The sequence below is a fragment of the Platalea leucorodia genome (genome assembly GCF_965183815.1).
Source record: "Platalea leucorodia genome assembly, chromosome: 3".
Classification (NCBI taxonomy): domain Eukaryota; kingdom Metazoa; phylum Chordata; class Aves; order Pelecaniformes; family Threskiornithidae; genus Platalea; species Platalea leucorodia.
Genome location: NC_138825.1, coordinates 33,499,349 through 33,571,437, shown reverse-complemented (window position 1 = coordinate 33,571,437; position 72,089 = coordinate 33,499,349).

Genomic DNA, 72,089 nt, shown 5'->3' with positions numbered 1-72,089 from the left:
GCTATAATGAATAATAAATTACTGTTTTCAAAGGATAATTTAATCTGAATATCAGCAGCCTCATTAAAGGCAAAAGCTACAATTTCAAGAATCTTAGTGGTTTAGGAACTGCAGATGTATTTCCAAAAGCAACTAAGGCACCTACAGGCTGTCAGTATCACTGAGAACCTTTGGGAATCTCACTTTTGGGGAATTAAGTAATTTATGAAATTTTTATTTAGGTATGAAAGACAGTTAAGGACTTCTGAAATTTTGATCCTAGAAGTCTTGACTGTGAAATAGTCTCCCAGGAAAGCAATGGGAATTGCATTGCTAAAAAGCATATTTAAATGGTCTGGACAAAGCACTCAAAATTTGTCACAAGGAAAATCCTAGAGTAATGAACAGAGACCCCATGCTAGAAGGAGGATAGACCACTATGAGCTAACAGGTCTTCTTTTGATCTCTCTCTTCAGTAAGTCTTTTGCAGAGCATTATTTTTTTCCTAATGGCAAAACTAATAGAAGAAACCTTTCTTCAGTACAGCCTTACACTCACTCTGTTAATTCACTGGAGAATAAAGCTCCTTTATTAATATACTCTACACTCTCACACACATATCAAATAATATGTCAAAAGATAAGAAAGGAAAGCAAAGAACTTGGGTGACATTTGTTGACATTTCCAACACAGAGGAAACAAACAAGTTATGCTGTTGCTGAATGTTAAAAAGGCCGTGGAGAGTGAGTTTCCCCTCATCAATATGGCCCTCGGGGCATTTTTAACGCAGTCTGATACTGTGTTCCCTAGCAGGAGGTATTCCTGCAACACTACGAGACAGGGATAGCTCCTCTCAGCTCTTGGGAGACCTCAATAAAAAGGTCACCAGATCTTTTATTTTAATTTACATTTTTAAAAGATCAAGGTCACTTTTAAAAGAAAATAATCAAGATGTTCAGCCTGCATCTTAACAAAACATCAGCTCCAACCAGAAATCAAAATCAAAGTACAAGCATTTTCATTTTTATTTAAAATTTAAAAAGAGATCGAAGGTTCTTTATTTTTCTTCTTTCCTTTTCTGAAATCATGTTAAGATCCCTTTAGAAGCTGCAACTGAGAAACATCAAAAACCTTAATGTGGCCTGAGGGTGGCTCACTACAAAGCTGTGTGCTAATAATACCTTACATTTATAGCTCTTTTCATCCAGAAGAACTGGATCCCCAGGCAGTGCAGATACTGTGTATGCAGGAATAATAACTTTGAGCCCCCTTACTGACATGTGGCTGTTCCTGTGGTGGCTCAACACCCAAAATGCCCCATATCTTTAGAGCTGGGGGAGCACCCTGTGTTACGGAAAATACATGGGGAATTTCAGTAGAGCAAAAAGCAAACAGATGAGCTGTAATTCACTAGAAAATGGAAGCTGTGAGCCCTACCCTTTCAGAAGGTGTCTTGGGCTCACCAGAAAGACAGCCATGCTGCTGCAGGAAGTGCCCTGGAGCCTTTTGGGGGCTCTGGCTCAGCCCTGGTGCATACGGGGGCTCCCAGCTGCCACCCTGGCAGCACCCCTCCTGCCACACCATCCCGCTCCCTGCAAGGCTTCCTGTATGAGGAGGAGCAACTCTCTGACCAGGTCTGATCAATGATCTCAAAAGCACAGCACAAGCCACATCATTCACATGGAAAATCAAACCTGCTTTTTCATGTAGCAAAGATGAATCTCATGCTTCCACTATCTTAGCTTTACAGAGCACCAGCTCATCAGGCAGGAAAAGCTGATACGATGGAATCTAATAATAAATTCATTTTTACCACCTGCTAATTTTTGAATTTATATTAACTTAATGCTTGGTATTTTACAGATATGTATCTGCTTCATTGTACACATTTTAAAAGTGGTGAGGGAAAAGGTGATATACTAATATATCTCAGGTAAAAGATAAACACATTTTCTCATGTGTAGGAAGCTGCCCTTATATCTGTGTCCAAATACTGAACTACTCCTTGGTGATGCACATTGACATGACCAAATTAAAAGTCAACAGAGCAGTGCTGATTTACATCTGATGTGTCTATTTCTAAAGCTTTACAACGACAGTAATAAAATAGTGATTAATAACAATCACAGCTCACAGTGGCAATATTTAGTGGCAATAATTATGGAATATCCCAAAGCTTTTGTAAGCTATTTGCACAGGGAATTGCACCCACAGTTATGTACACACATAGAAGAATCACATCAGTTATTTAGACTTTCTATTGTATATCTCACAGGTCCAGGATTAAATACTGATTTAATCCTGTCAGCTCTACCACCTACATTTTCATGTTATGGCTTTTCAAGTGTTTGTCTATTATAACAATCCCTATATTTAAGATCATATAAGCAATGCCCTTTTTCAACCTTTCTGAAAATAATACTACCACCACTGGTACTGCTTTTATTTAAATTCTTCCTCATTTATTGCTGTACTATGGCTCACACAAATGTTTGAATTGCTCATTTTTAGGTTTGATAAACACTTTCTACAGCCCATAGCTTTATATTTTGGATATTGAAAAAAGGAGAATTTAAACTGCAGAAAAAAAATTGTCAATCATACTTTCCTGTCATCTTCCCGAGTAAGCTGGAATGCTGGCACTCATTCTATAGCTCTAGTGTCATTTACATTTTTAATAAAGTAGCTTACTGACTGAAGTATACCCTTCCCCTCGCAGTTTTGCTATGGATTATGTCTAGTCAGATGAATCCTGTGTGTGCCAGATTTCACAGATGCTCATTCCTTTTCTTTCTGTTCTTTTCTGTGTATGTGCATAACCCAAAATTTCCAGTCCATTTGCCTCAACAGGTATAGATCCCTGCTCTCTGACTATGCACCGCATAATTCAGTCCAAAATTCAGCCTTATGCAAAGTCCAAAAAAACTTTCACCTAAAGAAGGCAACTGACTCACAGCTGGGTGATGTGGAGAAAATAGGGCATGACTGTCACTCACCATTAATGCTATTTACCACCGTTTCTATCGCTGCACAGCAGAATATCTCACAAAGCCTCTCTCTTAGGTGGGGCCAGCTAAGTCTGTAACTCTCTGTGAGCACTTGATGACAAAATGCACCCAAGAGACAAGCTGCTGCCAGGTTTGGTTTCTCCAGTTACTTTGATCAATTCTATTTGATATGGGCTTTCACGTCCATAAGCCACCGAGCATGAAAGTACATCATCTCAGATGTGACTTTATAGCTTGTAAAAGAAAGGAGGACATGGTAAATACAGAGGTGTGAGCTGTAACGGTCCTCTTGAGCCTGCAGTCACTGTGAGAGCTTTGCTGGCTTATTTCAGGGACTGGCAGCAGTCTCTGACATGGACAGTGCCACATTTCTAGTGGTCATGGTGGGGGCAAGCGGACAGGAAAACACCCTGTCCTCTCCCCTGACAGACTGGACGTTGTCACCACTTATCAGTACTCTAGGACCAACATTGCTCCACATTATAGCTGAGTCTGACAGAAGGGGCAGACACCAGTCCCACGCCAGTGTCTCACATTAGCTCTCTGTAGGTCTAATCTCCAGCACATAAGACACCTGCCTAAAACACATCGCCTGCTCAGTTTCCCACTTTTGCAAACCATCTTTTCATTCCTCCTGTGATGGACCTACAGCTACATTTCGTTTTATCCTCATATGCCACCAGTATTGATTCTGACTGATCTATTGCAACTTCTCAAAAATTAGTATTTGTGTTGTGGTTTCAGATTACTGAACATCAGGCTTTTATTATTATTAGTTCTTTACTTTATGAGTTCTCACCTTTTTTAAAGATTGGTCAACCATGTTCCTGCAGTTTTAAATAGAATATAGCTGTCTGAGGGGAAGAACCATGATACTTTTAATAAAAATAATGGTTTGTTTATCAGTTTTCAGTAGTTCAGTGGAAGTTTACAATGGTTTTCCATTACTTTTAATTCCAAATCCAACTTCCTGTGTGTTTTTGTTTAAATGTTTGGTTTCTCTTTCTCTTTTTCTCCCCACCCATCCTATTTTTCAAGCGTAGATAATGGGGAGTATCTCTTATGCAGACAGAAGACTGGAATTCATGTTCAGAACTAAAACATTCTCTCATCTTTCCTCCAGCTCATATACTCAAAGCAATTGCATATCTAGAAACAAAATAATTTGTTTTATACTTATCACCAGGTGAAACTTCAGTTGGCTTTAAGCTATGCAGCTCCATCTAACTCCTGGGACTTTTTTTGAGGAAGTCAGGTTGAGCGTATGATAAGTCTAAGGTCACTCTCAGTGGTCAGTGGAATGAGACGGGCTTTGAATGAGATGGGCTTTTCATTATACCTCAAAACTGAATTATCATCTGGAGGTGTTTATCTCCATCTTTTGACAACAGATGTAGACTCAAGTGACTACTATGCTCTTAGCTGCCAGAAGTTAGACAGGATGAATCCAGGCCTGACTGTTTTGTCCTAGTAAAGGGAAGTAAAAGGTAAACAGGCATTTCCCCAGGATATACATTTTTTATTTTATTCTTACAGCAACAACACTAATATTGGTCTTCTAACTGCCTCAGCTGCCATCTTAAAAAGTTGCAGGTCCATAGGGCAGTTTAGACTGCAGAAGTTGAAATTAATTTTCATTTGACGGATTTATACTATTGCCCACAACTTTACTAGGAGTGGCTTTTTGCTTCAAGGAGCTTAGTGAACAGAGACAGCAGCTGCAGGAGAGTCTTCTAATATAAAAATGGGCTTTGTAGAACTTCCTTGTGTAGCTCCCTGAATATAACTGCCTGACCTTGAGAAAAGAAGCAGGAGTTGTGTGTATTTGACTTAAGCATTAACGGATAGGAACTGGTCAGTGAATCCTTCACAAGTCTGCTGAAAAGCAACAGAAATTCAACATAAAAGGAAAGCTCTGACCTTTACATTTAAGTCTCCTGAAGTTACTAGGGAAAAGAACTGTGGCTCCTCTATAATGTTAGTCAACCAACAGTACTGTCCACTTCAGATGCAAAGGGATCCTCTATCCCCTACTGGGAGATAAAACAAGTAGAAAAAGGCCAAATCCTTCATAAATGACTCTACTCTTCCCAAGGGGATGAGCAAATGTCAGCCAGCTGCCCTGAAGTACAATCTTTATCCATTAAAATAAATGTTAGTACATTATCACTTAGGTCAGTATGGGATGAGGCACAGAATTTGCTCTAGCAGCGAAGTTTTAATCTTTGGGCTAGATTCATTCAAGTAGCTCTGGAGGTCTCAAATTACCTATTCCACTGATCTGCAGGAAGTAATACGCCTATGAAGGGATTTCGTTCCAGGGACATTACCAGCAAGAAGCACATCAAGTTTTCTGTAGTGAATATTTTGCTAGTGAAAGCTTGACAATCTGAACAGTACTTCATAAAAACTTTGTGAATTGTTGACTGGATACATTTCCTGGTCATTTTGGGTATTCTTCACTTCTAGTCACACTGCACAGTTCTAAGGTTGCACATACAGGAATAGAGTTTGCAAGTAAATTCTGTGACTCCTTTGGTTGAAATCTAGACATACAAAGGATTAACTGTATTCGTTCATAGTTACTCACAACAAAAGAGGCCAGGAGAGCTGTAATGACAACACTCAACAAAGAGTGAAAGAGATTTCATTTTCATTCCCCCCCCCCGACACTGCATTCCACAAGATGACTGTGCTCCTCTCCCAACAGCATTGTAGAAACACAATTATATGCAGCATACTGAAATAATGACATGTACAAGGTTGATTTCCACTGTAACTTTAAGCCAAGGCTTTTTAAAGCCCACGCAGAATTTTAGATGGAACCCGAATCAGTACTTTATGTTAGCCAAAAAGCCCTCAAAAACCAGACAACCCCCCTATTCTTTACTTTGCATTCAGATCTGTCGCTCTGCCTGATAACAGATTGTCTCCTGTACAAGCATTGCTACCCAGATCTCAATTCAAGCATTAAGACCCGGTAGATAGGAGCTCAACATGTTGCTCCTCAGTGAGTTTAAGATCTGTAGGACCTCTTTAGGGACAGTCCTAAAAATTAAGTCAGGTGAACAGAACCATTGTTTGCTACTTAAATTCACTATAGTGCTGCCAACACTTTCTTGGAGTGAGGGCTGAACAGGTGGATTTCTTTTGGAGTGGCTGACAGCCAGTGCTCTTTCTATGAGACCTTTATATTAGAACTTGGCATTAAATCCTGCTTTAAAATACTTACAGAAAAAGCAAAGAGGAAAATACGTATGTTCACTTTTCCACCTGTCTTCACTTTGTTTCCTCTCATCATAGTGGAGCTACACCTGCAGCAATCAGGTGGAAAAAGAGGGCTGTTCATCAAGCTGTAAATTGGTACGTAGTTTTTCTCTGAAGCTAAGCTTAAGTCCAACTGTTGTTTCTAAGTGTGAGGGAAAAGAGAAAGCTCTGCAATGTTTACATGGTAAAATTTCCCCAATGAATTTGGTGCATTGGCATGTGATGAGCTAGTTGCTTGGTAGAAAACCAAAACAACAAATCAAAACTCCAGTTAAAACAAGCCTGTTGCGTTACAGTTTTTTGCAGTTGCCTCAGCCAATATGTCACCACTTAAAGTTGCAGTACTTACTTGAGTCTGAAGTACCCTCCGCCTTACTGCAAACATACTATATCTAATGTGCAGCATTACTGGTACTGTAATGCTGGCTCCTCTCTTTCACTCTCCCCTCCTGCCATCCCAGGCAAAACTGTGTAACTGCTGTAACCCACTGTATCCACCCGTATTTGGAGCCTCTGCATTTAAACAGAGCTCTGTGCGTTGCGTTTGGGACGTGACCTCCTACGCTGGATTCCCTCCACATACTTTTCATTTTGCAGCATCAAAATGTAATATAATTTGGAGGCTGAGAAAATATACTATGGGTATTATGAAGTGAAAGAAACTCATGCCATCCTCCCCACACACCCATATTTCACATCATTGTCTATAAGCCAAGATAAGACTTAGAATCATAGAATGGTTCCGGTTGCAAGGGACCTTTAAAGGTCATCTAGCCCACCCCCCCTGCAATGAGGAGGGACATGTTCAACTAGATCAAGTTGCTCAGAGCCCTGTCCAACCTGTCCTTGAATGTTTCCAGGGATGGGGCATCTACCACCTCTCTAGGTAACCTGTTTGAATTTGTGTTTTCTAGAGTTAGCTCATGGGCACCTTACAAGTGATCCTACTAAGTAAAACAAAAAGAAAGACATAATGTCTTTTGTAAATCCATCAATGTAAGAAGGAATATCACAGCTATCTACATGGACTTGAAGAGTAAGGGTAAAAGAACTTGTAATAAGAGGTCCAACAAAGAAGTGAAGAGAATAAGATTAATAAGAAATTTCATTGAAATTCTAAAATGAAATTATGAATTATGGAAATCTTCTCAGGAAAAGAAAAGAGGTCTGTCATACTTAACAAGGAAAAATAGGTTTTCACTGACTAGCCGGAAATGGTCCTGCTCTAACAAGAGGTGGAGAAGATTATTTACTGGTAACACATTTTTCAGCTTCTGCTTCTGTGGTTCCACTGCCCAGCTACTGGATTAGATTTCGAACACAAGGGTTCCCACAAAGCATGTGTTATGCTCACAGTCATGCACAGGCAAGTGGATTATGCACAGGCAAGTGGATTAAGGATTAAAATCTATCCTAACTCTCTGTAAATCAGTGTAGTAAGATTTCTGCTATGATTTTTTAAAAAGTTATTTCTATTATTAAGACTAAGCTGATGGGAGAAACAGATGAGTTTTGACCTTTCACACTAAAAGGCTTTTTCAGAAGTGCATAAATTTTGATTCTTTATTTTTGCTTATTCATTTTATGCTCAGCCTTCCTTTGCTTTTTAGCTCATCATTCCGACCAATGGTTTCAGGACTTTTTTATTTTAGGAAATGTCTGTTCTTGAAATCCCTGGGAATCCTTTAAACTTTGATCTCTCTGAATACCTAAACATTCACTCTCAGTAGGGTATAGAAGATCTAAGCTCCTTAACTCAAACAGGAAGGACCAATCTAAAACAAGGGAACATTAGCTGCACGGTTCTCATGCACCAAAACAACCCTTTAAATTTTAATACAAACTTTGAAGTGTGTACTTCATATAAAGTTAGAAGTTTTTTAAAGTAAAAAATCCACCAAACTAACCAAAGACAAGAACAAGACTTTTTTTCATGGCAGGTGAAAAGAAACAGCTGAGAAAGGAATGTATTGCAGTACATTAAGTGATCCCTATCAATCAACTCATTCAGTTTAGGTTTTCTAAGTAAATTTCTTCTGTTCCCTGACTAAGATATGAGATTTACCCCCTGTGAAGCAGAAGTGTCCTTCTGTCCCTTGAGCAGGAATAGCTCAGACAAAGCAAATGTTTTGTACAGCCTACATCACCTTTGGCCAAGAAAGGTGAATATTGCTTCTATATGCCATTATTAAAATGTTAATGATTATATTGCACGCTGGGGGTAGGAATGATGTCACCTAATTTTAATTGTCTAAAAGTAAGGTCTCTGGTTTGGAGCTGATTGTCTAAGCTATTTTTATATGCAAAGAGCAAACGGGCATTTCCAATAGATAATTCAGCTCATGTTAAGTAAAAAAGACAGAATAGATGAGGCTTTGTGGTACCTATGTTGTAGTATGGAGGAAACTGCAACGATCAGCTTACAGCAGACATTTAACACGTTGATATCTAGGCACAATAAAGCTGGCTGGACTGAGTGGGTTTTCTCTGAGACACTGCCTTCATTTGCCTAAGTATCACTTCCAAGTCAAGAGTAGTCAATGAAGTAACAAATACCAAAGATCTAGGTTAAGAAAAACATCAAAATAAATAGAAAATAATTATTTAGTCTGGAAAGGCAGAACGCGAGTTATTTTGAATACATCTCTCACCTTTCTATGCAAACCACTTGGTACATTTATAAAACCCAGTGTCTAGTAAAGTCATACATACCTATGGCTTTTATTACTTTGCTATTTCACTTGAAAAAGAGGACATTTCTGGGCTTGATGGCTACACCCTTATGCCCTGGGTGTCTCACATATATACAGGGAAATAACTGAAGGCAGAGAACATGCTCAGGGCACTTGGAAGCTGGCAGCTATTACCTGCAGTTCCAGAAAGGTCAAGATTTTTAAGAATGAGCTTCTTATTTGTTAGCATTACTGGTTTAGGAGAGTCTGCTCATAGTACTTAGTGGTGTGTAGACATGTTATGAGTTGCAATCGTTTGAGGGAGACCAGAAGGCATATGATGTGATCATTTGCAAGTTAAAGAGGGAACCATTCTGGTGAACCTGATAGCAGGCCAACAGGATGCTTAAGCTATGGGCCCTTCAGGTGATGATGCTGTCAAATGGATGTTTGGCAGCTTACACGCCATAAGTTGAAGGATTCTCATCATCATTCATAGAGCTCCAGACAAATCTCTTTTATACCAATGAAGAGTTGTCCATCCATGCCAGCGGGTTTTGGAGCAGGCCTGAATTCAACTTATACACTCAGTGCACACAAAAAATTACCAATAAAATTTATCACCCTGAAGGCAGTCTAATAGCAAATAAAGCAAATGAAAAAGACTGTAAGTAAGCAGTCTCATCACCCTGGAAGTTTTCAGGGAGAGCAAGAACATATTGTCGCTGTTCATACAGTACCTGCTCTTTGATAAACAAAAGGACTCCAGACTCAAGGGCTGCCAATCTGCCACTTTTCAGCACCACTAAAATTCTCTTCAAGAAGCAGAAGAGCTGATGATTTCTAGCTTCATAGCTCAATTATCTTTCTTTAATGTCATATCATAAATGGTGAAAATCTGACCTGCAGCACTGTTACTCCTCCCCCGAGGCACACCAGCAGCACTTGGCTGCCCATTCATGCTGCTGCCTGTTTCCTGTCCAGAGCCATAAACTTCAATATGACATAAAATGCCAATATCACCAGCCATAAAGCTGTGAGAGGCAGTTTGCTCGGCATGCCATCTGGGAAAAAGCTTCTTTACTGTTCTTCAAGACAGCCCACAGGAACCACCCACTTGCTGTTACTGACCTTGAGTTTGATCTATATGGATATTGTCAATCCTTGTTAACATGTTTCTAATAGGAGGTGGAGAAGATGCTTTCTCAAACTCTTCAGAAGAGTTCTTGCATTCACTCTGAGTGTGGGGACTGAGCCTCATGACTACAGCACAGTGCAAACAGACTGGCCCAAAGCCTTTCGGAGGTGTTTTGTCAAAATGTCTCATCAACAGAAAACGCTGGTTAATCACAGCTGAAATCCCTGGTGGAAATGCTGGGAAAAGGTTGGCAGGCAGATTTCTGAGGTTCCAGGAATCACCGGTCAGTTGTGAGGAAAGAACAGGAGAAACTCAGGCTAGCCTTCCGAAAGAAGATCCCACTCCACAGACCTCCTGACCTCCTGTACTGTTTGGGTTTGGGTATTCAGAAAACTCATTTCAAAACACTAGAAGTTGTTTCAGAATTAAATTATAGTTGGGATTCTTCCATTCTCTCCTGCCTTTTCCCCTGACCTTAAGGAAATAATTTAATTCCCCCTACATCGGTTTTCCCTAAAAATAAGAAAGTGATAATTGTCTGTCGTATCCACCTTTAAGTGATAACATGGTTTTTCGCTGATTGGTCTTTGCCAAGAAAATTGAAACCTGTAAAGAAAAATGCCAACCCCTGATAGCGCGCCAAGAAAGACAGAAGAAAAATGCCGAAGTCACAGTAGTTTTCCCTCAGTGGAAAGCTCCTGGCTTTATACAAACAAATATTTTCCTGTCAGCATTTACCACTGACTATTTGAATCATTTGCATTGCGTTTTCACAGCTAAGCTCTTTAAAAATAAACTCAACATGTCTTGTGAACAGTATTTTCACTGGATTTCAAAGAGCCTCTTACTCAGCAGTGCCCAAGAGCATAGTCTGGTATACTGATTTCAGACACACACTGTTGCAGTGTGCAGAGATAATGAAAGATAACAAAGAAATAGGGCAGTAATAGCCATATTTTGTGCCAAATGGCAAAAATAGTTTTTCAAGATTAATATGAGTGTTAAAATTAAAAGGTGCTCCAGGGGGAGCTGCTTCTTCCTACCATGGCCACTAGCAACATAAGAACAGCTACACTGCTTCACACCTGATGTCCATATAGTTCATCCTCTCTGCAATGCTGTTCACAAGCAGATGTTTAAGATAGCCGTATATGATATTTCTCTCAAGCTTCTCCCATTGTGTTGTATCTTGTTTATTGCATATTCCTCCCAGTAAAGATGAAAATCTAGGCTCTTCCAAAATACTCATAGCCAGATCTCTTGCTGAACCATCAAACCAGCAGCATTTACCAAAACAATACATATGCAAAAGTGGAAATCCTCTATTTCAGAATGAGTGAATATAAATGACACTGTGCAAGACACACAGAGTGTGTCTAACCTATCACCTTCATTGTCAGAGTAAGAATTTTTAAGTTAACTACAATTATTATGTTTTATTACCTTATGTGAAAATGTCTATTATTAGTGAGAAATACTTGACAGTCTTTGGCAGCATGATTTTTTACTACTAAGAATAGCGTTACAGCTCCAATGAGTTGGATTAGCAAGATCCCACTCCATAGAGTGGGACTTCAGGTGGGAGCCCTTTCTAAAGCTGTTAATATTCCCCAAGTTTCCTCTTCCTCTGGCCTCTTCTTCTGGCCTCTTCCTCCTGTCTTGTGCTTTGGATATGGCATTCCCACAGCACTGCTTGGCTTCCCAGGCTGTTAATCAAAACTGAGAGTGGATTTTGATATCAGTAGCACCTGCAAGGGTTCTTCAGCAAACAGGGCTTATGTTGGTTTTACTTGGCTGCCAGCAGATGTGCAGTACAGCAGCATGCTATATGCTGGCTGTTCTAGAGAAGTAATGAGAAATTAATATCTCCCAGCTTTCAAGCATCCCTGGGCATAGTTTCTATAAGTAGATGGCAAAGCTGCAAAGGACCATGTTCTCTACTCTTTTTTTTTTTCCCCAATACTAGTGTGGGGTAGCTGTGTGATGGTGTGCACACACCTTACCCAACAGTTGATAGCTGACATGTTAAACTTCATTTCTCAGAGAAGAATTCCCTGGAGCCCACTAGCCCCCTAATTCAGCTTTGGCTCCAGAGGAGACTAAATATCACTCACGCTACTTAGCAACAATTCCTAGCATTGTTCTGCCAAAGCAATTTAGATCAGATCCAGGTTCAGGATGTGAAGAAGCTAAAAGTTTTGCAACATTGCTCAAAGGGAAAAAAACACAAAGAGTTTCCCCACCCTTATTTAATCTGATTGTAGCATTTCCTAATATGTCTAGAGTTTAGTGTATGCTTTGGGATACGCTACAGGACATGTTCCCTTGCAGGGGAACTGTTCTCACTTCAGGGTTCCTCTCAAACAATGATGCTCCCTCACCCAGGCTCTGAGAGACAGTTTTGCACTATTGACTGCATGCATTTAAATGACCAACAAGCAATCTGCTGACACACACATAGAAAGCTTTTCTTCTCTTTTCTCTTTAAGTATTCTAGATTACTTAAAAAAAAAAAAAGTTTACAAAAGAGGTTGGGGTAAAACACAAAAAGTTAAATATCAAGGCAAAATAGTTTCACATCTCGGGGAACAGAAATAAATAATCTCAACCCTGAGAAAAACAATTCTGTTTAATTTATCACACAAACCACAAGATGTTATTTATTACTGTCCAGTACGTACAGTTTCTGCAACAAACTGTGAATATTTTGATCCTATTCACTTTCTACATTGCAATAATTAAAAAAAAACCCTCAAACCCAAACCCAAAACAAACAAACAAACAAACAAATAGATCAGACAATCAGGGCAATGGAGACTATCCAAAATGGGCGGGGTTAGCATTTGGTTGAGATTCAAGAAACTTTCAGTTTTCTCTAATTAAGATGCAGCAGTTCCAGACATGTGGGAATGAGCTGCATTTTACCCTAGAAAGACATAAAAGGAGAAGCTCATATTCTGCTCTTCCATAGCAGTTCTCCCAGCGCACTTCATCTGTGTAAATTGACACACGCTCCCATGTTCCCAATGGTTTGGAGTTTCATTGTGGAAAATATGACACAGCAGTGGATGTCACCAAGGCACAAAATATGGCATGTTTTAATATGAGGTCATCATAACTCTCATGAGATTCAAGTTTCTTTTCTTCTTTGCTATTCATCTGTCCAGTGTGTTCATTGGTTCCTCTAGACCATTTTCTCTCTTCCCAGCCCTGTTTTGCCTTGGGTAACTAGACTGAAAACTCTACAGCATTGGCTCTCTTTCTGCATGCGAACCAGAACACAGGCAACAGACCTTCAGTTGCAATTGGGAGCTCTCACTACTGCTGCTAAGTAGTACAGATTCAATTACACAGACCAGACACTTATCTAATCTCAGTTACCCACCTGTGAAGATGCAAAATTACTCAAAAGAAAACCCCCGATGTCAGCCTGATAAAGTACAACAAATACTTTGTCCAACAATTGCTTTGGAGGGGGTTAGTTGCCAGTGCAGATGGCTCTGGGCCTAACTCTTTTCTTCCTTGCACTAGTGATTGTTTCCTCATGAAAGAAAATCCTTCTGACATTGTTTTCTTGTTTTTCTAACAAGCTTGGTTTGAAGCACCTCAGTACCAAAACCTCGTAAGCAAACTGAATATACAGAATAATCCAAGGGTCATGAAAGGCAGCCAATGACAGTAGTAGCTAAACGTCACTCCATCAAAGGAAATATATCAAGGACATCCTCTTGTGTTATTACTAAAAATTACAAGGCATACCAAGAAAACAAGCCATGCTACAGGAGACTGACTTGCAGCAGTCTGAGGGTGGAACACTTTTCTGGCTTATCCTGCTCCTGGCTTTAAACATCTGGGACCAACACAAAGAAATTGTATCTTTCCTCCCTGTTAATTGTGAAGTAGTTGGCTGATTGCTTATGACTGACAAGTGTCTGATAACGGGAAATAGCAGCACGGCGGGAGTTCGATGGGTTAAGAAGAATGAGACAGGAAAACCAATGATGTGATTCTTCATTTAAATGTGTGTGCAAACCAGTTGAGAAACATTAGCCTTACACTTGTCGAAGGGCTTGGATACAGGAATTGCTGAGCACCAACCATTATTACTATCAGCGTTTGCACCACCGTAGCTGTTCTGAGCCCTAGTCACAAGGCAGCTTCTCACTGGGTGAATGAAGCACAGACAAGCAGCCCAATGAGCCCATTCCTCAGCTGCTTGAAATCACCTTTTCACCACAGTAATGTAGCTATGCAGTTATTCTCAGGGAGCCCTGTACACAGCAGATGTTCTTTAGAAAGCCCAGTGTCAGCTCTGCTGGCTCTGTTTGAGCGTCCACAACTAGTCACTAAGCAGGAGATGCTCTAAGGCAAGCTGATGATGCTTGGGCTGGGGTGATCCCATGGGCTGGTGTTTCTGGGATCCCAGGGAGTGTTTATCCCCTGTGGGGACCAAATCAACTGTCAGCAGCCTCAGAGCTGGAAAGGCACAATATGCACCCCCTAGTCTTTACGCTGCTGGTGGTGGCATCAAAGAGAGGAATCAGGGGCCAACAGCAGGCTTTTTAGAAAGGACTCTAACAGATAAGGCCCCAAGTGAAAGGTTTGTTTGACACAGATGTCCCATGGCTGGGGTTTATTAGGAATTGGTTCAGTTTCAAGATGAAGAGAAAAGTCATGAAGATGATGAAAGTAACTGCTCTGGCTTTGATGCAGCCGTCATCGAACTGAGAACAGGAAAGTGAGATTGATTGAAAATCCAAAGTAAAGCAGAGCAGTCCACTTTCAGGCCCAGCAGACAGAAGGGCAAAAGTAAACAAATAACCTGAAAGGTTGCCATTATTTTAGCAATGTGAATTAGGTGTTAAAATGTCAATTGATTTTTTGTAGTCCAAAATATTATTTATAGCATAGATAAAAATTTCTAATTTCCAATAAACAGTCCTGAAATGAATATTTTGTACTGAATCCTGCTTAAATTGCTCAAGCATATCATCATATCGAAGTCATTAGGACTGTACAAATGAGTAATGGCAGCAGGAGTTGGACTTTTATTGGCAGGAGTTTGAAATGGCTACCTTACTCAAGCATGACAATAAAACACTCTTGCCACACTATCATCTATTCCATTTACTTCCCATTTAAGAGAGAGGGGAAAAGGTTATTTTAGAAATACTTTAGAGTAATAAAATTTTTATTGGTACGATTTTTTGTATCTCTTATGCTTGTGAAGCCAGTTGATTTAGTTATGTCCACGGTTCTGGAAGTGATAGAAAGTCAGTACTTATGCATTTTGTATACCTCTAAATATTACTTAAGGTGGAGTTTCTACAGAGCGGGGCAGGGGTGGTGGTGGTGGTGCAGTTTTTAAGGCCATATAGCTCTACAAAATGACACAAATAAAAAAAAACACATGCTGGGTATATCACAGCCTCACAGGCCCCCCTTCCAGTGGGACACAGGGAGTGTTTCTGGCTCTGATGACTTGCAAGGCAACAAACCCAAACAGCCTGGGATTGAATTGAAGCCTGTTACTGTAAATGAAAGGTTTGAAAGATTGGGAAGGAAAATCTGCCAGGAGGAGGGAAGAACATACACACATATATAGGTTTGGGATCCTTTGAAAACTCTGTTAGGACCACAGATACTTTCTAAGCATTATTAATATATAAATATACTACTGCATATTTGGAACAGCATCTTCTTGCACTAAATTAAAAACACTCACTATTGTCCAGTTTATCTATTTACTGTACAATGAGCCAAATAAATATCTCTGCCATACCAGCTGAAAACTTGCTTTTTATTTGTTAAAGCAATGCTGTGCATTGCTGGGAAAAAGTACTGCATACCTTCTACCACTCATATCTTTCACTGCTGCTGACACACAGATGATCAAAACAAAACAACAACAAAAAAATCACTCTGCTATTATTATGAGAAGTGAGCAAAATCCTATTTTGTTTTGTTCATCAACAAACCTGTCAGCTAAATGGTGATTGTGGTATCTCCTCTGGTAGTGGTACAAGAGAAAAGGCAGAATCCTGGTGCAATTTTCTAAGTCTGAGGTTGCAACGCTGGCAGTTAGAAAAATCATTGTGTGACTTATAAACGGAACAAATTTGCTCAGGAAGTCACAGAGAGGAAAAATATGGAACCCCACACTGCCGTTTTGACAATTGCTTTCCTTCTGTAACTGCACTTTAAAAGAGAAGGCAACATCATTTGGAATAAGATATCTGCTTTCTCAGCCGACACCAGTCTGCTGAATAGCAGAATGACAAATATCTCTGTGGTTATTTAATTATTTAGGGCATAATATGCTATTTTATTTGACAATCTGTTTGCTCTGTGGGTAAACTGTAATGCTGAGTAATTTTTCCTTATGAAGGAACAAGATTATCTGCTCATTAAATAGTCTCATTGGCCCAATAGCAACATCACACTACAAATAGAAATGATGCTATGAAAAGAATGGAGCAGAGATGCCTGGAAGTTAGAGGAAATACAACAGAGACAACTCAGTCCCTGCAGTGAGCGAGAGGAAGGAAAGCTTTGGGGACTTGCAGCAGCAGTGCTGCCTGTATGGGAAGAGGAAGTCGGGCTGCCAGGGAGTAACTGACGTGAAGATCAGCTTTCCCCTTTTGGCTGGTTGGGTAAATTGGCTTACAGACCCGTGGGTGACACTGGCTGGATTATGCTAGTATCCCACAGGACCAAGATCAACAAGCCTTGCTATAGTTTCCTGGGACTGCTGTACCAGCTGGTCATTTGATCCAGAACCCCAACCAGATACAGAAGGTTCATTTTCCATAACTTGTTTCCATCTGGTGTGCATCTTCAGATGGAAATGCTCTGGATTTCATGGAGTAAGTTATATAAGTGAGGACAGCAGGCATTTCATGATGTTCTGATTTTGCAGGGCCTGCATTATGCATGGTGATAATAATAAGCTCTAAGCTATCAAACAGCACTTTCCATTTTAATATGGCCAAATGGTTTCACAGAGTTCTGTCATCATCATCATCACCATTTTACAGATGAAAAAGCACAGAGAAGTATTTTGCTTGGGGCTGTATTAGAAACCAGTAACATATCTGAAACTAATACCTAGCTTTCCAACCTCCTAGTCTAATGCTCTAACTACTATTTTACCCTAGAGATAAGAACATGGATAAAAAGCTTTGTTATAACACAAGCAGCATCATTTATGTCACCTATACAAGAAAGCAATAATAATAAGGGATTATTTTAATAACTGACTATTCTGGGCAGCCAAAGATTTTCTCTGAACAGTGCTATGTCAAATGGCAAATTGAATACCTTTGGAGCTAGTGGACATATGAGAGTTAGACCTTGCATCCTGGCTCAGATGCAAGGTCCAGATGAAAGAGCTGTCTCACCCATTTTTCTGTCTCTGACAGTGGCCCAAATGAAATGTTTAAGGAAAAGCTAAGCAAGCATTTGTCAACATTTCTTTAGAATATTCTCAGAAACCCCAAAACTTTGCAGATGAGGGAGTTTCTAAGACAAACGATGTGGTTTGTATTTAATAGCCCAATGGCAAGGAGTGCCACAGATTACCTGAAAGCTGAAGAAGCGCCTGCATTAGTTTATTCTGAACATAAAACAAAAAAGTGGCAGTTGATGCCTCAATACTTGTATAGGAAGAAACATGAATAATTTCCCATTCATCCTCTCTGTGAAACTCCTCATTTTCTAGGCTTCCATCACCCAAGGTTAAATGCAAAGAATAGACACTGAAAGTAAGTTTGGTCCATTCTGGCTGCTGCTGGTGTTGGGAGAGGTCCACAGACAGTCCTGTGAAAGAAGAGGTTCTGTCCCTCAGAGATTCAGTAAAATATCACAGGTCTTGTCCCCATATGCCTTGCTTGAGAATGTTACTACTTGGATTTGCTTACGTTTTTAAAGCAAATAACTCTGATATCTACAGTAGGATAAGAATAATTCAGTATCTCTGCCAGTTTGACATTTTGTCTTCTCCAACTCTGCCAGCATAGCTTCTTTCTAGTGTCAATGTCAGTGTGGACAGCAATTCATTGGGAATGTGTGATCACATCAATTCTTTGGACACAGACTGACTTGGTACAACTGACTTTCAATGAAACAAAATTTGAAGTGGTGTATCTGCAGATACAGTGTTCTGTGTCCTGTTGACAAGCCCCAAAAGTGCAAGCATTTCTGTAGAGAACTCTTAAAAAAATGCATGCTCTCTCTGCCACAGTAGAAGCATACACAATCCATTTGCCATTTTCATCAGATTTTTTTTAGGTGTTTAAATTTTCTTAAGGTGAAGGTGGGCAACTTAGTTTCAATAAGTAGCTTTCAAAAAAGGGTGTCTGTTGGCCCTACAGGGTCTTTTAAGCCCTTCAGCTATGTTTATGTCACAACTATGACACTGCAATACCATTCAGAAACAGCCAAGCTCAGGCTCAAGAACAAAGGTAACACAGTGTTTTGCATAGGCTAATACACCTGGGTTTATAAGAGTATTTGGCCAAATAAAACACTGAGCTAGCCCAACAGGACTGTTCCCAGCCTGTGATCAGAGCTAGTCTGATCATCTCTTTAGGGCATTTCTTGGTACGGAGCAACAAGACCACCCTGAGGCCTTTGATGTGTCAATTTATGTAGCACTGCCTAACTAAGCTCTCATCTAGGTTAAAAGTAAAACTTGTTTTCCTGGAGCACATGGAGGTTTTCAAGGCCGGTTTGCCTGTCTCCACGGAAGTGCCAAAATAATGCTATGTGGCATGCTTTAGTATGAAAAGGATTTCTAAGTATACAATCCCATTGGTTATAATTAGAAATATAATGCCTAACGACCATTAGTCAAAAGAGGTCTTGAACTACCTGATTTTTCATCCAAAACCTGTTGATTAGTAATCCCCTGTAGCTGGGTCATAACACTCTAGTGAAGCACTGAAGAGAAACTTGGCTTGAATGTAATCATTTGATCAGCATTCATCCAAGCAAAAATCCTCTTCTGTAGAAAGCAAGCATATTTCTGCCTTTTGCTAGCTTTTGACAAGAGGCAGGTGTATTAAGCATAGGAAATGTATACAGTACAGAGTGTTCTTCGACCAAGCACATAGAAAAATACATTCTGCCTTGACAACAGTGACACTTCCTAGTACACTGGTAAGGTATCACTGAGCTGTCATCAGCTATGCTCTCAGATGGGAGAGAGATGATGCATACATAGAAATACAGAAAAACAGAGGAAGAGATGAAAAACACTTAAAAAATAATTACAAATATGTTATCTAAAATTAATCATGGGATTATTGTTGCTGTGATGTTGCATTTTGTTGGTGATAAGCAAGCAAGCTTAAATTGTGTTGTTTCTTCAAGAAAACATAGATCAACATAACAGCTACCAAAATGTTGATTTTCCTCCTGTGCCTTCTCTACTGAAACCCTGGGAACCTCTTGGAGTGCATTGCACCTACTCAGGCCTGCCTAAATTAGTCAGTAGCAGCTACTATCAGTAACTACTGATGCACGTAATCCTCTGGAAGTTGATGCGTGTTTCAGAAGAAGTTGGATTAACACACATATATACAGGGCATTGGACAGTGAAATAATATATGCCAAGAGTAGAGAAATTCCCTTTCAGTTTAAATATACTGAAATGCTACTTTCTGCTCCAGATCACATGAACATCTCCCCTTTGATGGGGCTGCTGTGACTGTGTTGACCCCTGTACACTCTTCTGATTTGTATCGAACATGATGTGTCTCATTTTCTGCTTCCTTCAACAGCTGTCTTTCCTGCCTAGCCTTAGAGTACTTTACCTTGGTCTCTCCAGTACCTACTTTTAGCAATTCTTTTATACCATGCAGCAGAATATTACTATTCCCGTCTCCCAGTTGATTATTGCTTTTCACTCATGACATATTCATGAATCTTCTCTCTCTGTTGAGAGCATTTGGACAAAGGAAAAGTATAGTTGGAGTTTGGGTGAAAGTTCTCACGTTCTGTCACCTATCCCAGGCTCTCACAACTTTTAGATCTGTCCTTGACATCCCTTGGACATCAAATAAATCTCTGCATCCATGAAACAAGGCTAAAAACGTACTCAGCAACTCAACATGCAAGGAACTACTTCCACTACAGACAGTAGCTACTTCTATCTGTACAATTATTTTTGTTTCTTCTGCACCTTCTTATCTGATGAGTAAGGAGGGCATTTCTTACTCAATCTTCTTCCTCAGCTGATGTTCATGAGGGACCGCAGCCCCTGAAGCTGCCCTGCTAGGAACAGATATGCTGTGCTGTCACCAGATTACAGGACAGGAGGTTTCTTGCTTGGCAGTGCTAAATCCCTTCTGGCTACAAACGGAGGTGACAGCAAGAACTAGGAAGAGAAGGAAGATTAATGGTGTGTGTAACACAGTAGAAATAAGAAATTATCATACTCTGCAGAAAGGAGCTTTCCAGAGGAAATGGCTTGAGAGAGGCAGATGTAGGAGCCAGTAACCTCTGTAACTAGTCATATAGCCAGTTTATGCAACTGTACGATAAACTTCATGCAGTCCCGTGATAATAGTTATCTTCTGACTCAAATGCCGCACAAAGCAGGGGGATCATGATCAATGTCTGGCAGGCACAGGGTTCTTGTTACCAAGCAACAAAACTTCTTTTGCAGAGCCAGATTTCTACTTTGATTCATTTCCATTTGTTTTCTACAATTTATACATTAGTAATTGAAAGGAACAGGTACAATAAATACCAATGAAGCATCTGTTAACTCTCTAATGTTCTTTAACATTCAGATCAGTGCTAACTGACACAAACAGAGAAATTAATATATAATTCACCCATAAAATTAACTCTTTGACAGGCAAAACCTTTCCGAGAGAAACTTTGTTGCCTATGCTAAGATTCAATTCACTAGCTCTTGTGGACTATGTGGATGCTTTCCAGAGTTTTAACGTCCAAAGAGCATCCTGCCCTTTGCTCACAGAGGTATACACCTAACACAGAGACAGGGACATTAGAAAGGGAGATGTGACGGCAAAGGCAATGAAGAAGCCACTATATGTAAAAAAACAATCACTACATTATACCCTTTGCTAATGGGAAAACAACTTTATCAGTGGGATTTGCCATGATGCAACCTCCTTACAGAAGAGCTACTAATTAAGTGGACAACTGCATTATGAATTATTTATCTTTCCCAGTAATCTTCTGTGAAAGAGCATAAGCTTTAGAAGGACTGTGGGTGGTTGCCTCATTTTGAAGAGTTAAATACTGTTCTGGACACCTGTGTCCAAGCTATGCCTGTACCAATGAGTTCTTAGGTGATGTTCAGCAAGTTTCCTAACAAAGATTTGCCTGAGTGATCACAGTGGTTTTAATATTTTCTGATCATTCAACATGACATTTGGTGATTCAGTTTCTAGAAGTGCTGACATCTTCTGTCTACAACTGAAAGCAATGGAACTGTGCTCTGAGGTAATAAATTTATATAAAACAGTAAAGTGACAAACTGAAAGCAAAGTGTCCCAAAAGTTAAGAGATGTCTCCAATGATTTTAATTGTCATTGCCATAACTCAGGTCTTAAAGGATAAAATGAGAATAATGGAGGGTAGCGATGTGGACTGGATTTGGGGCAAATAGTCATGCCACCTGGGGATATCTGGAGGGTCCAGTTCAATCCTTTTCTGTACTATTTATCTCCTACCCCTCTCTTTGGCAAAATCTGGTGATGTATCATGTAAGATGGAAGACAGTAGAACCCCAGAAAGGGTAGAAAAGTGTAGATAAATCCACCTTTATTGTGCTATATAAATAGCTGGTGAAGATATAGCCATGACATATGACAGATCAGGAAACATACGTGGAATAGCTTTTCATCTCTGATCACAGACCTGATGTCCAGAGTGTGAAGAGACACTCCTTAACAACCATGAGACTAAAAAGAAAAATGAAATAAACATCTTGCTTTCCTCAACCACGGAGTCATTTGCCAGGAAGAACAATTTCCCCAATGTGGCCTCATAGTGTCAAGAGGTCATAAAATAGAAACAGCAGTCTTTGCTGAAGTTCACTAGTGTCTACAGAAATCTTTCTACAGCTGTCTCTGAATCAGGTATTAGCAGTCATGATCACTGCTAAAGGCTTGTTATCCAGTGAGCATTATATGCAGCTGCTGCAATGTATCTTCCTTAACAATTAATAGGGCATTTTCATATGACCATCCTTTCTTTCAGATGGTTTGGATTAATGTCTCCACTAATAACTGTGTCTTCCTCCCAAATGCAAAGACATTTTCCCCTCCTCAGACACCAAGAAACATCCGTAAATTTGATGAGATGCAGTAATTTTTATAACTCAGCAAACCAATTCATCTTCTAAGTGGCCTTCTTGGATTATTTTTCTTTTCTGATCTTCTGCATCTCCCAGTGGCTATTCTTTCATCCTTGTGAGCCAACTTGTGGTCTTCAGCACTCTGTGAAGTAGAAACATGCCCCAACTATGCAGCTATCTATATATACAACACAGATTAATCATCTTGGGCCTTGCTTCCAGCAAACAGAGTTTGTGCTGATTTGCTGTACAGGGCTAGGTCCTGGAACCACTTAAAAGCAGGAATGCCCTGTCTCAAGAAAGGAAAAATCTCATGATCAAAAAGGGACAACTGTGTGTCTTCAGTTCCTTTGAAAACCTAGCTGCTCATGGAAGGTGTTGCCGCTATACCTGTAGATAAGTTTTGGTTTTGTGCAGGAGACATTTTCTGAAGATTTCAATGGATAGAAATGGATCAGTCTTTTTTCTATGGTGTAAATATCATCACTAAGGTTTGAAATACCCAGAGCCCATGAAAATTTTAGTGTTGATTTCAAAGAGCCCAGGAGTTTACCCTTCATTCCTGACTTCGGAAGAAAGTGTTTGAAAATTTGAAAAAACCTACCTAAGAATGTGAAAATATTTGCTAAAAATGGCGAAACACAGTATATAACTTTGCACATGTATTTAAAGGAAATATTGTACCTGTGTCCTTTACACTTGCTTTCAGCAAACCTTCCTGAAAATGAACTATCAATCAGTACAAAAATGTTTTTGAGTTAAATACTTCTTATCATCTCAGTACCTCCTTCAGTTATTGTTGCTTCTGATGATATCTTTGATTAAATCCCTAGGTTAATTTTTAGGAATGACACAGCAAACCTGGCAGCCATAATCCCTTTAGCAGTTCAATGTGTTGATGAGGGCTGAAGAATGTTAAATGTAGCAGTTTAAATGCTAAGCTGAGTAATCAGTTCATTAGGAATTTGCTCAATATGTTTGCCATCTGCAGCCGAAACATGCGAAACCGGACTCACATAATTCACCAGACAATTTAATGTATGAATAAGATAAACTCCTCAACATTGATTGACAAACCCTGGGATTTTATTAGCAGAGATAAGTGTGTATTCACACCCACACCCATGGATAACTTATCCACTTCCAGCATAGAGGCACTGTAATACAACTGCATTTAGCCCACGGGGCAGGTATGCACAACTCCACCTCCAAGATCCTGACCCAGGACAGCCTCACCCAGCAAAGTCAGACTTCAGGGGGTTGAGAAAGAATCTGGGGAGTTCCATCACAGCCATGGAAAACTCTACTGTTGATTGTCTTGGGGACTGCATCACGACTGTGTGGTGGACCTGCAGACATTGAAATACTCAACCCATGGCTCTATGGTGGCCTGTCTGGAGGAACTATATCCCTCATGTTTGCAGATGACACCAAGCTGAGCGGTGCAGTTAACACACCTGAGGGACGGGATGCCATGCAGAGGGACCTGGACAAGCTTGAGAAGTGAGCCTGTGTGAACCTCATGAGGTTCAACAAGGCCAAGTGCAAGGTCCTGCGTATGGGTCGGGGCAATCCCCAGTATCAGTATAAGCTGGAGGATGGAGGGATTGAGAGCAGCCCTGAGGAGAAAGACTCGGGGTTACTGACAGATGAAAAGCTGGACATGAGCCGGCAATGTGCTCTTGCAGCCCAGAAAGCCAACCATATCCTGGGCTTCATCAAAGGAAGTGTGGCCAGCAGGTCGAGGGAGGTGATTCTGCCCCTCTGCTCTGCTCTGGTGAGACCCCACCTGGAGTGCTGTGTCCAGCTCTGGGGTCCTCAGCACAGGAAAGACAGGGACCTGTTGGAGCAGGTCCAGAGGAGGGCCATGAAGATGATTAGAGGGCTGGAACATCTCTCTTACGAGGAAAGGCTGAGAGAGTTGGGGTTGTTCAGCCTGGAGAAGAGAAGGCTGCAGGGAAACCTTATCACAGCCTTTCAGTACTTAAAGAGGGCCTACAAGAAAGATGGGGATAGTCTTTCTAGCAAGGCCTGCTGCGACAGGACAAGGGGTAATGGTTTTAAACTAAAAGAGGGTAGACTTAGAGTAGATATAAGGAAAAAATTTTTCACAACGAGGGTGGTGAAACACTGGAACAGGTTGCCCAGAGAGGTGGTAGATGCCCCATCCTTGGAAACATTAAGGACAGGCTAGATGGGGCTCTGAGCAACCTGGTCTAGTTGAAGATGTCCCTGCCAATTGCAGGGGGGATGGACTAGATGACCTTTAAAGGTCCCTTCCATCCCAAAGCATTCTATGATTCGTTGCAGCAAAAACCTATTGCCTTCTTGAAGCTATCTCAGCCTTTTGAAATCAAACTTCATTTTGTGCTGTCCCGTTCTTCCCTTCCACTTTAGCCTGATGAATATCTACCCTGCAGCCTGAATGTTGTTAGTTGGTTTGGGGTTCCCCCCCCCGCCATACACATAATTCCTCTCTTTGACCCTTATCTCACTCTCCACAGCAAACCTTATCTCTGCTAATGTTACAAAACAGCCACAACCATCAATAATTCAACAAAGCCCAGAAACAAATGACCCAAATTTCACCCAAGTCCCCATGCTAATATTTTTCTCTGACTAAGTTTATACCTTCAGACTTTTGTAACCCCTAAGACACATGGAATATAGCAATTTAGGGGGAGTTCAAATCTCTGGTTACCTGTCTGATCTGACAGTTTTCAGATGCACTATACAGCCCCAATATGATAAATGCCCTTGCCTAGACAGCAAGAGAAATTTGCTTAGATCAGTTACAGTGTGAAGAAAACAGCCAGAAAAGGCTGAACCACCCCAGACTCCATAGTTTCCTGGGCATCTACCCCTTTCTTTCAGTAAAGGAAGATGTCTCTCTCACAGTAGTGAGTACATGCTTAAGACATCTGTGAGGATAAACCTGAAACAGGACCTCCTCCAGCACTCCATTAACATTCACTCAGTTCCTTGTTAGTGTCCTATTAAATGCAGAGTTCATTTAGACTCAGAAGCAATTCATGAAGCCCTGAGTACTTCACTGATCAAAAATCTCTTGAGGCTCTGCTTGTGCAACAAAAATTTATGTAAGGAGAGAAAGGGGGGCAGAGGAGAAACAAAAGAGCAAAACCTCGCATCATGGCTCAGCATGATAAATAAGCACATGAAGGAAGGGTGCGCTATGGGGAGAGGGAGGAAAGAAGCGATTATGTGGCAGAGAATGATCTTCCTCCTCAAAATGCCTCTGGGAAGGAGGAAGCAAGAAAACATGAGAATCCCGTCAGTACACACAATGACCCTTCAAAGCACCATGGGGAACCCGCTGATGAAGAGCTTCTCTCTAATGCCTCCTGCCAACTCGATATTTGCCAAATCCCATTTGCCTCTAATCACTCACAGACAGTTGCTTGGCCTGAATCTACTCCCTCTTTTTCTGGTGCAAAGCTGGAGTCAGGCTGCAGAAGCTTGCTTGATGGCGTTGTATGTGAAAGTAGGCTCTGTGCCTCTTTTTATGTCCCACAGGGAAATGAAAATGCTGATCAACCTTACTTAGCGGCTGGCTTGGACGAGTCCTGGAGAAGCAGCTGGGTAGCAGGGTGGGCTTGTGAACCTGCATGTTGTTATAAGGCTTATCCTTACAGGAAGGGGGAGTACACAGCCAGGATATTCCCAGTAGATGCTCTGGGAAGAGATGGTTAATCAGGGACAGTTACTTTTCTGACAGCTGAAGAAAGAGAAACTGCTTACTGAAGGCCATATTGATATTCATCTTGCTACAGTTTCTTCCATTACTCTGCTCCAAAAACAGAATTACCCTTTCTTACTCATCCAGTGACTTTTGCAGGATACTACACACAAGGTCTGGCTGCCTTTTGGAGGCAAGCCCGGTTTTCTGAAAGATCCTTCATGGCACAGCAAAAACAGAAAGAAAAGGGAGTCCTTATTAGGTGGTAGTCACCCAGACAAAGCACCAAGGCAAATCTAACCTGGATCTTAGTAATATGTGCCATTCTCTATAAGACCAGCAATTCATCACGTCCATCTTCCTTCAACCCTTAAATTATAGCAATACATAAGGACAAGAAATTGCTTTCTGACCCTCCTTTGCATACCTTCAGCAACAGAAGCAATCAGCTGACATCCTGAAGCACAGCATCTGATTGCATTTCACATGCATAATGGTGGCTGTTATTATTGGTAAGAACAACAGTTGCTACAGTTCAACAAATGTGTCTTAATCATTTTCTGCTTATGTAACACACCATATACAAGTATTAATGCAATCAAGTGCACTCTAAATACTGCGTACAGAAATACTGCCTGCAGTCTCCTTTTACTCAATCAGGACTGTAACTGAATCTAAAGGTCTGGATAGAAAAACACTGTACAGAAGCTGGGTAATTTGAGGGGATTGGTCCCATGTTTAGATTTTTCATATGTAAGGTGATCCTTAATAATTATAGTTTTAGATCCTAGGTTAAGAAAAGTGAAACAAAATTTCTCTTATGTCTCTGATCTCTTTTGCCACTGGCCCATCAGGATTACTTGCACTGATTTCTGTCTTGTTATTCTGAATTTAGATTCTTGTATGTAAGAGCAAATGAAACCTATAAGCAGCAATAATCTTATCTATCCCAGAAAAAAAAAAAAAAAAGAAAAAAAAGAAAAAAAAAGAGAAAAAAAAGCTCTGTGTGTAGATACAGAGATGCTCTGATTTTACCTGTCATGCTCATAAATTAATTTTACCAGTACTCTCTTTAGCACCAAAGAGAACAGCAACAGACTGGCGTACACTTGTACCGCTGAATTCCATCATCCTTCCAACAAGGTAGCTTCATCCAGGCTGCCTACTGAGAGAGGCTTGTGGCTCCTGCTAACTCCTGAGTGACTGTCTGGGAGAGTGCATGGGCCAAATCCCCTCCAGGGACCGTTCTAGCAATGTAACAGTATGAGCAATTAGATTTGGGTGCCCAGGAACCTTTTCTGGTACTTTTTAACATCATGAACTATAATAAGCTTAGCATTGCTGTACCAAATTTGCTTAAGCTATAATATTTTGGACTAGGGATTGATAGCAAACTAAAAATAAAGGTCACTTTTAAAATATATATATGTATATAGCCATACACACACACACATCCACTTCCCAGCTGGAACTTCCTGGGGAATTGTTCTATGGACTTACAAGTCTTACTTATGGAGACTACAAGATACACTTTCTTTCATCAGTGAACAAGTCATTCCCTCTTTCCTTAATGTGAAGGAGGGAGAAGAACAAACTCACTCAGATGAGGAGAGAAACAGTTCCTAAAGTACCCCTGAAAACTGATTTCTAACTTGGAACTGTCTGGAGGGGCTTAACAGTCCTTGCTAAAGGACTATTTACAAATTACAAGATAAACCTTGAAATGAAGATCTCATTCATGCCAAGAGCAAATATCACCCTGGCTTTTTGGTACAGTATGGAGCAATTTGCTTAGTTCAAGTAAAGTATACAGAAGCATTCCTATTGCCTGGTTCTTCTCCTAAACAGGCTTTGGACCAGAAGAGTTTTGTTTTTCTCCATCCCTGGTTCTGACTCTTCTCTGTATGAAACCAGGCCATTTAATTGAATAATGAGGTATTTTTCTGTGAATTCTTCAGTGACCTGGACTGAGAAAATGCCATCAATCCATATCTCAGGAGGCACTTCAAGTCGTTTGTAACCAAAGTTTTAGATTCAGAAACTACTGAGCATGTCCCCACTGCTAACTGGAGCACCATATACAACTTTTTAACCTATAAGACTATATGAGGTTAGTCCGGCTGGTTCCCTGACAGCAAGAAGCAAGGCTTGCTCAGCCCCTCTAGCTCAGTTTTGAGACAATGACTGTCTTGCCACTGATGAGCAAGCTTCTGCAGTTGCAGTTTTGGAGGTAGAAAAGAATAAGCTGCCCTTCATTAAACACTACAGTAGACTGATCAAATAGGAGCAGTCAGAACTGAGATCAGCAGATATGCCTGCTTGCCTTCTCCTTGCTCAGAGCAATGCTTAATGGCATAGACGACCCCAGGGATATTTGAAATCAAATCCAACAGCAGTAGAAGATGTCCAAGATCAGTGTACCTACTGCACACATGGTCATCCTTTTTAAAATCTACTCAATATCATCTCCTTTGGGACTCTGTCACTTCTCCTGAGTTTGACTTATTCCTGAAAGTCTTTCAAATGGGCCTGGTTGAAGCAAGCCGTGAGAAGCTGAACCATGCATCTACCCCAGCTCAAGTAGGTGCTGGGAGCAGAGTCCAGAGACAGACATCCACTGTGCTCTTGACAAATTTTTTTCTTTAATGAATATAATGATGATCCCCAGGATTTTTGATTATTTTTCCATGATAGGAAAATGAAAAATTTAACTTCTTTGCTTCTGGGATCAAACAGCCTGTGGCCTTGTGATATCTGAATAAATTAAAGAAAGATAAGGAAGAACATTCAATACAAAGAACGTCCTCTTCTCAGAGGCACTCAGCACCAGAACAACCTTTCCATGTAAGGGATTGAAATTTAGAAAAATGACATTACTCTCATGCCCTCTCAGCTTCAGTTTGGGAATTATGAATCTAGAGGTTTCTGTAGCAGAAAAGGCAGCACAGAAAATAGAGATATCCACGCAAATGCAGAACAGTCCCTCAGTGTTTAACTGTGCATAGCAACAACACATACCATTATGGGAACTGATAAAGAATACAGTACCCAGATGAAAATGCAGGGTACATTTTAGAATGTGTATGTTGAATGTATTAACAGTACAGCCTGGACCACGGCCAGGATGTTAAGTCTCACAAAAAAGGAGTTACCCTGCAGTTGATAATCGCAAGGATGAATGGCTTGTGTGTGGGGAATCAGATCCAGGTAGTGTCCTGATCACAACTGTTTTGGATCAAAAAAATTAGGACTTGCAAAGAGGAAAGTGACATCTTCTGAGTTGCCAGCCCCAGGATTCTCCTGTTTAATAAATTGTCTTAGACTTGTTCTAGTTACAAAATTTACAAGACGTATTTACCGATGCATTTACAGATGAGCAAAGAAGAATTATGCAAGTGACAGCTTATCTGAATAAATCTGAACCTCTTGACTGGAAAGACGTCTTGTTTGTGAAAGGGACAATTTCCCTTGCATTGTATTCAGCTAGTTGAAGGGGAAAAAAAAAAAAAAAAAAGATGCAAGTGCAGAATAACTGTGGGAAGGGAGAATTAGTGGAAGTCACAGTAATTGGGTGTAACTGCTTTAACAACATATTGGACAAATGAGCTGGAAAAGATCACTTGTTCAAATACTGTAAGGAATAGTGGTCCTCTATTCCCCTGCAGGAGTGGGCAGAGTGAAGGGTCAAAGCCATTTCCTCTGTGAAATCCGTCATTAAGATATGTGCTCTATTCTGGGTGGCACCTCACTATTTATTTCAGGTTGCTGATGCCAACCGAGTGTGTTGGACTGTACGTAGTGCCGCAGGATAAGAATCCCTCCGAGTTGTGATCCTGATTTTTCCAGTGACTGAGTCTATGACAAACCATCTGCACACCACAGGCCTCACTTTTCCCACCTGTGAAAAATTAACGAACTCTTTCATTTGTCAAATTGACAATGTTAAAATTAGTCAGCAAGAGTCAGAGCACAAAACCTTACTCCCTGGATGAATAGTTTTTCACCTAGCTAATCTGTCCAATTTCTCTGGAATTGGGCATTTAATTATTCTCTAAGATTGTAATATTTACATAGTATTTTGGAAGAAGTTTTAATAACACCACCTTGTAAGACTCAACACTGATGATTTTTTTTTTTTTTTTTAAGGAAGCATGACTTTTATGAACCAAAAGAAACATGATAGTTAACAATGGCACTAGAGGGGATTCTATATCCCTGCCTTGTGGGCTGTATTCACAAGAGGGCGTGAAGATAGAAAAGAGTTCTGTCATCTGAGGTTTTGACTGACATGATTTGAAAATAGAGTTCGAGTCTGAGATGAAAATCCAGTAAGCTGGAAGTTGCTTTACATCCCAAAAATGGCAAAGAAGCCAAAATGTTAAAAGTATTTACGGAGTGAAAATTAAAGTAGTCCATAATAATCAGAAATATTGAAACTTAAAATGATGACCTTTTCTATTTAAGCAAACTTGATCATCTAGAAATATTGATATTTTGATATCTTTAAAGGTTAATCTGAAATAACTTTTTCCAAATTACCTCAAAATTGATTTTTCCATTATGTAAAAAAGAGACAAACCACTATCTTTCAGGATAACTTCTACCGTTCTTTTTCTGCTTGGCTGCAAACAGGTGCTGTACATGGCTGGAGTAGCAATTCAATTAGGGTTCCCCAAACCACTTTTTTATTGCTGTAATTTCTCTTATTATGTCTTGGCCTAAAAATCTCCAGGAAAATCAAGACGCCAGAGTGTTAGGGTCCATCCAAACATTTAATACCTTCCTCTAAAGAAGCTTCTAATCTAAATAGGCAAAATGCTGAGAGGAAAAAAGAAATATTATTAGCCCCCCATTTTGATTGAAAAGAGCACGTGACACCAAGAAGAAGCGACATGCCAATGGCTACCCAAGAACTCAGTAGCAGAGCCAGGGATCGTTCTGACTCCCTGAGAGCTCATTGGGTGCAAAAGCATCCTTGGCCTCTGGAGATTTATAAGTAAGTTATTCTGTGTGATGAAAAAGGAAAAGAGGAGGCTGTGTCTGTGTGCTACTCCAGATGCAGGATTAGTTTCCTACAGTAATGAGATGACTAAGTAATTCCACAGGATTTCACCAGGGTAATCAAGTCCAGACACTCAGCATCTTACAGCCTTTAGACACTGATGAACCCAAAGTCTTTGCTATTATCAATGCACGTATTTAAAGAGCAAGAAAGTTATTTGAAAAGTACCTTCTGCTTAGAGTTGCCACAGTTCTTTCCTAAAGCATGCCCTGGCCAGAAGTGTGGTTCAGACAGCAGGGGTATTAAAATCCTTTCTGGTAAGAAGTTGCCAATGATGCTGGTATGTATATGCCCTTGGAGTGCCCAGGCTGTCAGCTGCAGCAGCTGCTGCTTCATTCATTATACATGAGGAGTCACAGGCAGCGTGAAGCGCTGAAATTAATCCTGACAGAGTCATGAATAAAATGTAAATATATCTTGAGAAGAAAACATTTGCAAGGGAATTGGGGGGGTGGGGGAGAATAAAAAAAGAAAGAAAGAAAAAAAGAGGTAAAAAAGGCAAAACTGATCAATTGTAGGAATGTAGGAGAAGAATGAAGCAGTACAGTCTGAAGAGTGAGCACCTGGGTCTTCTTGCCTCATTTCATGCCACCGGGAAACAGGCTCCAGGACTGCTAGCACACACAACAGTGCTGCAGCTGCCTGGGAATATAGACACAGCAGCTCAAAAAAACCCCCAAAAAACAACAATAAAAAATCCATGTGTACCTAGGGAGTTTTAAACCCAAATGAATTGTGGGACTAGCCTTGAGGGCCACAGGATAAGGCTAGCCCTGTGTGTGGGTTTGGCAGAAGAGGGAAAAGCTGGTATCCACTTGTCTTTTAGCCATGTCTTCCCAGTCACTCAGTGCCTAGCTAACAAGTGCCGGCAGTTTGGGCTGGAGTTTTAAGACAAGCTATCTCCTGTCTGTTTCTGGTTAGAAAGAGATTCTATCTCTTTCAACAGGCAATGACCGTATGAGTGCTCCTAGACTGTTTGCCCAGGAAAACAGACCAATTACATCACCTTTTGTAGAACCACATAATCCATCTGGGAGGCTGTTACCTTCCTAAGCAGCTCAGACTAGATTGCGAGCACTTATCTGACTCTGTTCACACTACCCAGTAGCCAACAAGTTGCTTCAACTCTTCCTGCCTCAGATTACCTAGTCTTACAATCCATCAAATGATATTCATCTGCTTCACTGAGGGATGACGAAGGGTTTTATGATTCTGGATCCTTGATAAAAAGTTTTTCTCTAGATACAAAGACTGACTATAACACTGAATTTTCACAGCCTCTTTCATCCCCTGTGGTTCGAAAACTGCAGGTCAAATATTGCTCTCAGCTACGCCCAGGCAATTCCAACCAATTTCAGTCACAGGCAGGACAAAAATCTGCATATGCAAGGCTCAATCTAACATCACCGCAATTTGTGTGTGTATGTATGTGGAGGGCATGGGGGTGGCACACAGCAGCCACTCTTGACAGCAATAGTATCTACCCAGTGTGGTGCAGGAGGGAGAAATGAAGAATCGTTTTCCCAGTGGAAACTACATGGAGAATTTTAAGCAGGCAGAATGTAATTACCTGAAATGGAATCGTACATTATACCCATCATACCATTCCACATAAAAATTTAAAGCACGATTTGCGACTGAGGAAGCTGAGGTGAATTTCTGAGTTTCATTAATTTTGTTCCTCCACTTTAACACGGTGCTGACAATGAAAGGCAGATTCACCTGCACAGAGAATCAGTCCCACCTTCTTCTCTATGCCCTGATCTGGAGGGAAAACCTGGGAGGTGTGTTGTGCCTATTTCTGAGAGGATCTCAGCTACAGATCTTCCATCATATTTATTGCACTGCTTTCACCCAAACCAGCTACATTATGTATACCTTACTGGATGCATATATGTTGCTAAACCACAGTCCCTAGCTCCCTCTATTACATAGCACCTGGATGCCTCAGAATCCTTAAGGTCCTTATCCTTCCAATTAATCCCTCCTAAGACACAGCTGACAATTTTAAAGGCAAGAACTGAGGCTCAGGGGAACTGAGAGTAGGATTCATCTCACCTAACTTGAGAAGTTTGAAAAGCAGATGTCTTCACATAAGCTCAGAAACTAGACTTTTCCTTAAGGGTCATTAACAAAAAGAGGTGCTTATAGGGCTGAACTGTCCTAAGTGTCTGGTTTAGGAGGGAATCAATCATCCCCTGGAAGTGCCTTCTTTCCTTCTTCAGCTATAAAGGAAGATTAGATAATTGCCCTGTTATTTAGACCCATGCAGTCTAAAAAGAAATACATAGTGGAATAGCAAATTGAAACCACATCTCCTAATTCATACACAGATTTCTTAGCTAGTGAGCCGTGACACTATTCCTGAAACAATTATAAAAAAAATCTTCAAAAATATAGTTCTGCTAGGAAAATTGCCTATAGCCCTTCACAGATGTTGTGTCCCATGAGTAAGTGGGTAATTCTGTGTCAGCTCCCACCACATTATCAAAGAAACAACAGGCCCTGCAGTGCATTGCTAAGGCAGAGGAGCATTGCCACCAACGCTTCAGTAGACAAAGTTTGCATATTAAAAAGATAAGCCTGAATCACATAAAATTTCTGTCTGACTAAAAAGGAGAAGGAGACTAGACTGTTGAGTGCCTATAGACTTGTGGGTCACTCTACTAGTGCTTATCATCATGAGACAGATGAGAGAGGAATTTATTTTACTTATAATACATATCTAATTATGAAATAAACAGACACAACAACAATAACCAAAACCTTGGTATTAGCAGACTGCTGCACCAGTGACTAAAGAAGGAAAATTGCTGACATACAACTTCAGGATGGAGAAGTAAAAGCTTAGAAGGCACGTAACGTTCCAATACCTACAAGAATAATTGAGAAGACAGTGCCAGCTCTTTATTGAGGAGCAGGATGGAACAACAAAAAAAGACAGTCAAATTGAATCGGGAGAGGTTCAGGCTGTATACAACAGGAAACTTTTTCACCATGAGGACAGACAAATGTTGGAGTGGTCTCCATACTTGGAAGTTTTCAAGACCTGACTGGATAAAGCTCTGATCAATCTGGTCTGACTTCATAGCTGATCCCATTTTGAGCAGGGAGTCGGTCTAAAGACTTCCTGAGTTCCCTTCCAAACTATATTATTCTATGATTGTGTGATAAAGACAGTGATTATAGACCAGTTCCCATCCCCTAACAAGGCATTTAGAGAGTAAAAAACCATGGTCCTTATTGAAGTTTCATGTGGAGTAAATACAGATCTACAAGAGCAGCCAGTAACTAGCCCTTCTCAGTCCTCTGTGATGTGTGCAACAAGGACAGGGGAGAGTAGAAATTCAACATTACATTTTGCAGTCTCTAGCTGCTTATCACTCTGAGACTTTGAACAGCCAGAGTGATGAAAACTAGCTTGAGAAATCTTTGCAGCACATGAGAGACCAAAGAGGTGGCTGGTGTGATGATGAAGGTAGTGTCTGTGACTTTTGTCCCTGGTGCCTCAAGCTGCAGACAGCACAGTTTGCAGAGGGATCTGGCCTTAACTTTTCACCAGGAGAGCAGTGGGGATATCTGTGTTCTCTGAGACATCTTAGTCACCTTTACAAAGTGCTTTCAAGAAAAGAACTTCACTTTCCCTGTATGGAACCAATGCGCTACCATGTAGCATATCCTACAAAAACAAACAAACAAACAAACAAACAAGTAGTGAATTCCACGAACAGCCAGAGTTTTAATCCTTTTGGGCCTACCCAGATATTGGGTGCTCCAGAATTCACCCAAGGTTTCCTTTGGGTGTTTCTAACTCACACTGGTTCCTGAAGGGAAGGAAATAATCTATTTTTTTATTTTATGTATCACTTTGATTTCATGGCAAATTACAGGAACCACTTGGCTGAAAAAGTGAAACAAGCTACAACAGCATTTGATCTGGAGCTGGATTACTCAACCATGGTGTCACTGAGCCTGAGTCCCTGGGGTCTTTCATTCTTGCCAAGTCCAAATAAGCACAGACATACTTCTCTTGTACCTGCAAAACAGCTGCAAAAAAGCATTGAATTCATTGTGCTCTAGAGATGGCTTTGCATTCCTACTCCTTCCTATTTCATTAAAGCTTTTTAAATTGAGGTTTAAATCACTTGGCTAGCCAGCAGGACATCTGCAGGAAATGCAGAAGGCACGTTCACACCTCATGGGTTTTTTACCTGGTTTAATTGGAAAAAAAGATCTACACTGTACTCTTTCTCAAGTCGTGCCTCTTGGCTTGCGAGGAGGAAAACTCCTCTAGCAGAGAAAACTCTGCAAAGCTGAAGGACAAGTCATAAAGCCATTGAAATGGAAAATTAGAAAGCAGTATAAATAGACTCTTTGGAAGAAAATAGGTCTTCCCTGCTATAGTAAGCATGAATAAACAATAAAAGATCATGTCAATAAGGAAAACACTTGCTAGAGAAGGTCTTTCCTCTTCAGTTGCAAAGCTTTCATTGGGAGGCAGTGGTGCACAGGCAAAGAATTAACCTCGTTAGGCTCCTTGGATGTGTTAATCTCTTATAGGATTTATTGCCACATTTCCACCACCCCCCCCCAAAAAAAAAAAAAAAAAAAATTGTTATGGTATCTTGTCTAATGATGAATATTTGATCCTGACAGATGCAGGAGTAGGGAAGATGACTTCGGTTTTTCAAGACCACATAAAGAGATTTGGAATAGTAGGATGTCTGTCTTGTCAACTTCTGTTAAATATGCAGGGTGTCAACCAAGTTTGAAAATACGTCAGCTCTTCTAAACCATGTTTCTTAGGAGCACCTTAAATTATTCAATTTCAGGTAAGTGATCTGCGCATCTTAGAAGAGATTTGAGAGTTCATACTCAAGCAATGCACAGCTGAACCAGGTCAGCATCAAAAAAGTTTAGGCTCTGACATACTGCTTTGATTCCCAGATAATACAAACCAGCAAAATTACTGTAGAGTTATATTGGTTACACATTAAATGATTGCAACATTCAGCTTTTGGGAAGAAAAATTAAATCTAAAAATTATTTTTTTCTTTTTTTATTTTTGGTTATCAGTAACGAATATTTTTTCAGCAAAAACTTAGATGGAAAAGAAATCATTTTATTGTCCAAAAAAGATTGTATTTTGAATCTGCTTTTTCTGACAAAAGAGAAAATAGAAACAATTTAAAAGACAGTGAATACTTTCAATACAATTTCAACCCAAAGACAAGGTTGGTTTTTATTCAAATGATTATAGCCACTGTATTTTAATCTGGAATAATGGATTATTATGAACACAGATCTCCAAAATAAAAGAAAAAAAGAGGACTAAGTAAAATTTCACATAAAACCAGGCTGAGTCATCAAGAATCTGGAAACTCTCTCACGTGAGGAGAAAATGAAAGAAAAGGATGAAGAAAAAAGGTTCAAGAAAACCTATGAATGATGATGAGATGAGCCAGTAATATAATGCCATATAAAAATCTTAATTATTTTTCTTTTTTTTTTTTTTTTTTTTTTTTTTTTAGAATCCCTTTTATCTCACCCAAATGCACAACAGTATGCTCAGGAATGCAGGCCATACATACACAGAAAAAACAAAACAAAACAAAAAAACAAACAATAAAACACAACAATACAAAAAAAATACATTCTGGAAAACAGTGGCTTATATATAAGCATCCAGGCTATGACTGATAAGCAACTCAGATTTGAGCTCCCAAAATGGTCCATGGAGATAAGCAGTATGGTGTGATCCCCTGTTATTAAAGGAAAATGATGAAATAAAGAAACTTCAAAAAAATCAAATGTGTTTCTCCTTGTTCAGGCTCATTTCATTGCATATTTCTGGACACTTCCACATTTTAGATCTTCTTAGCTAGATATGGCATTATGTCACCAATTTAAGATTTTAGCTGTATCAATTAGTTTCATTCTTCAAAATGTCCCTGTTTCCAGTGAAGTTTAATGCTGTACTCAGGATTGGTTCTATTTTACTTTCTAAAGGAGGTATAAATGCTCTTGCCACTCTTTCCCATCAGCTTCTACCTCCTCAGTAAAATACTGAGAGAATTAGATATAATGCTCTTGCCAAGCTTTAAGTTTAACAAGAAACAATTGTTGCTGGTGATTAATAAAAGATTGACATTTTCTTTTTATGCCATCTGCAAACTATGCTAGGGTAGACTCCTACTGACTTTATTTATCCATAAAGCTTATCCCCTTCCCTTTTTTTAAATGAAAGAAATCTGGGGTTCATGTATCTGACAGCTCCTCTTTAGCAATGATGGGTACAGTTTACTCAATCTGAAGTATCATCAGCTGAGGGTGAAAAGTATTAATTGACTATGAATGCTGGGAGAGAAACACTTTCAGGTTCTTTAGAAGCCTTGAGTGAATGAACAACAGCCACAGGTTAGCTCCCATAAAACAGGGTTCCTCATCACCATCATTGCCGTCATTGTCTGAATTTCTTCAATAGAAAGAAAAAGCACATGGAATATAAGATATTTCTGAGGATAATAATGAAAAATACAGCTTGTGAGACAGAGCATGAGGTCAAGCTTAAGGCTGTAATGAAAAGAGGCAATTTTCTCTGCTCATTACATCTCTTTTCATGAAAGAGTCTTTATTCTCCATTCCCATTTTTGTATTTATTTTTTCCCTCCACTTAGAATGACTTTTAGAACTGAAAATGAAAATGCAAAACTTAATAATCCACAGCATTTTTTGGATCAGTGCAATGGCCTTTGACGCTGATTTTTTCAGGACTGCAATAGTTTGACTAGTCCCCTAGCTATTAACTTCCCTCCCCACCTGAAAAGGCTTACTGGGATCTCAGATCTCCACCCATCCCTTTCCACCCTGTCCTCAGAGAGAAAACTTTCCTCTGAGAACTTGCTATGTTACTATCATGCCTCATCTGTCTTCTAACCTTTCAAGAGATTGGCTCAGTAGTCAGCAAAAATGAAGTACAATGCAATTAAATAAGGTTGTAGCCACACTACAGCTGGAAGAGATATGGCTGTTCTTATGCAATGATATGAGCTGGGTTTAATTGAGGCAGACTGATTTATAGTTACAGAAAGAACAGGAATGAGGTGTCCAATTTTCCTTTCCACCCCATAAGCACTGTCTGGAGTAGCTGGAATACTTGTCTGAGCGGAAAAGAAGGACATGGGCTTTTATGTAGCTATAGGTCTGACAAAGCTGATGGACACATGGAAATCCTGGACCAACTGACTGCGTACTCAGGTTGATCAGCAAAGTCAGCATAAAAGATGTGCAGCCCCTAAACTCTACCAAAAGTCCCATACTTGAATGGTTTCAATGGTATAGTAGCCTCATCCTGGTACACTTTGAAGAACTGAATTACTAATGAGTTGGACATTGCCTTCAGCCACAAAGTGTGGGCCTCTCGCCTACATTAGCAGCCCTTGGATGCAGGCTTAGCTCACCATGGAGGTAAGAACACAACTTCTGGGTAAACTTTGGAATTTTGTCACCTTTTCTCCTACTCTAGCTGGGATCAGATGTGAGAGCTTGTTCAGACTTAAGCACTATTAACTTCAGTAACATACACCCATTCTTAAACACAGCAGCTTGGACCATAAGTGACATGGCAAGGAACTTGACAAGAACAGCAAATTAATGTGCTTTTTTGCTTTGCAGAGACGGTGGGAATTCAAAGGCAAAAGAATGACCTCAGTGGTTACGTTTCATTCCTTAGATTCTCTGTGTAAGGAGAGAGAACTGCTTGTTAAATCTGTATATTTATTTATTAATGGAGGAACTTATGCTAGCCTGAAATTGCTTTAGATAAGTACAACTTAACAGACACATTACTTACTTTGATGTGATCAGAATTTTGCTATACATATTTATCAGAGTCACTTTGCTGGTACTGAAGGTCAGTATCCTTCTCTCCCTTCTACTGCAATCCAGTAGATACCACAACAGCCTCATCTGCCCCTGAGATACATGCAGGGCGCCATCTTTCCTGCACTAAAACATACCTGTTACTAAATATTAGAAGAGACGGGACTGAGATGCTGGGTTGGGAGTGTTTTCTCTAATTAAAGTGGGCTAGTTTCCCCCAGTGTCTGCACAACCTGTGCTTAAAGAGATGTCAGGCAGATGAAACTGCAGTTCTCTTGCCTTTGGGAGGGCTTGGACACAGCTACCGCGGGAGAGCTGTGCAGTGTTACAGATGCTTCTCTCTCATGCTCAGAGGCTTCATAGTGGGAGTGTTAATTAAGGGAAATTCACACTTCACAGTCCTTCCTCGCCACCCCGCCCACCGCACATAGTTTGGTGGGAGCAGAAAGGTGAGGGAAGGGAGGGGGGGGATGCTGGTAAAACATGGCCAGATCCTCGACCCAACCTGGGCTGTTCTTAGCAAGGCAGCTGTTGGCAGCTCCAGCTCTCTGGTATGAGGCAGATTACTGGCCTAGGGAGGTGCTGAGGGCTATCGCTCCTTCTTACCCTTCTGACGGCCTGGGGTTGCTCCAGCCTTCAGCAGAGGCTGATGTGAAGGCATCCATAGCACTGCTCCTGTGATACACCGAAAAACTAGGGAAAACAGATAAAGCAGAAAGAAATCCTGATCCATATTGTTTCTACCTAATTGCAGGTCTTGCAGAACATTTACACATTGTTGCCTTTTCACTGGGTGAATCCATGCACGTTTATTCAGACACCGCAGAGGTTTCTGTCTGTTTTGGGTTTTAATCCTTAACTAATAGTTTATCACTAAGGAGTTCTCTATGCAGTGGGAACATGGATCAGATGCCGCCTCCAGTTACATTGCTGTCACTTCACAAATGTACATCTCTGTAACCTAGTTCAGGATGTAGCCCATCGTCTGAATTCGAAGAAATACAGAGATGTGCACATATAAATTAGTGATCCAGGTGTTCCTTGGGAATTGAATCTAAATCTTACGCATCATATAACTGAGATGGGAAGCAGATGTCTAATAATAGATCTGTATTCTAATACCATCTGCTCAGACTGAATCCCCATAACAGTGACCACCCGCATGTCATGCATTTCTGCAGTTTCAGCCTTTCCGAGGCTCCTTCTCCAGGTTGAAAGACTAAATCCCTGTCATGTTCACCCAAAGCAAAGCATTAGGCCATCGGCCATCTGTTGTTTATTTGTGAGGCTATCTTATCTCTGCTGAGCCACAGCATCCTGGCACGTGGTGTAACTCAGCCACATACCAATTCTCTCTCCTCTCATAGAAAGACATCAAAGACGTCCTGTTAAATCAAATCAGTCCAAATATCTAAAAGAAGGTGAATCTCAAATGTACTCTTACAATACAGAGTCAACAAGACATTTTATTTCACTCAGACTAGAACAATTGATTGTTTTTAAAATATCCTTACTGAGGTTTAATGATTGTGAAAGGAACTATCCCCTCAGTTTTCAAAACAGCAGACAGGCTCTTTCATTTCCTGCAAAAACACAGAGTACTGCAAACTGTTTAGAAGCATGTTTTCCTTTCACCTGCTAATAAGTCTCTATTTCTGACAGAGGGCTTGATCACAGCACTTAGCCCTTACCTATTTTGGAGAGGGTAAGCAGCTGTACAGATCAAGGTGTTATGGAGCTCTGTAGGTATTCATAACGTACACTGGAGAGTAAATACTATTGAGAACTGGCTCTGAACAGCACATTGTATCTGACACCCACAACTGGCCAGCTAAGCTCAACCATTAACACCATCCTCTCTCTAATGACAGAGAAGTCGATGGATCTACCTTTGGAGAAGATGAGGGACGCTAGGTATTCAAGCTGGTCATTCTGTTAGCTGGACAAGGCAGGATGCTCCTTGGTTTCTATGGAGTTATTTAATGGCAGAAGTTTCAATAGCCCTAGGTTAGTTTGTTAATCAACAACTAGGAAGCAACTAGGATTAACAAGAATCAGGTTTCTACAGATATCTTTTACATGATGGCTGCAGGGATTCAAAATGTTTATACTAGAAGGGATTTTTTTTTTTCCTGTTTTTTTTTTTCCACTGATCAAAACAAGCAAGTCCCTTGTTGTCTCTTTCTACTTCACATGAACCTAAATAAGCAGTACCACTCTAGCCACACTTCATAAAGAACTAGAAAATTTTCAGTGACAAGAACTCAAGGTGGATGCTAAGGTTTCCCCTTCACATCGTTACTCCTGAGCATTTCTTTGCTGACACTGCTGTTTGTGGAAGGGACTCCTCTGTGATGTACACAGACCAGTTGCTCCAGTCAGCCCCATAGAGTTCAGTGTAACGGGGATGATTTATAGCACTGCCAGATTTGCACCACCTGCATTTTCTGTCTTCACTTCTTCCCTGCTCCCCATGGTAGCAAGTTCAAAGCGTGGGGACACAGAGGGTGGAAGCGTGAGAGCAACTATGCTGGACAGCCGCTGATAGTCACTCCTTCGACGGATCGTGGATAGTGCTGCAGCCACAGGGTAAAGAGCAACTCCTGCTTTGAGTGCTTAAGCAAAATCATCAGTACCAAAAAGAGTTTTCCCATGCTAAATAGCTTCTACCACTACAAAATGTTAACCATCCACCAGTAAAATACTCCACCTCCTTTCCACAACCCTCAGTGCAAGGTCTGACTTGTCAGGCTTAGACCTGATCTCCACCAGGCTTGCGTACCTGCTTTTAGCCTTTGCATGCCAAATCTTTGAGGGATGGATCCCTTTCTTGTGTGCACTGCAAACCCCCGAGTCCTTTGGATGAGAAGTACAAAGTACCAATTTCAAACACTTTTGGCTCCATAGTCATTCAGCACGTGTCTGACGTTGGCTAGGATAAAGTTTTTCTTGATGATCATCAGATAATTCACAGACATCTCTGTGGCCCACAGCTGTTGCTCCTACCTTAGATGAGCCTGTTTTGCAGTGCTACCCTCATAAAGCTTCCTCACAGACTCTACTGATGTTAGCAGGAGAACGGGTTTGTCCTAGTGAGATGACAGGTTGTATGATCAGCCATAGCTGTTATGAAAAACAAAGACAGAACTTGGGGACAGGAAAGATGCTCACATCTATTCTTTACCCGAAAACACTTAAAGAGTTTTGAAGCTAGCAGTTCTCTTATCTTGTAGAAGTAGAGCAAGTGACACTGAATGAAACTCCTTGGTTAACCCATGAATCACAATACAGCAGTCATCATAAACCCTGGGGGTCCGTACCTGCTGCTCAGCAGCTCACAGGGTTGTCCTCCCTGCAGCCATCTGTTACACAGCTATCATGCCCAGTTCACCGGGCCAAATTTGGATCGTGAGATGCTGAAAGCGGATTTAACCCTATCATCAGTCCTCAATAGCTGCTATCCAAAAAGTAATCTGTTCATCATGAATGTTAAGCCCCAAAAAGAGCACTACTTTTGTGCTCCTAACTAAAAAGTAGAAAACCCTCAGTGACACAGCTAATTTTCCTCAAAAGCCCTAAGACAATCTCACCCATTCTCCTTCTCCTTTTGCCGCCCTGTATTCCAATAGCGCTCCCTGTATTCTAGTAGTGCTGGATAATGAGGATTGAAGGGTTTTATATCTTTTGCAGCAGGAGACGAAAGAAGTCGGGAGCAGTTCTGACACCCTGCCAGGAGCGGCTGTGTGGTATGCTCCTTGCTTGGGAGCACAGCGTTCACGCATTGTATTGTGATGCCAGTGTCATAATGTTGTGACACTGCAAATTGCTCTGCTCTCCTCACACATGTTTTCATTACAGAGATGCTTTCACCTTTGCTGCCTGGTAAAAATGGATGGGAATGTCTCAAACTGCTGAGAAAAGGAAGGAATGGAAAGGAAAAAGCGCTTCCCTGAGGCTAGAGAAAGACGAGAACGAATAACTACAACAAACACTGACAAAGTCAAATGGCAGTTCTGTAGAAGACTGCTGAGCACTAGTATATTGACTGTATAGGGAAAGTTGATTTCAGGAGGTAACTCACAGTAAACTGAAAACAATATACCATAAGTCAAGGTTATTTTAATTTTGTGTTCAAGTGACCAAAGATTTTTGGCTTATTTGTTGTTAGATTTTATCTGAGAAAGGTTAATAATAAATCCATTAACAAAATTGTCTGGGGAGATTTTGTAAGTCAAGCAGCAATAAATAAAAGGATTTTTTATGACCTAACGTTACTGTTTCGCATCCAAGAAAGAACAGAACAGAGAAAATATGATTTGTGTTGAAATGATAGCAGAAGAAAAAAAAAAATCTGTGAAAACAGGAAATCATCTCTAAACTGAATGCTCCTCATTCCAGTTCCTTGGACTATGTGAAGCACAAAGCTTTTCTAATTCACAAATATCACAGTAATTTTCTTTTGTAGCTGCACTGTTTTTCTTTTTTTGTGCTGTCTTCCTTCTTAAGGATTATGATATTGGATTCAAGCAACAGAATAGGAATGCACCTATTTTCTTTGCAAATTTAGCTGAGTACATTATTGTTGAAATTATGCCACTTCCTGATTTTTCTTTTTTAAAAAGCAAACCATGCATACAATAAATACCATGAAGATAATTTTGCTGCACATTGAATACACATGCCCTAATTCTGAGAGGTTTTTAGACCTCTCAACCATATTGCCTCCTTAGTTATCCATATGCATACCAGACTTTTAGAGCTTTCCTAGTTTTTCGGGAATGTGAGGGTACATACCAATAATTATAGCAGTACTTGCCTAAATTAGAGTCCAAAGCTTTGATGTTAAAATGCTAGTTAACATGCTTGAAATTTTCATCATAATTAAATCATACTGACGTGAAATACTAGTTGGTTTTGTAGGCTTTAATTCTCTGTGAATTTCAGAAACAGGTTAGCAATAATTTATATTAAGATATCAGTCCAAACCAAGCTCCCAGCAGTCAATGGAGCAATTTGAGATTTGCAGCATATTAACTGAGGTTCTAAGATGGATTATCATTTGAGCTAAAAATTAAGGCAACTTTCCAGTATTGCTCTGACTCTAGATGAAAAAGATAATATAGATCATCAGGTAAGAAAATATTTTAGGTTTTAAGTGGGAACTTGAGGAGAAAAAAAAAAGGTGGCACACTTCAGTTAAGATGCATGGTTTTGTGTAATAGACTCGTTTACTTTTAAAACCTTTAAAGAGCTGTCAATCACCTGTACCACAGACATTTGTTGAAGCATTTGTGAATGCAGTTGAAACACCCTGCCATTCATTGAGGAACATGCTGCTGACCATAAACTGTCATTTCAGTTAATAATAATGCTAATAAATCTGAACAGCTTCTTTCATTCTCAAGCCCTTTGATCTTATCAAATGCATAAAGCTTGTAGACTGTTTCAGCCTCCTGGTGATAAATGAATGAAAACCCATATTCTGCGGTAAATTGTACCACAGATGCAACCCTGGGTCTTCAGCAACAAAGCCAAAAACCTGGACCTAAGTGAACCACTCCACCATCATTCAGTTAAACACAATCTCTAGTAATTGTTATGGCAGACAGTTACTAGGAAGAGATAGTCTTGGCATGGATTACTGTTAAATGTAAGTTTTATCTAAACAGATGTCAAGTGTATTTACAAGGTACCTAGGTGTGTGCGTCATCCTTTGGAAGGAAATCTCAGTAAACGTGCAGGAAGGGAACCCCACTTTGTTCAGAGAGATTGCCTACCTTGGATAACCGTGAAGCAGGACTGGGGAAGACACAAAGAGTTTCCTCAGTGCAGGCACAGCCATACAAGCCACAAAAGAAGCACTGTATGTTTTGGAGGGTTGATTTTCTTTCTTCTGATTGCAAGGATTTTATTTTTTTTAATTCAATACATTGTCTGAAATTATATCTTCCTCAGGCTCCCTGTCATTTAGAGATGTATATAGATACACAGAATACATTTCCAAAATGTTTATGCTGTTGAATATGCCAAGGCAAATATTTTTTCTGGACCAAAACAATCTAACCACTATGTTGTTATGTAATAATCTTGCCAATAGTCTAACCATCCATATAGCATAATTTCCACTGGAAATAGAATAAACCAAAAAGCAACAAACAAACCAACCCCAGATCTGTGATCCATTCACAAATACAGTCAGCTCTGTCATTTGCACCAACTTGTTCATTGTTCACACAGTTTTTCCACCCCTAATGAAAGTTTTGTCAATGTTAACAGAAGCTAAGTAATTTTTAAGACTTACCTCTCATTATCCCTCTGTTTCAGGTGATCAAAAGAGGAAACCAGGTGACCACTTGCACAAATAAAGCATTGCAAATACCTAAAGAGACCTCAAATAAAACAGAAGCTGTAAGTTGTTCCTTGACATTTTTTTCAAGGAACATTTCTGGGGAGCCAGCATCTTAAAAGATTGTCAGGATTTTGTCATGAACATGACAATGATGAAGTTTAGGCTGTGAATAAGGACACAGCAAGAGACACTGTCTCTGCCATGTTAAAACACAAAATTCTGCAGTCCTTATACCACCCACTTCATAGGGCTACATGTCACGTAAATAATTTGAAAAAGCCTAAATTAAAGGAAATATGGCTCAGAATGTATATATGAAGAAAACGGTTGATGATAATATTATTTGGAGGAAACTTTCTATATCTTAATAACAGATTATGAACAACCTCTAATAATCTAGGTTCACACCTCTCTCTCCTGCACAGTTCTGTGTTCTGGCATTAAAATTCCAGAGCCATACTGCTCTGTCACAATCCTGTGCAGCAGAGTAGGATGCTGTGCTCTACATAAGCCATTTATATTAAGAGCCAATAAAGCTCCCCTTTGATTTCATACTCTGGGCTCCTGACCGGGGTGCAGCCAAACCCTGGGAAAAGGAGTTTGTACTTAGCTTATCTCAGCCTACTGTAATACAAAGGGACACTCAGTGAGCAAATGGCACAAGCCCTCACAACTGGAGACCAGTCTAAACCTCTGACTTCCCAAATAAGGCTGTGGAAATAATGCATTAAAAACAAGGAGACCTCACTGTGCAATGGTGTATCCTGCAAACAGCAGACAGCCATTGTGCCACAGTCAGTGGACGTCCAGAACTTTTGTGAAGCCAAAAGTTGAAGAATGTGAAAGAGACCACCTCAAAGCTGAGAAATGTAATTTTTGAGTACATAATTATCTTTCCACTTTTCAAGAAAATAACATAAATTTGAGAATGTGTATATACATCCATCCTGGATTCCATCCATAAAACACAGACAACTTGCTTCACAATTTTTACAAGTCCATGGAAAAACTCCCATTGGCTTCAGCAGGCTTTAGGAAAGACTAACCAAAATATCTGACTTATCAAAATACTGCTGGGATATTTGCATTTTCTGATAAGGAAATTAATAATGTCAAAGTAGTGGTCAGAGTGAAAATATCATCCTGATTGACTTACCTCTGTTAGTTTGGTACCACATCTCTTAACAATCAGATAGATATCTTCACTGATTTCTTAGCACTACAAAGAAGCCTCTTAAGTACAAACACAATGTACATACTTATCTATTCACAATTGTATTTATGGATAGCTCTTTATATGTGACAAATCACCACTGAGGCAAAAATTATATGTGATTTGCTTTTAAAATCCATACCTATCTGTTTAACAGCAAGATATTAATGTCTTTCAGAGCTCAGAATAGCAAGTGTTTATTCCATCAGGAGAACACAATATGAGCAAATGGGGAAGGGCAGGAGAAGAAATTAACTGAATTCATTAATAAGAAAAAAAGTGACACTTTACATAGTGAAAAGCATAGCAGATACAGTCCCATCCAGTAGTTGCTGCATATGTGTTTGTTGTGTTCTCCGCTGAGGAGTAAGAGCAATAACGTTCAAGGGGAGTTTGGAAATGGGCTTTTCTTCATGATGCAAAATGTTAGGAATAGAGAAAAGCCTCCTCACAGATTCCTGCTCTACATAGTTCCTCCCCCCACTCCATCTTGCCACTCTCTTTGCCTTCCTCAGCCTTTCTTTTGAGCTCTGAGCACATTTCCCAGCCTGTTTCTGTCAATCACTGTTGTCAGAACAGCAGCTGCACGGAAGTGTCCACAGAATTATTTTATGCTGAAAAAACATCAGCTTAGCGTATCTGAAATCTGCAGGAACATTATTGGCAAAGAAACGCCCCCTTGCCTGCCCGCCTGCTATTCCACCTCCTAAGGCAGGTGGTTTGGTGGGACACTGCAGAGCTTGCTGCTGGACTGCCTGGTGCAGTGAGAACTGGCAGACCCAGAAATCTTCCCCTCAGTTGAAACGGAAGTCAGACAAACTCAAAAGGAGTAGTTTGGATTGGGTTTGATATTTTTAGCACTGGGGTGCATGGCATTTAACCTGCAAGTGTGTCTATCTTCCAGTTCTTTTTCTGGTTAAGGGGCTTATTGCAGAATGAAGTTGTAGTGTGACTGGGGATAAACTGAGGCAAAAGAGTGTGTTATAATGATGGGACATCTGCCAATTGAACATACTAACGGTGTTGCTGGAGATATGCTTTCTCCAAACAACACACTTGATTAGCGAAGTTGTCCCTCTGACTACACACATGATCCACTTTACTGGGATGCCCACTGAGAAACTGTGAAAAGCTAATGACGGCATATGGCTTTAGTTTCAGGTAGAATGAAGCACAACCTTTCCTGAGTTATTTCCGGCTGTAAACTCCCTCCAGCAATACTTTTCCTGCTGCTGCCCCTGGAACAACTCCTTATTTGTCTTTTATTTTTTATAATGTAAATCACAAACAATGACTTGATAAACATCTCAAACCTGGCATCTTTAGCCTTATGCTATCAGAACGTTCAAGACTCATGCAACAGAAAGGTTAAACTGTCCCTCTTAGATCTCCCTTCACCTCTTAGTGAGTCATTATCGGGTCTGAGCGTAGGGATGGAGGTTTCCTCCCTCAGTGTTGTGTCGTTAGGAAAATGTAAGTGTCCCAGGAAATTTTGAGTCTTCCATCCCAGACAGTTTCAGGGGAAACACCAAGTCTTTCAAACAGTAATGATGAAGTTGAACATGAGGCCCAAAGGTCTAATTCTTGCTGACATACTGAAAAAGATCAACTCAACTCAAAAATGCAATAGGTGGTTTGAGAAACTGTGCTCCAGGCTGAGATCTGGCATGTAAAGGTCTGAGCCCAGGAGAAAAAAATACATTATTCACTCTTTGAAAAACAACAAGGATTGGCATTCCCTATTTTGAATGAGTAGGAAACTAATTTAAATTTAATAAGTCTTGACTGGTTTGTAGGGGTGTTTTGTTGTTTGTTTTGGGGTTTTGTTTTGTTTTGTTGTTTTAAATTTGATATTTGTAATAACCATGAATGGATTTGGTTAAAAATATACAGCTGTATGAAAAAGCATTATAAGGTGTAACTGACTTTTGAGGAAAGGTCCCCACAAAAACCTGCATTTAATTTCATTGTCTAGAGACTGGATGAGGCTCTCCAGTCTGTGCCAAGTCACAGGAGCAACACCAAAGAGAACAATTATCATTATATTTGGTTTCAGAGATTTAAGTGGGATTTATGGACTGCCTAGACCTTGTGGCTGGACTCTCTGCAGAATTCCACTGTACAAAGGAAATAGGGGAAAATAAGACAGAGAGCATAAAATATGCCTACAGGTAGATTAAAATTTTAAAACACATCAGCAAGAGTAATTTTGTGGGAAAAAGGGATGATGTCATGGGCTTGGTGTGAATTCAAATGCAGTTAAATCTATAATTAACAGAAGGACAAGTATAACAATGTTGAGGAATAAGAGACAGCAAAGCAGTATCTCAGAAAAGGATGATGGCAACCCTTTTGACTTGACTCATTTGACACTGCACTGTATGTACAGAGCTGGAGAAGACAATTACTGGACTGACAGATAGGGCCATAAGAAATTATGACGACCATGTACCTATGCAGAACAGAGGCTGGAGTAAACCCTATCCTGCATTTCTGCTCTCAGTTCTGTAGCTTTCTGTGCAAGAGAGAACATTCCTCCCAGGAAAAACATGTCAGTGTTGGCGTGGCCTCACCTTCAATACTGGGTGCAGTTCTGAGCCCCACAATTTAAGAAGGATGTGAAGGTCCTTGAATGCAACAAAGGGCAACAAAGGTCCTTGAAGGGCAACAAAGCTGGTGAAATGGCTGGAAGGAATGTCCTATAAGGAGCAGCTAAGGACTTTGAGCTTGTCTAGTTTCAAGAAAAGGAGGCCGAGGGGCAACCTCATTGCTCTCTACAGCTTCCCGAGGAGGGAATTGGAGAGGGAGGTGATGATCTCTTCTCCCTGGTATCCAGTGACAGGACACGTGGGAATGGTTCAAAGCTGCATCAGGGGAGGTTTAGGCTGAACATCAGGAAGCATTACTTTACCGAGAGGGTCATCAAACAAGTCTAGGCTTCCTAGAGAGGCAGTCAATGCCCCAAGCCTGTCAGTGTCTAAAAGGCATTTGGACAATGCCCTTAACAACATGCTTTAACTTTTGGCCAGCCCTGAATTGGTCAGGCAGTTGGACTAGATGATGTTCATATGTCCCTTCCAACTGAAATAGTCTGTTCTAGTCTATTTTATCTTTCCAAGTATCACAGAGTGGCAATACATCAACCGCAGCGGCTTTTCCCCTCTTCTGATTTCTCTAATGAGCAATGAAAAAAACAAAATCATTCTGAACGCCTGGTTGGGAAAGAAGAGATATGATTTAACCTCAAAAAATGACACCACACGTGTAACTACTAACCACAAGAGTGCTGATCACTGGGATTAGAATTCATGTTGCTCTTTTTCTAAATAGGCATTTACAGGCATTGTGCTAGCAGCTGAAGAGTGATCATTAGCAGCTCCTGCAACATGATTCAGTCTTTTAAGTTTCCCCCTTTTTGTACTTTTTTTTTTTTTTTTTTTTTTGGCAGCCTGCTGATAACCATGTGAATGTCAGAGCCAGCAGACCGAAATCTGTACAAAGAAAACGTAGGTCTTGGTCCACCTTGCCCACAGCCTGACACAAAGACCTGCAGGCAGTGCCAGGGCCCTATCACCATTCTTACTGATGTCATGCTATACAGCCCAAAATAAAAGAATAATCTCCACCTCAGATCATTCACAAGTTCTCAGTACCACTCCATATCAACCCATGGGATTTTCAGCCATCGTCAGCAAATGCTGAAAAAACAACCTAACAACATGAATATCTAGAGAAATGAAATTAAGTTACTTAGTCTAAATAGTGAACAAAGTGAACAAGTGTAAGTCTGTCTACTGCTTCTCCTTTCTTCCTGCCTTTTGGCAGAAGGCAGCACAAATTCACCAAAAAAAAAAAAAAAAAGTCCATCCTGTTAGATATTCTCAGTCCCATTTCTCCTGCCTTTCTGTTTCTACAACCACACTCAAAATTCAGAAGTCTGTAGCATTACTAACTTCATTACAGTGGTGCCAATTAAACCCATTTAAGCACTTCTGGAGATGTATACATATTTTCAGTAAATTTGCATGAGGGTCTCATTTTCCTATGGGCAAAATAGGTATTCAGCTAGAAGAGATTATTGGTATTAGACAAGAACTTTAAGTCAAAAAAACGAAGACCAGGAGGGGCTTTATTCATACAGACAGGACTGAGGGTAAAGAGTAATCCTTTCACCCCTAGATCCCCTTCAAAGGTGCTGCCAGAGAGGAAGGGTCACCTCACCAGTGGAGCAGAGTCTGCTTCTGCTTCCTCTCTGATCACTTCCCAGGGGTGTGAAACTTGCTGAAGGAACAGGCAGCGCTGAGGAAATCTTGACTGTAAGAGCATTACAGGGCAATGCTGAGAAATGCCTGAAATCAGGAAACAGCTGATGCTTGGATGGACATCTTCGCCTCTGCTGGCTTTCCTGATCAATTCTCCTCAAAATGCTCAAGTTCATCAATTTCCAGGTGCTTCTGGATTTAACCAAAAGCCCAATAATCAAATGTGAGAGACACACTGAAAGTTCTTATTGAAAAGAAATAAATAAACAAACCATTTGGCAGCATTTCCACCTATTTTCTCCCTCACTAATACCCCATCTGCTTCTCTTAACTGCTTGGTGCAGTTGTTCAGAGTCTCAATGTCAGGACACCTTTGATGCTGTTGACAGCTGAAATAAACTCGGCTATCATAATTTTGTCTGAACTGCCTTCCCTCCTTGGACTTAAGGAGTTGGGCAATTTACACCTATATAGGCATTGAAGTAGTCTTCTGACATCTCCATTTGCCATCATTGTTAAAGACTAAGAAAGACGATGGGCAGAGATTAAAAAAAATACTCTTTTACTGAAACACTCAAGGTATAGATTAATTTCAGGGTCTGCTTTTTTGGACCCTTTAGGAAGGTCAAGCCAAAAACCCTTCAGACCATGAGGCAACCAGAGAACACGATACCATCGCATTACAGCATCAGACTTTTTGACACAAATAAAAACCTTTCACAAGCTTTTTAGAAGCCAATACCACTAACAATGTTATTTACCTGGTCAGGGAGATTCCTGTCACTAAAATTTTTGGACCTGACGGGACTTTGCTCTGAGTCATTTATTGTTTGGAAACTTTCATGACCCAAAAGCAGATAAGTTTATAGGAAAGTTTAACAAGGGTCAGCTGCAATGTTAAAACTGCCAAAGCACAATTAGTATCTCAAAGGTTATTACTCCAAATTATTAATTGCACAGTAACATCCAAAAGAATTAATGAGACAAAACAAAGGAGTATGTAAACTGCAGTCATGGCTAGGTAGAAGGATGTGGGGGAGCAGGAGCCTCCTGGTGATGGACTAGATGGTGGAGCACCTTCTTGTTGTAAGACTTGTCATTTGATGTATGTGGGCACAGACTGAGCAAAACTTGGGAAATGCAGCATAAAGAGCCACACTGGCTCTTGACTGGCACAAGATCCCCCTAGATTACAAGATGAGACTGGATAATATAAAATCATTCAGTTTCATGGTTTTCTGTCAAGCTTATCTTCATGGTATTGGACACAAATATTTCATTTTTATTGGTCCTTTCATTTCATGATTATCTAGGGTGCCAGTTGTGTGTATGTATGAAAGTGACAGTCATTACAGTTTCTGCAGTTATTTGAAGAATTTTGGAAATTTCTGTCAAAGTCTAGGACTATTAAGTTTCCAAGTAAGTTAAGGTGTAAAAGTTAGCGTTTTTTTTTCCCTTCGGAGCTTTGCCAGCTCTCCCAACAAATCAGGAAAATGTGTCACAGTTTCAAATAATCAGAGTAGGTCCCTTATTTATACAAAAAGTTGGCACCTCCTGGCACTTCCGACACAGTTTAGAGTATAGTTCTCTAGGTGACATACCTGTCAATTTGATTTCTCCAGTTAAGGGACCGGAGAATATCCTTAGAAGCATCTGACCTTTCTGATACTTATCTAAATTAAAAACTCAAAATGCTCTGAGATTCACAAGCTGCTCATCCTAATCAATGACTTGTCTGCCAAGCTGTTAACCACATGAAAGAGCCTGTGACGCAGAAGGAGAGAGCCCACAGACACACCACAATACTCCTATGATTTGAACAGTTCCTCTTCCGTGGCTTGGCCACAGGGATCTCTTTTCCATTGCCAGATATAGGAGTGGAAACTGGCTGAAATGACTTTTTATGAGCTGGAGTCAGGATTCCTGGTTTCTTTCCCTGGATTGAGGGCCACGTGACCTACAACAAATCACAGGCATTACTTTTCCCCCAGATTTTTGGCTGGGTTTAGATGTTGACCTTGACCCATACTGGAGTGTTTAAGTTCTCAAAGATGCTGAGGTTTTTCAGCTCTCATTGAAATTAACAACAGTTCAGGATACTTGTAACTCAAAAATATAGATCCTTTCTATCTCACCTAGACTACCCAAAAATAAAGCTACTGAAATTCCTTCAATTTTTTAATATATATATAGATATATACTTATGCCTTTATGGGATCACAGCCTCATTTGCCTCCTGAGCAAAATTCAGTAAAGTCTTCCTTCCTCACCTCAAACATAGTGTGGCTGAGCTGATTCATGTGCCAGAATCTGTATATAGATGGAAGACACTAGAGTCCATACAAGAGTTTATCATTGATTTGTTTGCTTTCCCAAGAGCCAAGGGTCCATGCACAGCCCTGCTTCTTCTGGCACCACGCAGTCCCTGCTGTCTGGATCCAGTAAGAAGCTGCTGAAAGCCTCTCTGCAAAGTGAGAAAGCTGGTTTTATGCTGACACTGGATTAGTCCGAGGTGAACCACTGAACACAGCACAGCAGAGGATAAAGCTCTTATGTCTGCAACTGTAGATTAGGCCTGGCAGGATAGCACAAACCAGGGACAGGAAAGGGACATGCAACAGAAAAGGTGCACCTAGAAGCCCATGCCTCCTGCAGAACTCTGCCTCCCTCACAGCCAAATACCAGGGTAGGTGACACTGCAGATACTGCCCAGGTGAGGGAACTGGCTGGATGACAGTATGTCTTGTGCAGATACAGCAATAAAACTAGCAACAATAAGGGATTTAAAACAAACAAACAAACAAACCAACCCCCACAACTTGTAGCTCAGGAAAAAAAACATCTAGTGGGTGATCCCATCCAAATTTTATCGGTGGTGTAACTTTACACATGGTGTATATGGAAAGGTGACATTGCTACATTGGCTGGCCTGACAGAATCCTTTCACCACTCCTGAACATGAATGCAATTATGGATTTTTAGGCTGAATGCCTGCTTAGAGACTGAATGACATCTGTTGCCGAGTCCCTTTTGCCATTCTTTTTGATCTTAGAGACTCCCACAACTCAGTTTATTTACCTGTGAGTAATGCAATCATTCCAAGCCCATGCTGGCAAATCCTTACTATCCTATCTATAGCTTAGAGAAGGCCCTGATCCACAAAGTCAACACATAGATTTATAGGATTATGGCAACCTAGTCTGATCTGCTTTATAAATTGAGTTCCTATAAGAAAAAGATATTCTCTACTGAGAGGAGTCACCATTGACTTCATGACTCTATAGGTCTGAATTTATGTATTTCAGCTCAGGGTTCCTTCATGTATCAAACCATCTATTGTATGTGTGTCTGAAGATGCAAGCGCATGAAAGCACACACAGAGCCCTGCTGTAATGCTGTATAGTACTGGGATGTGAAGGACCCTTGAAAAAAGAATGGCACCAGAGAGAAAAAGAAATAGAAATGAAAAGGCAACACATCTGTGTTTTGATGGCACATTAATAGCTACCTTAAGGTAGAGATCCTATTATTCTGATAAGAGTTAGGGCTCTGCAACCATGTAGCATTCTATCTCCTGATGGCATTCCTCTTCTCTCAGTGCTATAACATCAGGGTTGCAGTCATAAACTATTTCCCATACTTACTTCCCTGTTTCTTTGACTTGTTTCAAATTTTTCATTCTTTCCCCTCCTCCCCTTTTTCTCCAGTTCCTCCAATATACCTTCAGAGATACAAAGAAACAAACAAAATAAACAACTATCTGTGGGCATTGTGTGAATGTTTTCATTTTTGGCTCCCATCTGTTGTGCACAGCTAGAACAGAAGCAGTTGCCATATTGCTCACAAGTGTGTGGAAAAACGATGCATGCATTCCAGCATATGCAGAGGTTGGAGTGAATATCGTAATGGAAGGCCAGGGGATTTTAACAGTAACTGGTAGCTTAGGGCATATTTGTGACTAGTATCTAAACATACATAATGAGAAATTAAAACCAGGTGTCTCAAAAGGTGAGAGCTCCCAAAACAAATGCATCTAGACTCCTGATTAGGTCCAAGATTCTTGGTCCACAGGCCAATCTAAATTTGGTCAACACTTGGCATGCCCCAAAAATTGGTATAAAATTTTTGGTCCTTTTGGGGCTTTTTTTTGAGGGGTAAAGGGGTTTGTTGGGGATTTTTTTATGTGGGTGTTTTTTTCTTTTTTCTTTTTTTCCAAAAACCCCAACTATAGATGCTCTGCAAGCACCATGAGGCTGATTCCGTATACATTGGTCACTCATTCCCGGACCCTCCTAAACCAAAGAGCAGGAAGAACTGATGTCTACTTTTTCTTTTTCAGAGGGTGTTATCTCTGACAACATCCTTGACTCGTTTGCCTTCTTGCACATCCAGATGTTTCTCTCTCATCCTCCCTTAAGGGATATATTAGCATTAGATAATGATTTTAAACTATTTCCCCTTCAAGGAGCTGATGTAAGTACCAGCATCCCCTAGGTGGATCCTTCTGTCATTACAGAGAGTTGTGAAAGTTTAGAGGCGTAGTTTTTCCAGAGATAGTATCAACTCTTATGTCCAATGTGAACAACCCACCTCAATGAACACAGGAAGGAACATTACCTTTCAGTCCCTGTTCTCTGATAATGGAGAGCCACCACTGCCTAAATACACTCAGGGTGGATTTCATTCTCGTTTCCAGCTAGAGGTCTTAGCTGCTGCTAGAGGCATGATAGCAGCTTTGATGGGAGTACTTTTTGGCCTGATTTAACACATGATGTCGTTTTAAAAAAATATACCTGCCTCATCTTATTAAGTTTCTTCATTTCTCTTTCTTGTTTAATAGGATTTAATGCCATATATGCAGCCAGTTGTCCTGTATTATTTAACTTAATGATCTGTTTTGAAGGATAAGGCCCAATTCTGAAGTACTAATCTGGATACAAATCTTTATTTATGCCTGATTTTTTACTTAATAAAGTCAACTTTACTTATAATTACTTAAAAATGCTGTGTTCCTCAATTTTCTGATAAATTTGCAGAAAATCCACTGTTCATACCAATTGTAAAAGTCACGTATTAGTGTTGTCACAGGGAAATAAAACCAGAGCCTCTCGGAGAAGAATCATGTCCAGAACTTATGTACTAGTCTACCCAAAACACAGCTGCACTGTATAAACAGCAATCCATTCCCACGCCTGGGAAAATCGGATCACAAATAAAACTGCCACAACAGACCAAAATCTACATCTGAATGACATACATCCCAGTGAAACAAACAATAACAATCACCATCGCCATTATTATTAATAGGCTTTGCCTGGCAAATTCTTTGCAAACTGAGTTGAATGTGTCTCTATTAGCCCACTCCTTCTGCAAATGGTCCTGACAAAATCCCCTTGACAATCCTAATGTGCATAAGACACTGATGGAAGATACTGAGTTATGAGCCTCTGCATGCTGAACCAGCTGTCTGGAAAATGTATCTTGGGGACAGTAACAATTTGAAATGCACTGTGAGATCCTTTATCATAAATTGCCTGCCTGCAGGATCATTCCACATGTCATATAGGGACATAAAAGTGAAGTACAGGGGTGGGCAACAGAATGGGCAGTAGCTGAACCGAAGAAGAAACAGCAAATCCTTTAGTCTGACCACAGGGGTCAGTGGTGAGAAAATGGCAAGCGACGTCCTTGTGGCCCAAATGCTTTTCTGATCAAGGGTAATGGAGATGAACACTTTTACTTTGGTACAGTAGACTTTGTCTTCAAGAGGGTATGGAAAATTGTAATCTTCAGTTGAGACTAATTAGGGTAAAAACAAGGTGGATCCATGTACTAAAGTTGAACCAAGTACGAACCAGGAACATAGAGAAGCCAAAAGCCATAGGAAACCACCATGTTTGGCATAAAACATGGTTAGTGGCCAGGGTTTGTCCTGTGTCAGGAAGCAGGAGAAACAAAGGAAATTACAGTCCAAAGATTAAGATGGAAACAGGGTCAAAAAGCGAGAAGCCTGGGAATCCCTGTAAAAGTGAGGGAAAGGAATTTGCAGGGCTGGAGAAAGGCAAGTACATGATCTCAGAAGTACAAAGCTGTGCATGGATTTAGAGATAAGGACCAGCAGTAAGGCTGAGCAGGAGAGGGAGAACATCATGAACTGGCACGGGGCAGGCGTACATATGACCATGCTATGAAAAGTGGGCAAGGGTGAAGCACTCAGGAAGACGCATCAGGCCTAGAAAGTAGCAAATGACATCAGCGTCACAGGCTGTATACCAAAAGACATCATGTGGGATTCCTCTCCCTACTGTTCAGACTCAGAGGCCAGGCCTGCTACCTGAAATAACTAGGGGCACAGCCTCCCGGAAGATTGATTGCAGTCAAACCATTTGTGAATGCTTGATTGCCAAGGCAGAGCTGTATGAAAATGAAGGCAATCAGATCCTGACTTTCCAAACTATTGAGCCTGGTAATACCGTGGTGACACACCATCACGCAAATAAAAAACCAAGGTTTGGATAATCAGCGTTCAGCCCATCTGTAATTTGATGGGATTGTGACTAGGAATGTCTCCACTTCAAAAGGCGTGTGTCCTCTGCTCATGCAAGCATGCAAACCTCAGACTTTTGTCCCAAAATCTTGAGAATACAAAATGCAAATAAAAATCCTACAAAAGCAGAAAAGGCTTCTTAGTGTTTTTAAATCCTTCCTGCTTCTACCCAGGCTGTGAAATTTGCACACTTTGTTTTCTCCTAATACTGACTGCATCAGAATCCACACACACAACTAAAGGGACAAATACTTTTTTCTTTTTTTTTTTTTTCTAGTCACATCAAATAAACATACCAATAAAATGCCTGAGTCCAGGTTTAAATTCTCTGAAACTCAGTAAGTGTTTCAGTCTGAGTCCCTAGTTTATACTCATCTCCACATTTCAGAGGAACTGCTTGGCAGTAATCTGACTTGGGGAAGTCTAATTGCAATGAATCTAGTGCACAACATGTTTTGGATGCTTTGAACATTACCTTTTAACATTCAAAATATTACTGCAAACATATTTCAAGGTAGAAGAGAGGAGGCTCTGCACACTGATTCCAAAACACGAACAACATTGTAAAAGAGTCTAAAAACACCCTGGTGTGGCATGAAATCTGAACTTCTACTTGTGGCCAGAGAAATACAGCCTTGTCTCTGCTATACCTTCTGTCAGTACCTTGCAGCACAATTGTTTTTGTCATTGAACCATGTATAACCTCAGAATCAAGGGAAGTGGAAATCTGATGGGTCAAACAGTCATCCGGGCTTATACTTTGTAGCTGTGTGTTAATTTCAAGTAATGTTTAACATGCTTTGCTTTTAAAACAAATGCTTCAGGAGCCTCTTGTAATGACTTCCTGAAGCTCAGTCTTTACATATTCATATTAGCTATAGTGGTGAAAAGCACTGTAAAGAACGTGCATAGATATTCGGCTGTAAGAGAGGAATGGTCTCAGTCACTGCTCATGACACACAGCTCTTAAATGGTTATTTTCATTTTGTAATTCCACTCTTCTTGACAAAAGAAGGAAATCAGATTCACCAGTACCTTTTCTCCTATCATCTCTTTCTTTTGAAGAAAAAAGTGAAATAATGTTTTCAACCAAGCAAAGCGTGTGTTTGGGGGATATGTGAAGTGTCTTTTTTTTTTTTTCCTTCCCCAAAAGTGTCCTTTTCTTGTGAAAATTTTGATTAAGAACAAGAACCCAAGGATTTTGTGAAACACATTACGAATGGCATATATCTTTCCTCTCCCATTTTTCACATGTAAGTACCTCCATGGCTTTTCAGGCAGTAAAAGTTCTCCTTTACAAGCTGCATCCACCACCTGGCTCCTCCGCCCTCTGACAAGGACATCAGTGATGAGTTAACACATGTCTGCGAGATGACAGACTAGTAGTTGGAAGGTGAGTCTCACAAAGGATGTTAAGAGCACAGAGGAGGTTGGCAACATGAACAATTTACAGATCTTTGAAGAGGCACAGAGGAAAAATTCTGAATTTAAATGCTTGGGTTTCAGACAAAGCTTTTTAGCTGAAATTTTGCATGTTTACTTTTTGAGGTTGAAAGGATTTCATACTTTCCAAGAAGAGAAAACTCCTACTTTTTTTTCTGACAACATCTTATAATTACCTTTTGCTTGCTCAGGGAAAACTGAAACACAGGCAAGAGTAACGCTGTGCCTGCTGGCACATCCTGATTCAGTGTCAGGGTAGAAAGGGAGCTCGTGAGCCTGACTGCCAGTGAAGTGCTGCAGTAAAAGCCCTAGTGTAGATATAGCCTGAATAACACAAGGTGATTTATGGGGGTGTAACTTATTTCTCCTGCTGAACTGGAATAAGATATACTGACATAAGCACTTTTACATTGGTAATAACTGTATTGATGCTACAATTGCTTGCCAGTTTAATGATATCAGTACAGTTAAAAAGCAAAGCTTCCTACTGTTGACAACACCTAATCCACACATGTAAGGTAGCCATGTTTTCAACAGAAACTGGGAGAAGGGAAAAAAAAGTAATTTATTTAGCTGAAAATACGCAGTAATTTATATGGATAATCCACTTACTCTTTCTCTTATATTCCCCCACTGGCCTCACCCCTAGACAATAAGTTCAAGTAAGGTTGCACCAAATTTTTACCGACAATACTGAAGTTAAATCTAACATTACAAAACTCACCAAGAATTTGGGTGCAGTTTTAAAGGAAGTAAATGATAATAATCAATGCCTGCTTTTGAAATGTGCTTGAAATCCCATTCTATTTGTCCTTTTGTTTCTTAACATGACTGCCACTAAAACTGAGATAGTTTGGCACCAATTTATAAACACAGGTACAATTAATTTTGCAGGTAGTATCATGGCAATGGAGTTGTACAGTATCACAAGACACTGGTTACCTCTACACAAGGAAAGACAAGTTGGATCATCTTCAAAGCAGAAGACATTGTTTCTGCTAACAACACTCCTTTACCAAGATACAATTTCCCATGTGCCAGGATACTCATGGGAATCTTTTTATGATATCTAATACATCACAGCTTGTTACTGCATTTGCAAATGAGGGGTTTCCAGGATGTTTTGAGGACCCATTGGTAATATGCTTCCAATCAAGGACAGGAGGACATGTCACAGGACAGCTTGGACACATACAGCAGATGGACCTGAACAAGCTGAAATCCTGTAGGTTAGCAAGACTCAAGAAGATCACGGTGTACAATAACTACTTTGGGTCATAACCCATCTTTGTACATTTTCTTGATTTATTCTTACACTGATGTAAACAGATCACAAACCTTCTAGTAAATCTTCACTCAGACTTAAGATGTTCTACAGCCTCTGGCCTGTAGGAGGTCATGTTTGATAAAATCACCCAGGGTTGGTTTTTGAGGGTTTGTTTGGTTTTTCTTTTTTTTACCTTCTTCAGTAAATTTGATAAGCTGTCGACAAGTCTAACGAGATGGAAACATTTCCTTTTCTGTATAACATGTATCATAGCTTTTCCTTGCTGTATCTTTAACCCTGTATGTACTGACCGATGGGCACAAAGAAAGAAAATTCCAGGCAAGTTTAATCATTTCAGAGTTACTGAAAGGGGCCCAAAGCAGAACAGACATATGTAGTCTCCTGAGCAGTCCAGAGTTCAGCAACACAAGATCATCCTCCACAATGTATATGTTCTCATGTACCAAGCTTTTTATAAGACAAAGTCTTTCTCTCATTTGTATCAGAATGACATTGAACCATTAGGATTTGATGTCATGAAATACAGAGGAGACACCGATTTGCAGTGGAACTTCAGAATATCTTTAAGAGGTATCTATATTTATGTGGCAGCATGAGACACTTGTAATGGCTGGAAAAGCCTGAGGGCTGAATGACAACTACTGCATGGAGATACAGCACCATTGGCAGCATTATGCTTTAGAGGCAACAGTAATTCAAAATGCACAGCGTGTGCTCTTGTGGAACCTAATGGTCCCATGGCTCTACTGTATAACCATGGTGCCTTGGCCAACATCCCCCTCGCCAATGAAACAGCTTTTATACATCCCCAGCTGCATATGAACCACTGCAGAGTACATCAGAGCAGTTGTTTTTGCCTGCACAGTCCCTGCAGGATTCTGCTTTCTCCTACCCTGCTTCAAAGCAAAAGCAGTCTCAGGGAAGCTGATAGAGATACATTAGAGAAAATCCTGGGATAAGCTGCAATGAGGTGAGCCCTCATCCTGTCCTCTCCTGGGATGGGACCTGCTGATTCGAAAAGGGCTTTGGAAGACTAATTTCTGCAATAAGGACATGGTGTAAAAACCTAAGCTATTTCTTTCTATAATTTAGCCTATCGAATTCTCTACTTTCAAATACCAATGACATTCTTCGTGGAAGACATACTCTTTTATGTCAACTTAAATATGGTAAAAAAATTGTAAGACTTAAGAAAGCTCAAACAGTTTAGGCTCAAAACCTCAGGTGCTGCATGAAGGATAAAACACCTTTTGTGGTGCTTATTAGCTCCTGCACATGAAGAACTAGTACTACCAGTTTCAAGCTCCTCCCTTTACCAGCATTTGTTGTCCTCAAGTAAGATTTTACAGATAGATTTCCAGTCCAGAATTCTACACCGCGCCATATTCATTTGGCACATTTACTGCAGTGCTAGAAATATGAGCAGGTTGGTTAAGAGCAGCACAAACCAATCAGTTGATTTACCTGGCTTAGCTGCCTTTGGACATTAGGCAGGACAAGTGCAAACATGGTGGACAGCAAGGGGGAAAACCAAGCATCTGTTTAAATCAAGGAAGAGCCTTGCAGCTGAATGCTGCAGTAAAACCAAATAATTTGTATTTCTAATAGCTCCCAGAGCCCTTCTCTCCTTTTGGTGAGTTGTATTTACTGGCCTCTGTTATGTAGTTTATGTTCAAAAACATTCCACAAAGGCTTGTCTTAGCTGATAAATCTCCTTGAGAGAAGCCAAATATCTTTCACCGAGTAATTTAAAATACATTATCAGGGTTATTCACTGCTAACGCAGGACTGTGAGCTTGGTTTAGGGTTATTTTCCTGCATTCTCTGCAGCAATCATCTTTTTGTATAGCTCGGACAGAGATTTTTCCTCCACATAATTTTCTTTAGGGAATATGAAGCATCTAGTTCATGTCAGCACTCACTTTTTAAGAGAAGTCCATCATATTGCAGAGTTGAGCCACCCGAATTGGAAAAAATACTCGGGTACTATTGTCAAGAACAGTGCTTTTTCAGTCTGGGTATCGCATCACGGAGGTGTAAATCTTGGATAATGCTTGGAAAAATCCTTTCCAGATGGAGTTATAAACAAAGCAAACCCCTAAATTTGAGGCTTACCAAGAGCCAGTCTTCCCCCAGCTCCCCAGAAAATGTTCATTCATTGTCATTGCAAACAGTCTACCTATCAAGTGATCTATAATAAATATCACCACTGTCATCCCTATTTCTACCACGGTAATCAAGATCCCACTCTGCTATACATTGCGTAAAGGATGACACTTGCAGTGCCCCTATTGTCAGGCAAACGTTGATCTACTCTCACAGCTAAATCCCCCTGGGAGTCACACTGCTAGCTCAACAGCCCGCTCATCAAGCCTGTACACTGAAGTTGGCTGGAGACAGACGAGTCTGGAGAAAGCGAACATCATGCCTGTGTATTTAGGCAACCCTAGGCAGGCAGGACACAAGCTGATCTAAGTCAGCTCTAGCCCAATCCAATGTTTTGGTTTTTTTTTTTTTTTATTTTTAGAAATCCTAGAAACCACATTAATGAGCTGTAATAGGGATGGAAAACCCTAAGGCATCTGACCGTCAGTATACTTAATGCTAGCTCCCATGCTCACTCTCTCTTTGCAGTGCTGGTGCATTCAAAGTGCTTGCTACCAGTGTCTGAGCAGAAGAGACTAGAGGAGGATTTTGCATACATGCAAGAAAGTGTTTGTTAAATCCACAGTACTTGCCCTGCTGCTGTTAAAGAAATTCTCAGATGATTCAATTTGGACATCTGAAAAAAAGATGTGCTTTTTTTTTTTCTAAAGCTGTGTAGGTTTCTCAGTAGTATGAATGCACCTGTGGCGGGACAATCCATGTGATAAAAGGTTTAATCACAGAGGCTAGGCATTCACAGTTGGATTTCAATTAAAGTGTGCGTTATTTATACCTTTTAATTCCTTGCCTCCAGCCATATGCACTGACTACTTGATCATTGATGTAATAAAAGAAGGTGCACATGAAAAGGGATATGGATGAGAACAAGCTAGTTATTAACTATTGGATTATTCATTGTATAGTGTGTCACAATAGTCTCCATTAACTCAAGGTCACTCCTCCCTCCTCATCCAGTCCATTCCCCTTTATTTCTCTAAGTAACTGACAACTTATTAACACCTCATTTGTAAACACTGACAACCATATGGTGTTAAGACTCCACTCTGCCCAGGAAACATGTGTCTTGTGGCTCTTGTTATTATTTGTGTGAGGTTGGCACCTGGGGCTTGCAGCCAGGGATGAGGCCCTGGTCAGTGATGGCAGGAATGAATGTGCCTCCTCCATTCCCCCCTCCAGACACTGGGTGAGCCACCTGTGGTGGAGGTTTTTGGATGAAGAGGGATCAGACAAGAAGGAGAAATAGGAGTTCCTGGGAACGCTGGAGAAGCCAAAAATAGTGTTCAGTTTTCTCCTGTTTTTAGCTTATCACAGCTTGGATCCTTATGCTTTTTCCGCTCCTGATCATCACTGATATATCAATGTTTCCTGGCTTCAGAGAGAATTTGAGTGGTTGCAGGATGAAGTAATGCTGATCCTTAGATGCCAGAAGAGAATTATACTGTAGGCCCCTATTCGCTGCTCCACTCAGGTCCTGATGTCTTCACTCAGACACAGAACTATCATCACATTTAGTTTTGGAGAAGTTAAGTTAATCTCTGCTCAAAGTGGTGATACAATGCTGGGACTACAATTTTACTGAGGGAACCCCTGAATTTTTACTCAAAGACCTCCACAAGCTATTATAGAATTTTATTTCAGGAAGTCTAAAATAAGATCTTTGTAATTCAAGGGACTGAATGTCAACCCAAAAACATAGAAGAAAAAAATTGATAAATTGAGCACAGAAAGACAGAAAATTCAAAACTGGTATCATGCCAAGATGCTGTACTATTTGCTTTCTGGTTTTTGAGCTGTGGGGAAAGAGATCGAATCCCTAAGCTTCCACTCACAGCTGTAAAGGTTAAAAAATAACTTTTTTTTTAAAATGATAAATGAGATTCTAGCATAGTTTATTGTCTTCTGGGGCTGGGAGAAGAGTAAATAGTTTGATATATTTGTAACAGTGGAATACAGTCCAGAAAGAGTTCAGTCTTTGGATGTAAGCAAGGCAGCAAGCAGATTGACCAGGTAACACTAAAAATTAAGAGATGCAGATTATGGTGGGTTTTAGCTTACCTGTTTTTAGATGTGGCTTTCATCTCGAGCAAGCATTTCTAACCAATACAATAGGTATGTACAAAGCAGCATGTGTTAAAAGGATGAAACAGCAACAAGGTGACAATAATAAGCTGATAATCACAGTTTTAGAAGCAGCAACATAAGACACTGTTCTCAAGCTCATCCTTTCCTGACGTAACACAACACGAGTAGTGGGCAAACTCAGGTCAAAAGGCTGTCCAGAGAAACATAGCATCTTAAAGAGATTTCCTAGTTAATCCAATGATTTTTCAGCTAAACCCATGTCTGCATATCAGGGAAGATTTCCACTCACCACAGCTCAGAACCCCAAGGAAGATTTAGGTTTACATGTGCAAGACCAATTACAAGGTAGTAAAGTGTCTTTAAGGCTTTCTGCATTGAACTGCAGGCAAGCATATACCTTAGTAAACCTTGTGGTCAAATTGGTTTTGGAAAAAAGTACAAAAGCAAACACTTTTCTTCACCCCAAGCAGAAAAAGAACTTGTACACCTTTATCTATCCTCAGAGCTAGATATTTTTCATTACAAAACCCCCTCAAAGCTACTGTGGTTTGAAACCCAAAAGGAAAATCCCTGTGGAAACTGATTATTGTCCCTATCTTGAATGTTACAAGGAAAAGCATCAATCTAGTTTCATGGAGTACTTGGCTTTCAAATGAGATCAATGTCTTATTTACATTGAGGATCCTACTGGAAGCCAGTATATTGTGAAAAGTCTTTAGGATGAGTCTTGTGGTTCCAATATTTTATATTCAGTTTGAAAGCCCTTTCCCCAGGAGTTGCAATATATGTTATACACCAGGAAAGAATATATTCTGAAACTCTTGGACAAGGAGGCCATGGCACAACTCCCCAGGGTTTATTATTGTGTCTTTTGTCTGTCCTGCAAAGTGTGACTGAGTATTTTTGAGGAAACAGGGGTCTGATTCATCTCTCTCTCTCTCTGGTGGCCCCTGACTAGCTATTTTACTATTAGTGAAATTGCTTTCATTCACACCTCAGAGTTAAATGATCCTTGACCTTGAACTGGATTTGTGCAAACCAGGAAGTAAGATACAACTGGTAACAACAACAAGTGTAAATACAACTTGGGATTCGTAATTCAAGTCCATTCCCACATGGAAGCAGAAAGATATATTTCTGTTCGACAATTTTCTGAACTGACACACTCTGAAGTTTCAGGTTCTGATTTCCTTTGCTTAACACCACCAGTGCAAATTAATACAAAAGGGCTGTTGCCAAATCAACACGATAGCATTTTAAATTGTGCTTTGAAGATTGATAAATGATAATACGTAAACTAGTGAAGAATTAAAGCCTGATTCTGTGCAGAGAAATGGGCAAGTGTTTATTGACTTCTAACCTGAGCATGCATATATGTGCACATATATGCAATTACTATTTTCTTCTGTGATTATGATATGCAGAGATATTGCATTGGCTCAGGCATGTTTTCCTTCCCCAGGCCACCACAAAAACAAACAAACAAAAAAACCGAACAAAAAAACCAACCACCAAACCACAACATAGTGAGAAATCCTTATGAACTTTTGGAGGCTTCAGATAATGACAATTTAAAGAATTCATGTTTGCCTGCATTTTAATAATATTAGTGATACCTCACAGATAATTGTCTATGTCTTAACAGCCATTGCAATATAAATGTATTTTTCATTAATAAAATGTCAATTTAAGCTTAGAAAATTTAACTTTTGTTTGTCTAATAATCAAATGCTCTGTTCTTGATGCCTGTCTTCAAACTCATAAAATTAGCAATTATGTTCTTTGCCCTTTTATACAATACATTTATTTTGGCATGAATCCTCACTGAGGTGCCTTTAGCTAAAAAAATAGGAGGGGATATCACAAGAAGGTTGCAGTCTTTTTTTCCCCATTTTCTGTGGATACTTTGTCCCCAGGTATTGAAAGTGAGAATCTGAGATTCGACATAAAGAATACCCCTAAAGTTCAGGCAGTAACAGGAACATCTTCCTTTGAGGAAGGAGAATGGGGCTTTGAATCACCTCGCAGCAAGAATCAGCAGCAGGAAATTCCCTTGCTCTATCCATTTTCCAAGGCGCCTCATCACAACTCTTGTGGCAGGAGCAGTTCTACTAGGAGTCCCTTCAGTTGCCAGCTCTTGAGAAGACAGCACTGACAATATTCATGGTGTAACTACAAGGGGACTCCAGGCTAGTTTTGTTCACTACATGAACAAGCGGGTGCTGCTGTTTCCCCTTACTTTTCATGCAGCTCACCCTATATGCAGTTGCAGTTTCAGCACCCTGCATAACACTGTTTTCCACAATCCACCCACCTTCTCAGGTTAGTATCATGGTCCTTGACGGAAAATTCTATGCACGATTTGTAGCACTTATAGCCTGTAAGAAAAGATCATATTTTGGCTCTTGACAAAGGATTTTCCCTTTGCTTAGGATCAACATGCTCCTTTTGGTCTCATGATTCATCCTATGTTGGGACATCAGAACAGATTACTATGAAAATATAAGCTCAAGAACCTTCTACCCAGGTTCTAGACTTCTGCCTGGGACAACACATCATGGACATTCATTCCTAATATGCCTGACTCTGCTCTGATTGAGGTGGCTGTTGACCACAGGCCTCGAAAACCCAAGTCAACAGATGCTTCTCCAAATTAAATCTACAAGCCTTTCAAGATTCTCCAAACTGAGTCTCTACCAACAGCATATTTTAGCAAACCAACTACCAGCACGTAAATCCCATATCTGTTTCCAGAATCAAAGGCAAAACAGACACTTCAAGGAGCTTCAGGCTTCTTACGTTAACTTTTACAATGGACTTGGCAATAGCAAAGAAGTATCATTTTTGAGAAGAATAAGCAGTAGAGCAGTATTCTTGGCTGGCATATGCCTCAGTCTACATACCTGACAACCGCAATGATAAATAGGGGGAAGAGGGTGACAAAGGTATGGACATAAGACTGTTTGTTCCTTGATTTCTTTTTGCTTGTCTTCAAGAATCTGATTGCAAAAGGACAGGAATAAATGCTTGCCCATCAGGAAAATGGGAAAGGCTAGCCTATGGAGCTGCTATATTGTTACAGGCATAGAATATAATGTTATGTTCATTATGAGAAGAAAATGTAGAGCAACATCAAGCTGCTTGCAAAGTATTATGTCAGTTTACCTTTTAGTTTAGAGGGATGGCCAACGTCATTCATTATTATGAATGCAGTGTCCAAGATTCATGCTGACTTTTTCCACACTCTAAGGGGCAGCAGCATGTCATTTTTGATGGACTTTGTCTTTAATAAAAGTAGAATAAGACTTCTCAGTAAGAGACAAAGAAAAAAAGCCATCTCAGGCTGTCATAGGCTCAGGTAGTTTACTACTTGCTTATTTCAGAGAGCACATCCTTTATGAGGTTACACACCCCATGACCAGTACATCTGGTAGTAGGGAATCTAGGATGGCATTTTGTATCACCTTGGCAATACAGGTCAGCAATTTCCCTGAACTGGCTATTTCTATTTAGGTTAGATCAGGCAAGTATGGTGACATGCTAAAACTACTTTGCTCAAGAGCAGTGGTGGTCTAAATGGATTTCCCTCTCTGCCTCTGTTGTTCAGGAGCACATAGGTATAGGAAATTTTAATTTTGACTTCTCTCTATCACACTCCTAGGGTTTTACTCTGAGTTGGCTTCCAAGAAGAAGAATACAACATGCAGAAATCTTTCCCAACGGTACTAGGTCTCCCATTCTCTTCTCACCAAGTAAAAGCCAGCTGATTATTGCACTTCACCTCCCTGTTACACCTCTTTCCAACATATTTATGGGCCATGCTTTTGCCAGAGGGAAGGAGGAGCTAAAACCATTCTTACTTAAATTCTGTTTTCCTGTCATGGCATCATTTTAAACTTAATCCTCTGCTCAACAGACTCTCTTTTTCTCCTAATGAAGTTCCTGATTTTTATATACTTAAAGCTGATGAAAGAACTATATGAGGTGAGGAAAAACAATGCTTCTTCACCCTGTTCTTCCTGCATGCAGAGATCCCACCCCCTCCCCCCCAAAAAAATCACCCATATTTCTGCTTATTCAAAAATGAGCTCATTACCAACCATGCCAGCCTGACTAAGGGAATACTCGAGGTAAGGGGACGCCACATGCACCATATGGTACACGTCTTGTTGCGGCAGTTTCCAAGTGTACAGTACAGATTGTACAATCATCTTTATAGAGCTTAGCCAGAAGAGCACATTTCTTTTTATTTAACAGCAAATGCAATTGTCACCTAGAAGAAACTGCTTCCTTGGCTTTGGAAACCAAAAACATTCCTGAAATCATTACGAGGTGATATGAAAACAGGATTAAAGGAAGATAAGTGGCACATACTGCCAGGAGCAATTTCCAGTAAAATTTGTAGCAAGTGCCCTGGGAGGGAAGAGGTGGCTGGGGACAGAAATCACATTCTCCCTTTTTAAAATCTGCCTTACACATTGATTTAGAAATTTGTCTCAGCAGAAGCTGGGTAAAGCTAGTTGGATCTATAAAGGCAGGACAGTCAGCTAAATCTGAATGTCAAAAGGAAAAGTCTGTCGATTTAGGGATCTTTTGAAAAACAGCTACAAGAGAACAGCCCTGTGCAAATACAGACTTCGTGGCTCACAGACCAGCATTCAATTAATCACCTGAGGAGGGGAGAGAAATACAATCGTCCCTAACTGTTTTGTTAGGATGTTTGTGCACCTGCTGCATTGCAAGTTAGAGCAGTGTGTTTGGCTCCTTTCCTAAACAACTGTAGTCCTTCATTGTCAACAGAGGCCAAGCATATATGTTTCTTTAGGCAGGATTAGTTGACCTACTATCACGTTTCTCTAGCAAAAAAATCTAGAGGTTCAGTTGGACTGAAACCTCCAAGACTTTCTTTCCAGGTACCAAACTCCCCCAGGCACAAACACCTCCTATTTCCACTGATAGCAGCTCTAATTACCCCAAAACAGGTGAAATTGTGCATTATGTTTCCTCTTCATGAACGCAGAGTTAAAAAAAAAAAGTTGATCTCTCTTACAGATTGATCCAGGTCTTTATCAAATACTCTAACATTCATGCTAAGAGACTTCTGCTAGTAATGTACAACTTCATATCCTCATGAAATATGCAGTGGCTCAGAGCTGAGTGCTCAAACTGAGATGCAAACAGGTGCCCTTGCCCTCCTCCTCCCTGAAGTAGCCCAAGATTTGCTTTTATTCTGCTTCTGCTGATGATTTATATTTCACTACTTCAAAAACCCAACCATAATCCGTAGTGGAGGGCTGGATCTTAGATCACAGACATAAAAGACGGAAGAGACCATCTTTCCAACAAGTGAGAATGAAGTGCCCTAATAAAAGATTAGTCAGATATTAAGCCTCTCTCACTTGCTGTCAGCTAAAATACCCTGGGTTAACACTTTACAAGAAAGCAAGAATTTCATAGTTTTTAAGAAGTCAGCACATGCACTGTTTTCACATAAAATTGGGAATGATCAGAATTTTATTAATTCAAGTCTCAGGTATATTATTTTTCTCTCTAATTTTGAGTATATTTTGACCTTCCTCCCTCCACAAACTGGTTATTTTTTTTTTAATAAAGATATTTACATAACATTTTTAACCAGATCATAGTCATCTGAGCAAACAGCAAGTAGTAAGGTTATTAAATGATAAAGCTCCAATTTCTGTTACTTTCTATTACTGAAACAAGATTATGTGAATGCTACAGGGAAAACACAATACAACATTTGGGAAATACTGTGCAGAACATTTGAGCATCTCTAGGAAACACATCAAGTTTCTCCGGATATTCCAGAGCCCTGACAAGCTTGTTTTACCTTGTAAACTTCAATGGACACTCTGAGGCTACTTCAGAAGACACTTTCCTAGGAAACAGAAGGTAAATCTCACAGGATACTGCAGGTTTAGACTAAGGGGTACTGACAAAGTTTAAAATCAGAAACACAGTGAAAAGGAGACATGGAGAATCAGTTCGGAAAGAAGACTTAGTTTCAAGAATTTGTGACCTGATGGAGAGCGCAAATGTGGCTACCAAAACAGGGAAGATTGAAGTGTTTGTGCAGTATAGGTGAGATTTGCATTACAAATACTGTCAGGATGGGGAGAAGAAAGCAGTTGGGAGTGCGGCTCAGGACTGGGGTACATTAGGCCTGTATTCAAGCACAGCTGTCATCGACAGATCAAAAGAGGCACTAGAAAGACCAGAGTGAAAGAGGACAGGGGTTATTGTCAGAGTTCTTTGTACACCCAAACCACTCACCCATTCACGTTGGGCATCTTAGTGCTTTTTCCACCATCCATTCATATATTGGACAGCTCCTTGACAGGAGAAACCAAACCAAAGAAAATCCTCCTGAATCTATATATAAGCCTGCTAACCTCCCCACTGATGGCAATGATAGTCTATGATGTGGGAACCTCTGAAACACTTCCTCCCAGTAGGCAGCTCTGGAGAGACTTTTTGAATATGATCTGAAATGCTGCATGGAGCTTGGTGAAAGCTGCTTCTCTATTTTCCTGTTGCTATAAGTAAACTGCTCTGCCTGTCAGTGGGGTTCCTCTGATATGACAAGACAAATCAACGGAGCTCATTTGACAACGGTTTCCCCAAAAGCCTCCGTACACAATTTAACCCTTGAAGCTTCCCCAGCCTCTGGTCCCCAGAAAACCCCCAGCCCCCACCCACAGGACCACTGCAAGTCCCACTCCAGAGGACTCTTTGGAGGGCTTCAGTAACTCAGAAACACATGTTGGTCATGATGATGACCCTAGAGACACACACAGGAACATGTCTCCAACAGCCCCTTCCCACAGTGGTGGCCAGGCCATGCCAGCCTAACAACAGCTGCCCCATGCACACATCAGCAGGCTCTCAAGGAACTTCTCTTACCTTGAGTGGTAAGAGCGCCTTTGATGAAGCTAATGTGCACCAAAAATCCATTAATTAGCAATAGGTTTAAACTAAAACAAAACTTTACACTAAAAAGAAAATTAACTCTATTCACAATAGACACTGTTGCTTCTTTGAAAGAAAATCACCTCCAGAACGATAGCCTGAAAACTAAGAAAGCTACTGCTAGTAAGGACAGATCAATAAACACAATAAATGTTGTGATTAAGCTCTAAGTGGCCACAGTGAGGTCACTGTTTTATATTTTTCTTCAATGGAGATTTAAAAAAGAAAAAAAAAAAAATGAAGAATTAAGCCTTAATGCCATTAGCTATTGTTAATATAAAATCCTGCTAAAAAAAGACTTTTGTCCTCACACTTCAATGTAATCTCTCCTCAGAGGAGTGGCATATATCACTTATCACTGGGCAGGATGATTGAACAAACAGAACTCCTCAATTTAAAAAAAAAAAAATATGGAAAAGGCACAGCCTCAATCTGTTCTGTGGTATGGAGGGACCTTTGCCATAATGAGGGCATCAATGACTGCCCAAGTCCCACAAAGCAAACATATAATGACATGAGCATGGGGGGGAGGGGAGGGCAAGGGGGAGAGAAAAAGAAAAGCAAAGAAAAAAAGGCAGTCTTCCTAGTTACGTCAAGTTGATGAACACAGAATCCTTCCTGCGCTCTTCCAGGTCCTTTTGACACCGACAGGGTTTAAAGAAATAATGGAAATATTAGTCTTTTCCTCAGTTTGTGTTCATTGTATGTCTG